This window comes from Haliotis rufescens, unplaced genomic scaffold (assembly GCF_023055435.1).
Source record: "Haliotis rufescens isolate VD_foot unplaced genomic scaffold, xgHalRufe1.0.p SCAF_25, whole genome shotgun sequence".
NCBI lineage: Eukaryota > Metazoa > Mollusca > Gastropoda > Lepetellida > Haliotidae > Haliotis > Haliotis rufescens.
The window spans coordinates 8,462,836-8,534,924 of record NW_025963946.1 but is presented as its reverse complement, the minus strand read 5'-3'; the positions used below and the strand labels follow the sequence as shown (position 1 = coordinate 8,534,924).

The 72,089-nt window shown below is 39.6% G+C and overlaps 2 protein-coding genes across 3 annotated transcripts; one reads left to right on the top strand and one right to left on the bottom strand.

Moving 5' to 3' along the window:
- Positions 1-28,578: 28,578 nt before the first annotated feature.
- LOC125383623 lies at positions 28,579-30,088 on the bottom strand. The gene is made up of 3 exons (XM_048402219.1): positions 29,944-30,088; positions 29,534-29,668; positions 28,579-28,727 (listed from the first exon to the last, which is right to left on the bottom strand). The coding sequence occupies exons 1-3, from the start codon at positions 30,086-30,088 to the stop codon at positions 28,579-28,581; spliced, it is 429 nt and encodes a 142-aa protein (XP_048258176.1).
- Positions 30,089-36,437: 6,349 nt separating this feature from the next.
- Positions 36,438-65,035, top strand: LOC124141333 (uncharacterized oxidoreductase MexAM1_META1p0182-like). 2 transcript variants are annotated; one of them, XR_006862037.2, is made up of 10 exons: positions 36,438-36,656; positions 54,894-55,024; positions 55,320-55,415; positions 56,752-56,890; positions 57,214-57,254; positions 58,410-58,479; positions 59,414-59,450; positions 60,951-61,011; positions 62,022-62,273; positions 63,176-65,035. XR_006862037.2 is itself a non-coding variant. In XM_046509311.2 (9 exons), exons 1-9 carry the CDS (start codon positions 36,623-36,625, stop codon positions 62,187-62,189), a joined length of 777 nt encoding a protein of 258 aa, XP_046365267.1. In that variant the 5' UTR covers positions 36,438-36,622; the 3' UTR covers positions 62,190-65,035. The 2 variants fall into 2 exon arrangements, 1 of the variants encoding a protein (XP_046365267.1); XM_046509311.2 differs by having other exon boundaries at positions 62,022-65,035.
- Positions 65,036-72,089: the final 7,054 nt, after the last annotated feature.

The following is a 72,089-nucleotide window of genomic DNA, read 5'->3' as shown; positions in this document are numbered from 1 at the left end:
ATGTAAACACATTTGAAGATAGATCTGTGCGTTTAAAGTAGATTTTGACCGCCCGGGCCAAGTCGGACCCAACACAAGCCAAACACTTCTGATAGAGACTATGTTGAGAATGTAGAGGGAAAAGGGCTTCACTTTGAGCCCCTTGTTTTCTTTAAGTACAGCGATCTGAGACACCATAAAGTTGTATTTAGGTAGATATAATGGTAATCTATAGATGTGATTTCATTTGATGATACATCTGTGCGGTTTAAGTTGATTTTGACAGCCCGGGCCAAGTCGGACCGAACACTTCTGACATAGATTTCTTAAGAAAATACGGTAAAAGTGCTTCACTTTGAGCCCCTTGTTTTCTTTAAATACGATGTACCGTGACATTATAAAGTGGTATTTAGGTAGAACTAATACTAATCTATAGATGTAAACACATTTGAAGATAGATCTGTGCGTTTAAAATAGATTTTGACCGCCCGGGCCAAGTCGGACCCAACACAAGCCAAACACTTCTGATAGAGACTATGTTGAGAATGTAGAGGGAAAAGGGCTTCACTTTGAACACCTTGTTTTCTTTAAATGCAGTGAACTGAGACACTATAAAGTGGTATATAGGTAGACATAATGCTTGTCTATAGATTTAAAGACATTTGATGAAACATTTGTGTTTTTAAAGTGCATTTTGACCGCCCGGGCCAAGTCGGACCCAACACAAGCCAAACACTTCTGATAGAGACTATGTTGAGAATGTAGAGGGAAAAGGGCTTCACTTTGAGCCCCTTGTTTTCTTTAAGTACAGCGATCTGAGACACCATAAAGTTGTATTTAGGTAGATATAATGGTAATCTATCGATGTGATTTCATTTGATGATACATCTGTGCGGTTTAAGTTGATTTTGACAGCCCGGGCCAAGTCGGCCCGAACACTTCTGACATAGATTTTCTTAAGAAAATACGGTAAAAGTGCTTCACTTTGAGCCCCTTGTTTTCTTTAAATACGATGTACCGTGCCATTATAAAGTGGTATTTAGGTAGAACTAATACTAATCTATAGATGTAAACACATTTGAAGATAGATCTGTGCGTTTAAAGTAGATTTTGACCGCCCGGGCCAAGTCGGACCCAACACGAGCCAAACACTTCTGATAGAGACTATGTTGAGAATGTAGAGGGAAAAGGGCTTCACTTTGAGCCCCTTGTTTTCTTTAAGTACAGCGATCTGAGACACCATAAAGTTGTATTTAGGTAGATATAATGGTAATCTATGGATGTGATTTCATTTGATGATACATCTGTGCGGTTTAAGTTGATTTTGACAGCCCGGGCCAAGTCGGCCCGAACACTTCTGACATAGATTTTCTTAAGAAAATACGGTAAAAGTGCTTCACTTTGAGCCCCTTGTTTTCTTTAAATACGATGTACCGTGCCATTATAAAGTGGTATTTAGGTAGAACTAATACTAATCTATAGATGTAAACACATTTGAAGATAGATCTGTGCGTTTAAAGTAGATTTTGACCGCCCGGGCCAAGTCGGACCCAACACAAGCCAAACACTTCTGATAGAGACTATGTTGAGAATGTAGAGGGAAAAGGGCTTCACTTTGAGCCCCTTGTTTTCTTTAAGTACAGCGATCTGAGACACCATAAAGTTGTATTTAGGTAGATATAATGGTAATCTATGGATGTGATTTCATTTGATGATACATCTGTGCGGTTTAAGTTGATTTTGACAGCCCGGGCCAAGTCGGACCGAACACTTCTGACATAGATTTCTTAAGAAAATACGGTAAAAGTGCTTCACTTTGAGCCCCTTGTTTTCTTTAAATACGATGTACCGTGACATTATAAAGTGGTATTTAGGTAGAACTAATACTAATCTATAGATGTAAACACATTTGAAGATAGATCTGTGTGTTTAAAATAGATTTTGACCGCCCGGGCCAAGTCGGACCCAACACAAGCCAAACACTTCTGATAGAGACTATGTTGAGAATGTAGAGGGAAAAGGGCTTCACTTTGAGCCCCTTGCTTTCTTTAAGTACAGCGATCTGAGACACCATAAAGTTGTATTTAGGTAGATATAATGGTAATCTATCGATGTGATTTCATTTGATGATACATCTGTGCGGTTTAAGTTGATTTTGACAGCCCGGGCCAAGTCGGACCGAACACTTCTGACATAGATTTCTTAAGAAAATACGGTAAAAGTGCTTCACTTTGAGCCCCTTGTTTTCTTTAAATACGATGTACCGTGCCATTATAAAGTGGTATTTAGGTAGAATTAATACTAATCTATAGATGTAAACACATTTGAAGATAGATCTGTGCGTTTAAAGTAGATTTTGACCGCCCGGGCCAAGTCGGACCCAACACAAGCCAAACACTTCTGATAGAGACTATGTTGAGAATGTAGAGGGAAAAGGGCTTCACTTTGAGCCCCTTGTTTTCTTTAAGTACAGCGATCTGAGACACCATAAAGTTGTATTTAGGTAGATATAATGGTAATCTATAGATGTGATTTCATTTGATGATACATCTGTGCGGTTTAAGTTGATTTTGACAGCCCGGGCCAAGTCGGACCGAACACTTCTGACATAGATTTCTTAAGAAAATACGGTAAAAGTGCTTCACTTTGAGCCCCTTGTTTTCTTTAAATACGATGTACCGTGCCATTATAAAGTGGTATTTAGGTAGAATTAATACTAATCTATAGATGTAAACACATTTGAAGATAGATCTGTGCGTTTAAAGTAGATTTTGACCGCCCGGGCCAAGTCGGACCCAACACAAGCCAAACACTTCTGATAGAGACTATGTTGAGAATGTAGAGGGAAAAGGGCTTCACTTTGAGCCCCTTGTTTTCTTTAAGTACAGCGATCTGAGACACCATAAAGTTGTATTTAGGTAGATATAATGGTAATCTATAGATGTGATTTCATTTGATGATACATCTGTGCGGTTTAAGTTGATTTTGACAGCCCGGGCCAAGTCGGACCGAACACTTCTGACATAGATTTCTTAAGAAAATACGGTAAAAGTGCTTCACTTTGAGCCCCTTGTTTTCTTTAAATACGATGTACCGTGACATTATAAAGTGGTATTTAGGTAGAACTAATACTAATCTATAGATGTAAACACATTTGAAGATAGATCTGTGCGTTTAAAATAGATTTTGACCGCCCGGGCCAAGTCGGACCCAACACAAGCCAAACACTTCTGATAGAGACTATGTTGAGAATGTAGAGGGAAAAGGGCTTCACTTTGAGCCCCTTGCTTTCTTTAAGTACAGCGATCTGAGACACCATAAAGTTGTATTTAGGTAGATATAATGGTAATCTATCGATGTGATTTCATTTGATGATACATCTGTGCGGTTTAAGTTGATTTTGACAGCCCGGGCCAAGTCGGACCGAACACTTCTGACATAGATTTCTTAAGAAAATACGGTAAAAGTGCTTCACTTTGAGCCCCTTGTTTTCTTTAAATACGATGTACCGTGCCATTATAAAGTGGTATTTAGGTAGAATTAATACTAATCTATAGATGTAAACACATTTGAAGATAGATCTGTGCGTTTAAAGTAGATTTTGACCGCCCGGGCCAAGTCGGACCCAACACAAGCCAAACACTTCTGATAGAGACTATGTTGAGAATGTAGAGGGAAAAGGGCTTCACTTTGAGCCCCTTGTTTTCTTTAAGTACAGCGATCTGAGACACCATAAAGTTGTATTTAGGTAGATATAATGGTAATCTATAGATGTGATTTCATTTGATGATACATCTGTGCGGTTTAAGTTGATTTTGACAGCCCGGGCCAAGTCGGACCGAACACTTCTGACATAGATTTCTTAAGAAAATACGGTAAAAGTGCTTCACTTTGAGCCCCTTGTTTTCTTTAAATACGATGTACCGTGCCATTATAAAGTGGTATTTAGGTAGAATTAATACTAATCTATAGATGTAAACACATTTGAAGATAGATCTGTGCGTTTAAAGTAGATTTTGACCGCCCGGGCCAAGTCGGACCCAACACAAGCCAAACACTTCTGATAGAGACTATGTTGAGAATGTAGAGGGAAAAGGGCTTCACTTTGAGCCCCTTGTTTTCTTTAAGTACAGCGATCTGAGACACCATAAAGTTGTATTTAGGTAGATATAATGGTAATCTATAGATGTGATTTCATTTGATGATACATCTGTGCGGTTTAAGTTGATTTTGACAGCCCGGGCCAAGTCGGACCGAACACTTCTGACATAGATTTCTTAAGAAAATACGGTAAAAGTGCTTCACTTTGAGCCCCTTGTTTTCTTTAAATACGATGTACCGTGACATTATAAAGTGGTATTTAGGTAGAACTAATACTAATCTATAGATGTAAACACATTTGAAGATAGATCTGTGCGTTTAAAATAGATTTTGACCGCCCGGGCCAAGTCGGACCCAACACAAGCCAAACACTTCTGATAGAGACTATGTTGAGAATGTAGAGGGAAAAGGGCTTCACTTTGAGCCCCTTGTTTTCTTTAAGTACAGCGATCTGAGACACCATAAAGTTGTATTTAGGTAGATATAATAGTAATCTATCGATGTGATTTCATTTGATGATACATCTGTGCGGTTTAAGTTGATTTTGACAGCCCGGGCCAAGTCGGACCGAACACTTCTGACATAGATTTCTTAAGAAAATACGGTAAAAGTGCTTCACTTTGAGCCCCTTGTTTTCTTTAAATACGATGTACCGTGCCATTATAAAGTGGTATTTAGGTAGAACTAATACTAATCTATAGATGTAAACACATTTGAAGATAGATCTGTGCGTTTAAAGTAGATTTTGACCGCCCGGGCCAAGTCGGACCCAACACAAGCCAAACACTTCTGATAGAGACTATGTTGAGAATGTAGAGGGAAAAGGGCTTCACTTTGAACACCTTGTTTTCTTTAAATGCAGTGAACTGAGACACTATAAAGTGGTATATAGGTAGACATAATGCTTGTCTATAGATTTAAAGACATTTGATGAAACATTTGTGTTTTTAAAGTGCATTTTGACCGCCCGGGCCAAGTCGGACCCAACACAAGCCAAACACTTCTGATAGAGACTATGTTGAGAATGTAGAGGGAAAAGGGCTTCACTTTGAGCCCCTTGTTTTCTTTAAGTACAGCGATCTGAGACACTATAAAGTTGTATTTAGGTAGATATAATAGTAATCTATAGATGTGATTTCATTTGATGATACATCTGTGCGGTTTAAGTTGATTTTGACAGCCCGGGCCAAGTCGGACCGAACTCTTCTGACATAGATTTTCTTAAGAAAATACGGTAAAAGGGCTTCACTTTGAGCCCCATTGTTTTCTTTAAATACGATGTACCGTGCCATTATAAAGTGGTATTTAGGTAGAATTAATACTAATCTATAGATGTAAACACATTTGAAGATAGATCTGTGCGTTTAAAGTAGATTTTGACCGCCCGGGCCAAGTCGGACCCAACACAAGCCAAACACTTCTGATAGAGACTATGTTGAGAATGTAGAGGGAAAAGGGCTTCACTTTGAGCCCCTTGTTTTCTTTAAGTACAGCGATCTGAGACACTATAAAGTTGTATTTAGGTAGATATGATAGTAATGTATGGATGTGATTTCATTTGATGATACATCTGTGCGGTTTAAGTTGATTTTGACAGCCCGGGCCAAGTCGGACCGAACTCTTCTGACATAGATTTTCTTAAGAAAATACGGTAAAAGTGCTTCACTTTGAGCCCCTTGTTTTCTTTAAATACGATGTACCGTGCCATTATAAAGTGGTATTTAGGTAGAATTAATACTAATCTATAGATGTAAACACATTTGAAGATAGATCTGTGTGTTTAAAGTAGATTTTGACCGCCCGGGCCAAGTCGGACCCAACACAAGCCAAACACTTCTGATAGAGACTATGTTGAGAATGTAGAGGGAAAAGGGCTTCACTTTGAGCCCCTTGTTTTCTTTAAGTACAGCGATCTGAGACACCATAAAGTTGTATTTAGGTAGATATAATAGTAATCTATCGATGTGATTTCATTTGATGATACATCTGTGCGGTTTAAGTTGATTTTGACAGCCCGGGCCAAGTCGGCCCGAACACTTCTGACATAGATTTTCTTAAGAAAATACGGTAAAAGTGCTTCACTTTGAGCCCCTTGTTTTCTTTAAATACGATGTACCGTGCCATTATAAAGTGGTATTTGGGTAGAACTAATACTAATCTATAGATGTAAACACATTTGAAGATAGATCTGTGCGTTTAAAGTAGATTTTGACCGCCCGGGCCAAGTCGGACCCAACACAAGCCAAACACTTCTGATAGAGACTATGTTGAGAATGTAGAGGGAAAAGGGCTTCACTTTGAGCCCCTTGTTTTCTTTAAGTACAGCGATCTGAGACACCATAAAGTTGTATTTAGGTAGATATAATGGTAATCTATAGATGTGATTTCATTTGATGATACATCTGTGCGGTTTAAGTTGATTTTGACAGCCCGGGCCAAGTCGGACCGAACACTTCTGACATAGATTTCTTAAGAAAATACGGTAAAAGGGCTTCACTTTGAGCCCCTTGTTTTCTTTAAATACGATGTACCGTGCCATTATAAAGTGGTATTTAGGTAGAACTAATACTAATCTATAGATGTAAACACATTTGAAGATAGATCTGTGCGTTTAAAATAGATTTTGACCGCCCGGGCCAAGTCGGACCCAACACAAGCCAAACACTTCTGATAGAGACTATGTTGAGAATGTAGAGGGAAAAGGGCTTCACTTTGAGCCCCTTGCTTTCTTTAAGTACAGCGATCTGAGACACCATAAAGTTGTATTTAGGTAGATATAATGGTAATCTATCGATGTGATTTCATTTGATGATACATCTGTGCGGTTTAAGTTGATTTTGACAGCCCGGGCCAAGTCGGACCGAACACTTCTGACATAGATTTCTTAAGAAAATACGGTAAAAGTGCTTCACTTTGAGCCCCTTGTTTTCTTTAAATACGATGTACCGTGCCATTATAAAGTGGTATTTAGGTAGAACTAATACTAATCTATAGATGTAAACACATTTGAAGATAGATCTGTGCGTTTAAAGTAGATTTTGACCGCCCGGGCCAAGTCGGACCCAACACAAGCCAAACACTTCTGATAGAGACTATGTTGAGAATGTAGAGGGAAAAGGGCTTCACTTTGAACACCTTGTTTTCTTTAAATGCAGTGAACTGAGACACTATAAAGTGGTATATAGGTAGACATAATGCTTGTCTATAGATTTAAAGACATTTGATGAAACATTTGTGTTTTTAAAGTGCATTTTGACCGCCCGGGCCAAGTCGGACCCAACACAAGCCAAACACTTCTGATAGAGACTATGTTGAGAATGTAGAGGGAAAAGGGCTTCACTTTGAGCCCCTTGTTTTCTTTAAGTACAGCGATCTGAGACACTATAAAGTTGTATTTAGGTAGATATAATAGTAATCTATAGATGTGATTTCATTTGATGATACATCTGTGCGGTTTAAGTTGATTTTGACAGCCCGGGCCAAGTCGGACCGAACTCTTCTGACATAGATTTTCTTAAGAAAATACGGTAAAAGGGCTTCACTTTGAGCCCCATTGTTTTCTTTAAATACGATGTACCGTGCCATTATAAAGTGGTATTTAGGTAGAATTAATACTAATCTATAGATGTAAACACATTTGAAGATAGATCTGTGCGTTTAAAGTAGATTTTGACCGCCCGGGCCAAGTCGGACCCAACACAAGCCAAACACTTCTGATAGAGACTATGTTGAGAATGTAGAGAGAAAAGGGCTTCACTTTGAGCCCCTTGTTTTCTTTAAGTACAGCGATCTGAGACACTATAAAGTTGTATTTAGGTAGATATGATAGTAATGTATGGATGTGATTTCATTTGATGATACATCTGTGCGGTTTAAGTTGATTTTGACAGCCCGGGCCAAGTCGGACCGAACTCTTCTGACATAGATTTTCTTAAGAAAATACGGTAAAAGTGCTTCACTTTGAGCCCCTTGTTTTCTTTAAATACGATGTACCGTGCCATTATAAAGTGGTATTTAGGTAGAATTAATACTAATCTATAGATGTAAACACATTTGAAGATAGATCTGTGTGTTTAAAGTAGATTTTGACCGCCCGGGCCAAGTCGGACCCAACACAAGCCAAACACTTCTGATAGAGACTATGTTGAGAATGTAGAGGGAAAAGGGCTTCACTTTGAGCCCCTTGTTTTCTTTAAGTACAGCGATCTGAGACACCATAAAGTTGTATTTAGGTAGATATAATGGTAATCTATAGATGTGATTTCATTTGATGATACATCTGTGCGGTTTAAGTTGATTTTGACAGCCCGGGCCAAGTCGGCCCGAACACTTCTGACATAGATTTCTTAAGAAAATACGGTAAAAGTGCTTCACTTTGAGCCCCTTGTTTTCTTTAAATACGATGTACCGTGCCATTATAAAGTGGTATTTAGGTAGAACTAATACTAATCTATAGATGTAAACACATTTGAAGATAGATCTGTGTGTTTAAAATAGATTTTGACCGCCCGGGCCAAGTCGGACCCAACACAAGCCAAACACTTCTGATAGAGACTATGTTGAGAATGTAGAGGGAAAAGGGCTTCACTTTGAGCCCCTTGTTTTCTTTAAGTACAGCGATCTGAGACACCATAAAGTTGTATTTAGGTAGATATAATGGTAATCTATCGATGTGATTTCATTTGATGATACATCTGTGCGGTTTAAGTTGATTTTGACAGCCCGGGCCAAGTCGGACCGAACACTTCTGACATAGATTTCTTAAGAAAATACGGTAAAAGTGCTTCACTTTGAGCCCCTTGTTTTCTTTAAATACGATGTACCGTGCCATTATAAAGTGGTATTTAGGTAGAATTAATACTAATCTATAGATGTAAACACATTTGAAGATAGATCTGTGCGTTTAAAGTAGATTTTGACCGCCCGGGCCAAGTCGGACCAAACACAAGCCAAACACTTCTGATAGAGACTATGTTGAGAATGTAGAGGGAAAAGGGCTTCACTTTGAGCCCCTTGTTTTCTTTAAGTACAGCGATCTGAGACACCATAAAGTTGTATTTAGGTAGATATAATGGTAATCTATAGATGTGATTTCATTTGATGATACATCTGTGCGGTTTAAGTTGATTTTGACAGCCCGGGCCAAGTCGGACCGAACACTTCTGACATAGATTTCTTAAGAAAATACGGTAAAAGTGCTTCACTTTGAGCCCCTTGTTTTCTTTAAATACGATGTACCGTGACATTATAAAGTGGTATTTAGGTAGAACTAATACTAATCTATAGATGTAAACACATTTGAAGATAGATCTGTGCGTTTAAAATAGATTTTGACCGCCCGGGCCAAGTCGGACCCAACACAAGCCAAACACTTCTGATAGAGACTATGTTGAGAATGTAGAGGGAAAAGGGCTTCACTTTGAACACCTTGTTTTCTTTAAATGCAGTGAACTGAGACACTATAAAGTGGTATATAGGTAGACATAATGCTTGTCTATAGATTTAAAGACATTTGATGAAACATTTGTGTTTTTAAAGTGCATTTTGACCGCCCGGGCCAAGTCGGACCCAACACAAGCCAAACACTTCTGATAGAGACTATGTTGAGAATGTAGAGGGAAAAGGGCTTCACTTTGAGCCCCTTGTTTTCTTTAAGTACAGCGATCTGAGACACTATAAAGTTGTATTTAGGTAGATATAATAGTAATCTATAGATGTGATTTCATTTGATGATACATCTGTGCGGTTTAAGTTGATTTTGACAGCCCGGGCCAAGTCGGACCGAACTCTTCTGACATAGATTTTCTTAAGAAAATACGCTAAAAGTGCTTCACTTTGAGCCCCATTGTTTTCTTTAAATACGATGTACCGTGCCATTATAAAGTGGTATTTAGGTAGAATTAATACTAATCTATAGATGTAAACACATTTGAAGATAGATCTGTGCGTTTAAAGTAGATTTTGACCGCCCGGGCCAAGTCGGACCCAACACAAGCCAAACACTTCTGATAGAGACTATGTTGAGAATGTAGAGGGAAAAGGGCTTCACTTTGAGCCCCTTGTTTTCTTTAAGTACAGCGATCTGAGACACAATAAAGTTGTATTTAGGTAGATATGATAGTAATGTATGGATGTGATTTCATTTGATGATACATCTGTGCGGTTTAAGTTGATTTTGACAGCCCGGGCCAAGTCGGACCGAAATCTTCTGACATAGATTTTCTTAAGAAAATACGGTAAAAGTGCTTCACTTTGAGCCCCTTGTTTTCTTTAAATACGATGTACCGTGACATTATAAAGTGGTATTTAGGTAGAATTAATACTAATCTATAGATGTAAACACATTTGAAGATAGATCTGTGTGTTTAAAATAGATTTTGACCGCCCGGGCCAAGTCGGACCCAACACAAGCCAAACACTTCTGATAGAGACTATGTTGAGAATGTAGAGGGAAAAGGGCTTCACTTTGAGCCCCTTGTTTTCTTTAAGTACAGCGATCTGAGACACCATAAAGTTGTATTTAGGTAGATATAATAGTAATCTATCGATGTGATTTCATTTGATGATACATCTGTGCGGTTTAAGTTGATTTTGACAGCCCGGGCCAAGTCGGCCCGAACACTTCTGACATAGATTTTCTTAAGAAAATACGGTAAAAGTGCTTCACTTTGAGCCCCTTGTTTTCTTTAAATACGATGTACCGTGCCATTATAAAGTGGTATTTAGGTAGAACTAATACTAATCTATAGATGTAAACACATTTGAAGATAGATCTGTGTGTTTAAAATAGATTTTGACCGCCCGGGCCAAGTCGGACCCAACACAAGCCAAACACTTCTGATAGAGACTATGTTGAGAATGTAGAGGGAAAAGGGCTTCACTTTGAGCCCCTTGTTTTCTTTAAGTACAGCGATCTGAGACACCATAAAGTTGTATTTAGGTAGATATAATGGTAATCTATCGATGTGATTTCATTTGATGATACATCTGTGCGGTTTAAGTTGATTTTGACAGCCCGGGCCAAGTCGGCCCGAACACTTCTGACATAGATTTTCTTAAGAAAATACGGTAAAAGTGCTTCACTTTGAGCCCCTTGTTTTCTTTAAATACGATGTACCGTGCCATTATAAAGTGGTATTTAGGTAGAACTAATACTAATCTATAGATGTAAACACATTTGAAGATAGATCTGTGCGTTTAAAGTAGATTTTGACCGCCCGGGCCAAGTCGGACCCAACACAAGCCAAACACTTCTGATAGAGACTATGTTGAGAATGTAGAGGGAAAAGGGCTTCACTTTGAGCCCCTTGTTTTCTTTAAGTACAGCGATCTGAGACACCATAAAGTTGTATTTAGGTAGATATAATGGTAATCTATGGATGTGATTTCATTTGATGATACATCTGTGCGGTTTAAGTTGATTTTGACAGCCCGGGCCAAGTCGGCCCGAACACTTCTGACATAGATTTTCTTAAGAAAATACGGTAAAAGTGCTTCACTTTGAGCCCCTTGTTTTCTTTAAATACGATGTACCGTGCCATTATAAAGTGGTATTTAGGTAGAACTAATACTAATCTATAGATGTAAACACATTTGAAGATAGATCTGTGCGTTTAAAGTAGATTTTGACCGCCCGGGCCAAGTCGGACCCAACACAAGCCAAACACTTCTGATAGAGACTATGTTGAGAATGTAGAGGGAAAAGGGCTTCACTTTGAGCCCCTTGTTTTCTTTAAGTACAGCGATCTGAGACACCATAAAGTTGTATTTAGGTAGATATAATGGTAATCTATGGATGTGATTTCATTTGATGATACATCTGTGCGGTTTAAGTTGATTTTGACAGCCCGGGCCAAGTCGGACCGAACACTTCTGACATAGATTTCTTAAGAAAATACGGTAAAAGTGCTTCACTTTGAGCCCCTTGTTTTCTTTAAATACGATGTACCGTGACATTATAAAGTGGTATTTAGGTAGAACTAATACTAATCTATAGATGTAAACACATTTGAAGATAGATCTGTGTGTTTAAAATAGATTTTGACCGCCCGGGCCAAGTCGGACCCAACACAAGCCAAACACTTCTGATAGAGACTATGTTGAGAATGTAGAGGGAAAAGGGCTTCACTTTGAGCCCCTTGCTTTCTTTAAGTACAGCGATCTGAGACACCATAAAGTTGTATTTAGGTAGATATAATGGTAATCTATCGATGTGATTTCATTTGATGATACATCTGTGCGGTTTAAGTTGATTTTGACAGCCCGGGCCAAGTCGGACCGAACACTTCTGACATAGATTTCTTAAGAAAATACGGTAAAAGTGCTTCACTTTGAGCCCCTTGTTTTCTTTAAATACGATGTACCGTGCCATTATAAAGTGGTATTTAGGTAGAATTAATACTAATCTATAGATGTAAACACATTTGAAGATAGATCTGTGCGTTTAAAGTAGATTTTGACCGCCCGGGCCAAGTCGGACCCAACACAAGCCAAACACTTCTGATAGAGACTATGTTGAGAATGTAGAGGGAAAAGGGCTTCACTTTGAGCCCCTTGTTTTCTTTAAGTACAGCGATCTGAGACACCATAAAGTTGTATTTAGGTAGATATAATGGTAATCTATCGATGTGATTTCATTTGATGATACATCTGTGCGGTTTAAGTTGATTTTGACAGCCCGGGCCAAGTCGGACCGAACACTTCTGACATAGATTTCTTAAGAAAATACGGTAAAAGTGCTTCACTTTGAGCCCCTTGTTTTCTTTAAATACGATGTACCGTGCCATTATAAAGTGGTATTTAGGTAGAATTAATACTAATCTATAGATGTAAACACATTTGAAGATAGATCTGTGCGTTTAAAGTAGATTTTGACCGCCCGGGCCAAGTCGGACCCAACACAAGCCAAACACTTCTGATAGAGACTATGTTGAGAATGTAGAGGGAAAAGGGCTTCACTTTGAGCCCCTTGTTTTCTTTAAGTACAGCGATCTGAGACACCATAAAGTTGTATTTAGGTAGATATAATGGTAATCTATAGATGTGATTTCATTTGATGATACATCTGTGCGGTTTAAGTTGATTTTGACAGCCCGGGCCAAGTCGGACCGAACACTTCTGACATAGATTTCTTAAGAAAATACGGTAAAAGTGCTTCACTTTGAGCCCCTTGTTTTCTTTAAATACGATGTACCGTGCCATTATAAAGTGGTATTTAGGTAGAATTAATACTAATCTATAGATGTAAACACATTTGAAGATAGATCTGTGCGTTTAAAGTAGATTTTGACCGCCCGGGCCAAGTCGGACCCAACACAAGCCAAACACTTCTGATAGAGACTATGTTGAGAATGTAGAGGGAAAAGGGCTTCACTTTGAGCCCCTTGTTTTCTTTAAGTACAGCGATCTGAGACACCATAAAGTTGTATTTAGGTAGATATAATGGTAATCTATAGATGTGATTTCATTTGATGATACATCTGTGCGGTTTAAGTTGATTTTGACAGCCCGGGCCAAGTCGGACCGAACACTTCTGACATAGATTTCTTAAGAAAATACGGTAAAAGTGCTTCACTTTGAGCCCCTTGTTTTCTTTAAATACGATGTACCGTGACATTATAAAGTGGTATTTAGGTAGAACTAATACTAATCTATAGATGTAAACACATTTGAAGATAGATCTGTGCGTTTAAAATAGATTTTGACCGCCCGGGCCAAGTCGGACCCAACACAAGCCAAACACTTCTGATAGAGACTATGTTGAGAATGTAGAGGGAAAAGGGCTTCACTTTGAGCCCCTTGTTTTCTTTAAGTACAGCGATCTGAGACACCATAAAGTTGTATTTAGGTAGATATAATAGTAATCTATCGATGTGATTTCATTTGATGATACATCTGTGCGGTTTAAGTTGATTTTGACAGCCCGGGCCAAGTCGGACCGAACACTTCTGACATAGATTTCTTAAGAAAATACGGTAAAAGTGCTTCACTTTGAGCCCCTTGTTTTCTTTAAATACGATGTACCGTGCCATTATAAAGTGGTATTTAGGTAGAACTAATACTAATCTATAGATGTAAACACATTTGAAGATAGATCTGTGCGTTTAAAGTAGATTTTGACCGCCCGGGCCAAGTCGGACCCAACACAAGCCAAACACTTCTGATAGAGACTATGTTGAGAATGTAGAGGGAAAAGGGCTTCACTTTGAACACCTTGTTTTCTTTAAATGCAGTGAACTGAGACACTATAAAGTGGTATATAGGTAGACATAATGCTTGTCTATAGATTTAAAGACATTTGATGAAACATTTGTGTTTTTAAAGTGCATTTTGACCGCCCGGGCCAAGTCGGACCCAACACAAGCCAAACACTTCTGATAGAGACTATGTTGAGAATGTAGAGGGAAAAGGGCTTCACTTTGAGCCCCTTGTTTTCTTTAAGTACAGCGATCTGAGACACTATAAAGTTGTATTTAGGTAGATATAATAGTAATCTATAGATGTGATTTCATTTGATGATACATCTGTGCGGTTTAAGTTGATTTTGACAGCCCGGGCCAAGTCGGACCGAACTCTTCTGACATAGATTTTCTTAAGAAAATACGGTAAAAGGGCTTCACTTTGAGCCCCATTGTTTTCTTTAAATACGATGTACCGTGCCATTATAAAGTGGTATTTAGGTAGAATTAATACTAATCTATAGATGTAAACACATTTGAAGATAGATCTGTGCGTTTAAAGTAGATTTTGACCGCCCGGGCCAAGTCGGACCCAACACAAGCCAAACACTTCTGATAGAGACTATGTTGAGAATGTAGAGGGAAAAGGGCTTCACTTTGAGCCCCTTGTTTTCTTTAAGTACAGCGATCTGAGACACTATAAAGTTGTATTTAGGTAGATATGATAGTAATGTATGGATGTGATTTCATTTGATGATACATCTGTGCGGTTTAAGTTGATTTTGACAGCCCGGGCCAAGTCGGACCGAACTCTTCTGACATAGATTTTCTTAAGAAAATACGGTAAAAGTGCTTCACTTTGAGCCCCTTGTTTTCTTTAAATACGATGTACCGTGCCATTATAAAGTGGTATTTAGGTAGAATTAATACTAATCTATAGATGTAAACACATTTGAAGATAGATCTGTGTGTTTAAAGTAGATTTTGACCGCCCGGGCCAAGTCGGACCCAACACAAGCCAAACACTTCTGATAGAGACTATGTTGAGAATGTAGAGGGAAAAGGGCTTCACTTTGAGCCCCTTGTTTTCTTTAAGTACAGCGATCTGAGACACCATAAAGTTGTATTTAGGTAGATATAATAGTAATCTATCGATGTGATTTCATTTGATGATACATCTGTGCGGTTTAAGTTGATTTTGACAGCCCGGGCCAAGTCGGCCCGAACACTTCTGACATAGATTTTCTTAAGAAAATACGGTAAAAGTGCTTCACTTTGAGCCCCTTGTTTTCTTTAAATACGATGTACCGTGCCATTATAAAGTGGTATTTGGGTAGAACTAATACTAATCTATAGATGTAAACACATTTGAAGATAGATCTGTGCGTTTAAAGTAGATTTTGACCGCCCGGGCCAAGTCGGACCCAACACAAGCCAAACACTTCTGATAGAGACTATGTTGAGAATGTAGAGGGAAAAGGGCTTCACTTTGAGCCCCTTGTTTTCTTTAAGTACAGCGATCTGAGACACCATAAAGTTGTATTTAGGTAGATATAATGGTAATCTATAGATGTGATTTCATTTGATGATACATCTGTGCGGTTTAAGTTGATTTTGACAGCCCGGGCCAAGTCGGACCGAACACTTCTGACATAGATTTCTTAAGAAAATACGGTAAAAGTGCTTCACTTTGAGCCCCTTGTTTTCTTTAAATACGATGTACCGTGCCATTATAAAGTGGTATTTAGGTAGAACTAATACTAATCTATAGATGTAAACACATTTGAAGATAGATCTGTGCGTTTAAAGTAGATTTTGACCGCCCGGGCCAAGTCGGACCCAACACAAGCCAAACACTTCTGATAGAGACTATGTTGAGAATGTAGAGGGAAAAGGGCTTCACTTTGAACACCTTGTTTTCTTTAAATGCAGTGAACTGAGACACTATAAAGTGGTATATAGGTAGACATAATGCTTGTCTATAGATTTAAAGACATTTGATGAAACATTTGTGTTTTTAAAGTGCATTTTGACCGCCCGGGCCAAGTCGGACCCAACACAAGCCAAACACTTCTGATAGAGACTATGTTGAGAATGTAGAGGGAAAAGGGCTTCACTTTGAGCCCCTTGTTTTCTTTAAGTACAGCGATCTGAGACACTATAAAGTTGTATTTAGGTAGATATAATAGTAATCTATAGATGTGATTTCATTTGATGATACATCTGTGCGGTTTAAGTTGATTTTGACAGCCCGGGCCAAGTCGGACCGAACTCTTCTGACATAGATTTTCTTAAGAAAATACGGTAAAAGGGCTTCACTTTGAGCCCCATTGTTTTCTTTAAATACGATGTACCGTGCCATTATAAAGTGGTATTTAGGTAGAATTAATACTAATCTATAGATGTAAACACATTTGAAGATAGATCTGTGCGTTTAAAGTAGATTTTGACCGCCCGGGCCAAGTCGGACCCAACACAAGCCAAACACTTCTGATAGAGACTATGTTGAGAATGTAGAGGGAAAAGGGCTTCACTTTGAGCCCCTTGTTTTCTTTAAGTACAGCGATCTGAGACACTATAAAGTTGTATTTAGGTAGATATGATAGTAATGTATGGATGTGATTTCATTTGATGATACATCTGTGCGGTTTAAGTTGATTTTGACAGCCCGGGCCAAGTCGGACCGAACTCTTCTGACATAGATTTTCTTAAGAAAATACGGTAAAAGTGCTTCACTTTGAGCCCCTTGTTTTCTTTAAATACGATGTACCGTGCCATTATAAAGTGGTATTTAGGTAGAATTAATACTAATCTATAGATGTAAACACATTTGAAGATAGATCTGTGTGTTTAAAGTAGATTTTGACCGCCCGGGCCAAGTCGGACCCAACACAAGCCAAACACTTCTGATAGAGACTATGTTGAGAATGTAGAGGGAAAAGGGCTTCACTTTGAGCCCCTTGTTTTCTTTAAGTACAGCGATCTGAGACACCATAAAGTTGTATTTAGGTAGATATAATAGTAATCTATCGATGTGATTTCATTTGATGATACATCTGTGCGGTTTAAGTTGATTTTGACAGCCCGGGCCAAGTCGGCCCGAACACTTCTGACATAGATTTTCTTAAGAAAATACGGTAAAAGTGCTTCACTTTGAGCCCCTTGTTTTCTTTAAATACGATGTACCGTGCCATTATAAAGTGGTATTTGGGTAGAACTAATACTAATCTATAGATGTAAACACATTTGAAGATAGATCTGTGCGTTTAAAGTAGATTTTGACCGCCCGGGCCAAGTCGGACCCAACACAAGCCAAACACTTCTGATAGAGACTATGTTGAGAATGTAGAGGGAAAAGGGCTTCACTTTGAGCCCCTTGTTTTCTTTAAGTACAGCGATCTGAGACACCATAAAGTTGTATTTAGGTAGATATAATGGTAATCTATAGATGTGATTTCATTTGATGATACATCTGTGCGGTTTAAGTTGATTTTGACAGCCCGGGCCAAGTCGGACCGAACACTTCTGACATAGATTTCTTAAGAAAATACGGTAAAAGGGCTTCACTTTGAGCCCCTTGTTTTCTTTAAATACGATGTACCGTGCCATTATAAAGTGGTATTTAGGTAGAACTAATACTAATCTATAGATGTAAACACATTTGAAGATAGATCTGTGTGTTTAAAATAGATTTTGACCGCCCGGGCCAAGTCGGACCCAACACAAGCCAAACACTTCTGATAGAGACTATGTTGAGAATGTAGAGGGAAAAGGGCTTCACTTTGAGCCCCTTGCTTTCTTTAAGTACAGCGATCTGAGACACCATAAAGTTGTATTTAGGTAGATATAATGGTAATCTATCGATGTGATTTCATTTGATGATACATCTGTGCGGTTTAAGTTGATTTTGACAGCCCGGGCCAAGTCGGACCGAACACTTCTGACATAGATTTCTTAAGAAAATACGGTAAAAGTGCTTCACTTTGAGCCCCTTGTTTTCTTTAAATACGATGTACCGTGCCATTATAAAGTGGTATTTAGGTAGAACTAATACTAATCTATAGATGTAAACACATTTGAAGATAGATCTGTGCGTTTAAAGTAGATTTTGACCGCCCGGGCCAAGTCGGACCCAACACAAGCCAAACACTTCTGATAGAGACTATGTTGAGAATGTAGAGGGAAAAGGGCTTCACTTTGAACACCTTGTTTTCTTTAAATGCAGTGAACTGAGACACTATAAAGTGGTATATAGGTAGACATAATGCTTGTCTATAGATTTAAAGACATTTGATGAAACATTTGTGTTTTTAAAGTGCATTTTGACCGCCCGGGCCAAGTCGGACCCAACACAAGCCAAACACTTCTGATAGAGACTATGTTGAGAATGTAGAGGGAAAAGGGCTTCACTTTGAGCCCCTTGTTTTCTTTAAGTACAGCGATCTGAGACACTATAAAGTTGTATTTAGGTAGATATAATAGTAATCTATAGATGTGATTTCATTTGATGATACATCTGTGCGGTTTAAGTTGATTTTGACAGCCCGGGCCAAGTCGGACCGAACTCTTCTGACATAGATTTTCTTAAGAAAATACGGTAAAAGGGCTTCACTTTGAGCCCCATTGTTTTCTTTAAATACGATGTACCGTGCCATTATAAAGTGGTATTTAGGTAGAATTAATACTAATCTATAGATGTAAACACATTTGAAGATAGATCTGTGCGTTTAAAGTAGATTTTGACCGCCCGGGCCAAGTCGGACCCAACACAAGCCAAACACTTCTGATAGAGACTATGTTGAGAATGTAGAGGGAAAAGGGCTTCACTTTGAGCCCCTTGTTTTCTTTAAGTACAGCGATCTGAGACACTATAAAGTTGTATTTAGGTAGATATGATAGTAATGTATGGATGTGATTTCATTTGATGATACATCTGTGCGGTTTAAGTTGATTTTGACAGCCCGGGCCAAGTCGGACCGAACTCTTCTGACATAGATTTTCTTAAGAAAATACGGTAAAAGTGCTTCACTTTGAGCCCCTTGTTTTCTTTAAATACGATGTACCGTGCCATTATAAAGTGGTATTTAGGTAGAATTAATACTAATCTATAGATGTAAACACATTTGAAGATAGATCTGTGTGTTTAAAGTAGATTTTGACCGCCCGGGCCAAGTCGGACCCAACACAAGCCAAACACTTCTGATAGAGACTATGTTGAGAATGTAGAGGGAAAAGGGCTTCACTTTGAGCCCCTTGTTTTCTTTAAGTACAGCGATCTGAGACACCATAAAGTTGTATTTAGGTAGATATAATAGTAATCTATCGATGTGATTTCATTTGATGATACATCTGTGCGGTTTAAGTTGATTTTGACAGCCCGGGCCAAGTCGGCCCGAACACTTCTGACATAGATTTTCTTAAGAAAATACGGTAAAAGTGCTTCACTTTGAGCCCCTTGTTTTCTTTAAATACGATGTACCGTGCCATTATAAAGTGGTATTTGGGTAGAACTAATACTAATCTATAGATGTAAACACATTTGAAGATAGATCTGTGCGTTTAAAGTAGATTTTGACCGCCCGGGCCAAGTCGGACCCAACACAAGCCAAACACTTCTGATAGAGACTATGTTGAGAATGTAGAGGGAAAAGGGCTTCACTTTGAGCCCCTTGTTTTCTTTAAGTACAGCGATCTGAGACACCATAAAGTTGTATTTAGGTAGATATAATGGTAATCTATAGATGTGATTTCATTTGATGATACATCTGTGCGGTTTAAGTTGATTTAGACAGCCCGGGCCAAGTCGGACCGAACACTTCTGACATAGATTTCTTAAGAAAATACGGTAAAAGGGCTTCACTTTGAGCCCCTTGTTTTCTTTAAATACGATGTACCGTGCCATTATAAAGTGGTATTTAGGTAGAACTAATACTAATCTATAGATGTAAACACATTTGAAGATAGATCTGTGTGTTTAAAATAGATTTTGACCGCCCGGGCCAAGTCGGACCCAACACAAGCCAAACACTTCTGATAGAGACTATGTTGAGAATGTAGAGGGAAAAGGGCTTCACTTTGAGCCCCTTGCTTTCTTTAAGTACAGCGATCTGAGACACCATAAAGTTGTATTTAGGTAGATATAATGGTAATCTATCGATGTGATTTCATTTGATGATACATCTGTGCGGTTTAAGTTGATTTTGACAGCCCGGGCCAAGTCGGACCGAACACTTCTGACATAGATTTCTTAAGAAAATACGGTAAAAGTGCTTCACTTTGAGCCCCTTGTTTTCTTTAAATACGATGTACCGTGCCATTATAAAGTGGTATTTAGGTAGAATTAATACTAATCTATAGATGTAAACACATTTGAAGATAGATCTGTGCGTTTAAAGTAGATTTTGACCGCCCGGGCCAAGTCGGACCCAACACAAGCCAAACACTTCTGATAGAGACTATGTTGAGAATGTAGAGGGAAAAGGGCTTCACTTTGAGCCCCTTGTTTTCTTTAAGTACAGCGATCTGAGACACAATAAAGTTGTATTTAGGTAGATATGATAGTAATGTATGGATGTGATTTCATTTGATGATACATCTGTGCGGTTTAAGTTGATTTTGACAGCCCGGGCCAAGTCGGACCGAAATCTTCTGACATAGATTTTCTTAAGAAAATACGGTAAAAGTGCTTCACTTTGAGCCCCTTGTTTTCTTTAAATACGATGTACCGTGACATTATAAAGTGGTATTTAGGTAGAATTAATACTAATCTATAGATGTAAACACATTTGAAGATAGATCTGTGTGTTTAAAGTAGATTTTGACCGCCCGGGCCAAGTCGGACCCAACACAAGCCAAACACTTCTGATAGAGACTATGTTGAGAATGTAGAGGGAAAAGGGCTTCACTTTGAGCCCCTTGTTTTCTTTAAGTACAGCGATCTGAGACACCATAAAGTTGTATTTAGGTAGATATAATAGTAATCTATCGATGTGATTTCATTTGATGATACATCTGTGCGGTTTAAGTTGATTTTGACAGCCCGGGCCAAGTCGGCCCGAACACTTCTGACATAGATTTTCTTAAGAAAATACGGTAAAAGTGCTTCACTTTGAGCCCCTTGTTTTCTTTAAATACGATGTACCGTGCCATTATAAAGTGGTATTTAGGTAGAACTAATACTAATCTATAGATGTAAACACATTTGAAGATAGATCTGTGCGTTTAAAGTAGATTTTGACCGCCCGGGCCAAGTCGGACCCAACACAAGCCAAACACTTCTGATAGAGACTATGTTGAGAATGTAGAGGGAAAAGGGCTTCACTTTGAGCCCCTTGTTTTCTTTAAGTACAGCGATCTGAGACACCATAAAGTTGTATTTAGGTAGATATAATGGTAATCTATGGATGTGATTTCATTTGATGATACATCTGTGCGGTTTAAGTTGATTTAGACAGCCCGGGCCAAGTCGGACCGAACACTTCTGACATAGATTTCTTAAGAAAATACGGTAAAAGTGCTTCACTTTGAGCCCCTTGTTTTCTTTAAATACGATGTACCGTGCCATTATAAAGTGGTATTTAGGTAGAACTAATACTAATCTATAGATGTAAACACATTTGAAGATAGATCTGTGTGTTTAAAATAGATTTTGACCGCCCGGGCCAAGTCGGACCCAACACAAGCCAAACACTTCTGATAGAGACTATGTTGAGAATGTAGAGGGAAAAGGGCTTCACTTTGAGCCCCTTGCTTTCTTTAAGTACAGCGATCTGAGACACCATAAAGTTGTATTTAGGTAGATATAATGGTAATCTATCGATGTGATTTCATTTGATGATACATCTGTGCGGTTTAAGTTGATTTTGACAGCCCGGGCCAAGTCGGACCGAACACTTCTGACATAGATTTCTTAAGAAAATACGGTAAAAGTGCTTCACTTTGAGCCCCTTGTTTTCTTTAAATACGATGTACCGTGCCATTATAAAGTGGTATTTAGGTAGAATTAATACTAATCTATAGATGTAAACACATTTGAAGATAGATCTGTGCGTTTAAAGTAGATTTTGACCGCCCGGGCCAAGTCGGACCCAACACAAGCCAAACACTTCTGATAGAGACTATGTTGAGAATGTAGAGGGAAAAGGGCTTCACTTTGAGCCCCTTGTTTTCTTTAAGTACAGCGATCTGAGACACCATAAAGTTGTATTTAGGTAGATATAATGGTAATCTATAGATGTGATTTCATTTGATGATACATCTGTGCGGTTTAAGTTGATTTTGACAGCCCGGGCCAAGTCGGACCGAACACTTCTGACATAGATTTCTTAAGAAAATACGGTAAAAGTGCTTCACTTTGAGCCCCTTGTTTTCTTTAAATACGATGTACCGTGACATTATAAAGTGGTATTTAGGTAGAACTAATACTAATCTATAGATGTAAACACATTTGAAGATAGATCTGTGCGTTTAAAATAGATTTTGACCGCCCGGGCCAAGTCGGACCCAACACAAGCCAAACACTTCTGATAGAGACTATGTTGAGAATGTAGAGGGAAAAGGGCTTCACTTTGAGCCCCTTGTTTTCTTTAAGTACAGCGATCTGAGACACCATAAAGTTGTATTTAGGTAGATATAATAGTAATCTATCGATGTGATTTCATTTGATGATACATCTGTGCGGTTTAAGTTGATTTTGACAGCCCGGGCCAAGTCGGACCGAACACTTCTGACATAGATTTCTTAAGAAAATACGGTAAAAGTGCTTCACTTTGAGCCCCTTGTTTTCTTTAAATACGATGTACCGTGCCATTATAAAGTGGTATTTAGGTAGAACTAATACTAATCTATAGATGTAAACACATTTGAAGATAGATCTGTGCGTTTAAAGTAGATTTTGACCGCCCGGGCCAAGTCGGACCCAACACAAGCCAAACACTTCTGATAGAGACTATGTTGAGAATGTAGAGGGAAAAGGGCTTCACTTTGAACACCTTGTTTTCTTTAAATGCAGTGAACTGAGACACTATAAAGTGGTATATAGGTAGACATAATGCTTGTCTATAGATTTAAAGACATTTGATGAAACATTTGTGTTTTTAAAGTGCATTTTGACCGCCCGGGCCAAGTCGGACCCAACACAAGCCAAACACTTCTGATAGAGACTATGTTGCGAATGTAGAGTGAAAAAGGCTTCACTTTGAACTCTGTGTTTTCTTTAACTACTGAAATATGAGACAATAAAGTGGTAAATAATTAGATATAATACTAGTCTTTAGATATAAAGAATGTTAGGAACTTTAGAAGTGCTTGGACAGTTATTAACACGTGTCGTGTCAGTCCTTTGACATTCGCGAATATCCACTTCCAGAAAACATCCTGTGTTGGTTTAACACGAATAAGTAAAGGTTAATTACCTTAACACGTTAATTAATGAAAGAAGAGTAGTCAAAACACTGTCGTTTCCTGCCCAGGACATCACACCCCTACACGCTAAGGTCGGTGAGAAGCATTCTAATCAAAGAATACACACAGTCAAGACATTGACTTTTCTACGAGACTCACGGTATGTAGTCATAATCATCAGTTTATTACATTGTTGAAGGTGCATTTTTATTCAAACTCAATTAAATGAGCAACACTATACGTTTGTGGACATTTGAGATTTGCCTAGATATGTGCGTTTCGTTTTATTATTCTGCAATCCATTTTTAGTATTACCCGCTGGCCCGGCCCGGCCCGGCCCGACTTTTCTTGGCCCGACTTTTAGGCAATCCCTTTAAATACCGCGATCAGAGACACTATAAAGTGGTATTTTGGTATATTATACTAGTCTAGTCGATAGCTGTGAATCCATTATGATGTTACATCTGTAAGGTTTAAAAGTTGATTTTGACAGCCCTTGCTAAGTTGGACCGAACACTTCTGACAGAGATTTTCTTAAGAAAATACGGTAAAAGTGCTTGACTTTAACGGACCAGTTTTCTTTCAATGTGATGTACTGTGGCATTATAAAGTAGTATATTGGTAGATATTATACTAGTCTATATACGTAAACGCATTTGATGATACATCTGTGTGTTTAAAGTTGATTTTGACAGCCCGGGCCTAGTCGGAACTAACACAAGCCAAACACTTCTGATAGAGGCTATATTGAGAATGTAAAGGGGAAAAGGGCTTCACTTTGAACACCTTGTTTTCTTTAAATACTGCGATCTGAGACACCACAACGGGGTATATAGATAGATAATATACTAGTCTATAGGGCGTGCAGGCCATGGGAATCACATTCACTTTGTTCTGTCCAAGTGCTTGTTGAAAACAATCCGGGCTACATGGGGTCGGGCGTTGTCATGTTGAAAAATCATGCCAGGTCCATGTTGATTCGAAAACGGTACAACGATAGCCTTGATGACCTCGCCTAATTGCCATTGGCCACTTGCAAACGACTCTCTCGGCGAATCCTCCCTACGCCTCCCCTGAAAAGGTCTTCCTCGACAACACAGTTTTGAGCGTAATGTTCACCGCGACGTCGGTACACTCGTATTTGGCCATCGCCGTGGTAGAGGTGAAAACGAGGCGTCGGTGAACAGAGCAGTCTCAACCGAATTGCCTCCCAACGTACTCACTGACTACACCACTGCAGACGCAATCGGCGGTGATTGTTGGTCAGAATTGGGCATCCCGCTGGCCTCCTCGCAACAATCCCGTAACGTCTCATACGGCGACTTCAAATAATGATTGAAATTTGATGTGTTTCAAGTTGCAGTTGTCAAGACAAGCAGAAAAAATGCATACCGAATCCCTACAACACGCGTGCTTTTATACCCTGGTTGAAGTCATCAATTGCATGATTGCGGCATAAAAGACATTTTTGCCATCAGATCATGCTTTTCTGCTGAGGTTGCGTTTGTGCTATATGTTTTCGTATTTTCGTATCCGATTTGAACACAAGTTTTTTCTTGTATACAACCAATTAGAAAGGGGTGTCACAGGAACTTTTGTTGCTGAGTATATATGAATACTACAGAAATACCTGATACAACGAGTCTCCATTTCACAATGCCTTGGTATAACTTCCCTGGGCGAACTTCATATCATCCATCTTGTGTGAGGGCCTATGAATGAAATAAAACTATATTCTGCAAAAAATAGGAAACGCAAAAGTGATTTTAGATGTATATTTTATATATCATATAACCAATCATCGTCTTTTGCTGGTTACCAAGTCATGTAGGCATAGCAGATGCTGCTCCTGAAGCAGCTCTTGACCAACCGTTATCTCCACTACTTATTCCATACAGTGATTTCAGACGAACTATCAACAGTTATACTCGGGATCTCATGCAAAGGAGTCGGGAAATCCACGTAGGAATCAATAAACTTCACGAATTTAAACCAACAATCGGTCAAACCTACGTCGGTTGTCAGTCAAGACATGATGCGGTCGTTTTACGACGATGTCGTATTGGCCATTCTTGTTCTACTCATAAATATGTGTTGCAAGGTGTGGATCCTCCATGTTGTATCCCTTGTGATGAGAGATACCACCACAATGGATAAATATTTCAAATCATCATCTCTTAAGGATCTTTTTAATTGTATTTGTTCTCATTGAATTATAGGCTTTTTAAAAGAAATTGAACTTATTGATGTATTTTCGTGTACACTCTTCAAAAAATGAAACGCAAATGTGTTTTGAGAATTCCAATTAGATTTTTCCCCACACCAATCGTCATAAAGACAATTCTTATGTTTGATTCCCGTTAATCATGTCATGATTGTTGTGCATTGCGCGCAAACACACCTCATAATGTTTTTTTTTGTAAACGTTTATCAGCAAAAATGCAAAGGATGCGCGGAAATTGCTGTCGGAAAGGTTTTCTGCACAACGCACGTGCAAACTGTTGAAAACAAGAGTAGAGGCTATAACTATACAAGACCGTACAAGATTTATCAGTTCATTACGAATTTTCTGACGTGAACGGAGATCGAAAAATGCCAAGATTATCTGCAGCTGACCGAAATATCGCCATTGGACGTTTGGAAGCAGGGGAGTCCCAGTCTGCTGTTGCAAGACACTTCAACGTTCACCAAAGCACCATATCTCGACTATGGGATCGATATACCCGCACTAATTCGACTCAAGATCATCCCAGAAGTGGAAGACCAAGAGTGACCACCCCTGCTCAGGACCGGTTGCATCACCTTCGGAATCGATTTGCTACAGCAACGGACACTGCAGGACAAGTGCCTGGTATGCGAAGAATTTTCGAACAAACCATCAGAAATCGTCTGAGGGAAGTGGGAATTCGAGCGAGACGACCAAAGGTTGGACCTGTCTTGCGACGTGTCCGGTGGTGCAACAGAGTACAGGTATGGGATCTCAGGAACTGGCGACGCGTTTGGTTCAGCGATGGGTCAAGTTTTCTTCTTCAACGACAGGAAGAAAGACAAGGTGTATACCGACGTCGACATGAACGTTTTGCGCCGAACTGCATTCGACAGGTGGATCGATTTGGTGGAGGGAGTGCCATGGTGTGGGGAGCCATGTCCTACACGGGTAGATCACAGTTAGTGGTTGTCTAGGGCAATCTTACAGCAAACCGATACATATACCAAATTCTGCGGCGTCAACTCCTCCCAACTTTGGACCGCCAGAGGGAGCTGTTCCACACAGCACGTGCAACAATTAATTTCCTTGTTAATGAGAACATCAATGTCCTTCCATGGCCGTCCAAATCGCCTGATCTCAACCCGATTGAACATTTGTGGGACGAACTAGATCGACGCGTCCGTCAACGTCACCAGCATCCCCACATACTGGTACAACTCGCCAACGCCTTACAGGAGGAATGGCGAAGAATTCCCCACGAAAAAATCCGACGACTTGTGCAATCTGTGCCAAGGAGGTGTCGAGCAATGACGACTGCAATGGGTGGTGTGACCAGGTACTTACCATGACGCCCCCTTGTTGCTACACATGTGCAATGACTGAACTGAATAATGCTGACAATGACGACAATGCTTTTGTCGATCACTGTGTCTAATTTCATTTGATTGTGTTCACGCACATTCTGTGTAGATACTTTTACATCCGCTTAATAAATGTCCATATTTTTTAACTATGCGTTTCTTTATTTGAAGAGAATACATATTTGATTCGTAAATCGGTCGTGTTTAATTATGAACTGAGATTGTTTACTGCTGTGTCCTTTTGACGGCGGTTAAAGTACTGTAAAATGGTTGTCCCCCTGTTAGAGTATCTTAAGTCCATATCATTCACAGTATGTTATTTCTATCATAGTTTTAATCGTAGAATATGTGTTCTTTTAAATTTCGGCTGAATTAGCAAATAGTCGCCAACACCTGAAGGGATGGTGTAAATCCTGCTTGGGTCCACTGTAGGTCCCATGGACCTTAGCATGTTTCTGGCGATCTCTAGCTTTTTATATTGTATTGTTACATATATTGATATCTTTTTATGGTTGTATGCTAGTTATGAATATAAACCTGTGATATTCTAGTTATTTTACTGTCCATCGATGACAGGTTTTTATTTAGTCTAAATGTATGTATTATTAATGTATAACTTCTCGTCACGATATGGCTGAAATGATGTCGAAGTGACTTTAAATATCAATTCACTCACACACTCACTCTGTTCACTTTGAGGTCTCAGTGGTCACATTTTGTTGACTTTGCAGTCACTGTGGTCACTATGTAGTTCTGTGGTCATAATGTGGTCACTGTGGTCATATGTAGTACTGTGGTCACTATGTGGTCACTGTGGTCACTATGTAGTACTGTGGTCATAATGTAGTCACTGTGGTCACTATGTAGTACTGTGGTCAGTATGTAGTACTGTGGTCATATGTAGTCACTGTGGTCACTATGTAGTACTGTGGTCGTAATGTAGTCACTGTGGTCAGTATGTAGTACTGTGGTCATAATGTAGTCACTGTAGTCATTGTGTAGTACAGTGGACATAATGTAGTCACTGTGGTCACTATGTAGTTCTGTGGTCATAATGTGGTCACTATGTAGTACTGTAGTCATAATGTAGTCACTGTGGTCACTATATTGTACTGTGGTCAGTATGTAGTACTGTAGTCATAATGTGGTCACTGTGGTCAGTATGTAGTACTGTTGTCATATGTTGTCACTGTGGTCACTATGTAGTACTGTGGTCATATGTAGTCACTGTGGTCAGTATGTAGTACTGTGGTCATAATGTAGTCATTGTGGTCAGTATGTAGTACTGTTGTCATATGTTGTCACTGTGGTCAGTATGTAGTACTGTGGTCAGTATGTAGTACTGTGGTCATATGTAGTCACTGTGGTCAGTATGTAGTACTGCGGTCATAATGTAGTCACTGTGGTCAGCATGTAGTACTGTGGTCATAATGTAGTCAATGCGGTCACTATGTAGTTCTTTGGTCATAATGTAGTCACTGTGGTCAGTATGTAGTACTGTGGTCATAATGTAATCACTGTGGTCATAATGTAATACTGTGGTCATAATGTAGCCACTGTGATCAGTATGTAGTTCTGTGGTCATAATAATGTGGTCACTGTAGTCATAATTTGGTCACTGTGGTCACTATGTAGTACTGTGGTCATTATGTGGTCAATGTGGTCACTATCTAGTACTGTGGTCATAATGTAGTCACTGTGGTCATATGTAGTACTGTAGTCATAATGTGGTCACTGTGGTCAGTATGTAGTCACTGTGGTCATATGTAGTCACTGTGGTCATATGTAGTCACTGTGGTCAGTATGTAGTCACTGTGGTCATAATGTAGTCACTGTAGTCAGTGGGGGCACGGGTGGCCCAGTCGTCTAAGGCGCCGCGATTCGCTGTGCAGAGTTGCGTCCCTATGATTGTGGGTTCGAATCCCGGTTCGCCCCGATTATGTTTCTAGGTTTGTCAGCACCAAACCCGTGCTCGTGGGTTTCACCGAAGTGGTAAACGTCTGAGACCTGCATCACTTCGGGCTTTCTTCCCACATTAAGCTGACACGCCGTGATATAACTGGAATAATGTTAAAAGCGACGTTAAACCCAACTCACTCACTCACTCACTGTGGTCAGTATGTAGTTCTGTGGTCATAATGTAGTCACTGTGGTCACTATGTAGTACTGTGGTCATTATGTAGTCACTGTGGTCATATGTAGTACTGTGGTCATAATGTAGCCACTGTGGTCACTATGTAGTACTGTGGTCATAATGAAGTCACTGTGGTCAGTATGTAGTACTGTGGTCATAATGTAGTCACTGTGGTCAGTATGTAGTACTGTGGTCATAATGTAGTCGTTGTGGTCACTATGTAGTACTGTGGTCATAATGTGGTCACTGTGGTCAGTATGTAGTACTGTGGTCATAATGTAGTCACTGTGGTCAGTATGTAGTACTGTGGTCATAATGTAGTCACTGTGGTCAGTATGTAGTACTGTGGTCATAATGTAGGCAATGCGGTCACTATGTAGTTCTGGGGTCATAATGTAGTCACTGTGGTCAGTATGTAGTACTGTGGTCATAATGTAGTCACTGTGGTCATAATGTAATACTGTGGTCATAATGTAGCCACTGTGATCAGCATGTAGTACTGTGGTCATAATGTAGTCACTGTGGTCAGTATGTAGTCACTGTGGTCACTATGTATTTCTGTGGTCATAATGTGGTCACTGTGGTCACTATGTAGTACTGTGGTCATAATGTGGTCAATGTGGTCACTATGTAGTACTGTAGTCATAATGTGGTCACTGTTGTCAGTATGTAGTTCTGTGGTCATAATGTGGTCACTGTGGTCACTATGTAGTACTGTGGTCATAATGTAGTCACTGTGGTCATATGTAGTACTGTAGTCATAATGTGGTCACTGTGGTCAGTATGTAGTCACTGTGGTCATATGTAGTCACTGTGGTCAGTATGTAGTCACTGTGGTCATATGTAGTCACTGTGGTCAGTATGTAGTCACTGTGGTCATAATGTAGTCACTGTGGTCATATGTAGTACTGTTGTCTTAATGTAGCCACTGTGGTCAGTATGTAGTACTGTGGTCATAATGTAGTCACTGTGGTCAGTATGTAGTACTGTAGTCATAAGGTAGTCACTGTGGTCAGTATGTAGTACTGTAGTCATAATGTAGTCACTGTGGTCAGTATGTAGTACTGTGGTCATAATGTGCGTTGTGGTCACTATGTAGTACTGTGGTCATAATGTAGTCATTGTGGTCATATGTAGTCATTGTGGTCATATGTAGTCACTGTGGTCAGTGGGGGCACGGGTGGCCCAGTCGTCTAAGGCGTCGCGATTCGCTGTGCAGAGTTGCGTCCCCATGATTGTTGGCTCGAATCCCGGTTCGCCCCGATTATGTTTCTAGGTTTGTCAGCACCAAACCCGTGCTCATGGGTTTCACCGAAGTGGTAAACGTCTGAGACCTGCATCACTTCGGGCTTTCCTCCCACATTAAGCTGACACGCCGTGATATAACTGGAATAATGTTAATAGCGACGTTAAACCCAACTCACTCACTCACTGTAGTCAGTATGTAGTTCTGTGGTCATAATGTAGTCACTGTGGTCACTATGTAGTACTGTGGTCATAATGTAGTCACTGTGGTCATATGTAGTACTGTGGTCATAATGTAGCCACTGTGGTCAGTATGTAGTACTGTGGTCATAATGTAGTCACTGTGGTCAGTATGTAGTACTGTGGTCATAATGTGGTCACTGTGGTCATATGTAGTCACTGTGGTCAGTATGTAGTACTGTGGTCATAATGTAGTCAATGTGGTCAGTATATGTAGTTCTGTGGTCATAATGTGGTCACTGTGGTCAGTATGTAGTACTGATCAGTGAGTGAGTGAGTGAGTTGGGTTTAACGCCGCTTTTAACAGTATTCCAGTCATATCACGGCGTGTCAGCTTAATGTGGGAGGGAAGCCCGAAGTGATGCAGGTCTCAGACGTTTACCACTTCGGTGAAACCCACGAGCACGGGTATGGTGCTGACAAACCTAGAAACATAATCGGGGCGAACCGGGATTCGAACCCACAATCATAGGTTTCTGGCGTGCCCAAGGGACGCAACTCTGCACAGCGAATCGCGGCGTCTTAGACGACTGGGCCACCCGTGCCCCCTATGTAGTACTGTGGTCATAATGTGGTCACTGTGGTCACTATGTAATACTGTGGTCATAATGTGGTCACTGTGGTCACTATGTAGTACTGTGGTCATAATGTGGTCACTGTGGTCACTATGTAGTACTGTGGTCATAATGTGGTCACTGTGGTCATATGTAGTCACTGTGGTCAGTATGTAGTACTGTGGTCATAATGTAGTCAATGTGGTCAGTATATGTAGTTCTGTGGTCATAATGTGGTCACTGTGGTCAGTATGTAGTACTGATCAGTGAGTGAGTGAGTGAGTTGGGTTTAACGCCGCTTTTAACAGTATTCCAGTCATATCACGGCGTGTCAGCTTAATGTGGGAGGGAAGCCCGAAGTGATGCAGGTCTCAGACGTTTACCACTTCGGTGAAACCCACGAGCACGGGTATGGTGCTGACAAACCTAGAAACATAATCGGGGCGAACCGGGATTCGAACCCACAATCATAGGTTTCTGGCGTGCCCAAGGGACGCAACTCTGCACAGCGAATCGCGGCGCCTTAGACGACTGGGCCACCCGTGCCCCCTATGTAGTACTGTGGTCATAATGTGGTCACTGTGGTCACTATGTTATACTGTGGTCATAATGTAGTCACCGAGGTCACTGTGGTCATATGTAGTACTGTGGTCATAATGTGGTCACTGTGGTCACTATGTAGTTTTGTGGTCATAATGTGGTCACTGTGGTCATAATGTGGTCGTTGTGGTTACTATGTAGTACTGTGGTCATAATGTGGTCACTGTGGTCACTATGTTACACTGTGGTCATAATGTAGTCACTGTGGTCACTATGTAGTACTGTCAGTAAAAACATGACGTTTTCGTATTGGCCACAGTCGGTTTACCTACGAATATCTGCTTTAAACAGATGAGGACGAGCCTCCTATGTTTATCCCTTGTGATGAAAGGTTCACCGTGAAGCATATGTATTGCTTGACTGTGTGGACTTTGCAATTGCAAGGGATTCACTTTATCAAAGCGTTAATCTGGCAGATCTTTTCCGGCGTTAGCGGGCATCTCATCTTAAGTTACTTGAAATAAATTGGTCTGTATAATACATTTCAAATATGTTTGTGAATAATTAATTGTTTGTTTTTAAATTTGGTGTAATGATTTGACCAACTGACCCATTATTGAAGGGCCTGTCCAGGAGGTTAAAGTACCATCAACTTATTGTCCCCATGTGTAACTATCATCATGGCCTAGCTTTGGCTACTTGTGGCCCATAGCCCATGTTTTAAACTGTTTAAATTATATTGTTTTGACCAAAATTATATGTGATACAATTTGTTTTTAACATGACTTCATGACTCACTCGTGTATATTTGAACGTGTTCTCGTTGGTATATGACTAGAATAATGCTGATGTGACGTTAAATTTTAACTTGCTCATAGATTGACACTGACCCAGGTTCTATATGGCACGAATGGAACAGTAGATTTTCATGGCGAAGGTCATCTGTTATCAATATCTTGGAAGCAATCAGATCCCAAACTGTGGCCTGGGGAATGTTCACCAATTCTGCCTGCAGTTATTGTGCCAACTCTCGGCGGTTCTGTGGTTGTTGCTGACGTGCTCGCAGTCGTTGATCCAGTGCATCACATAAATGTTCGATTGGTTTAAAATACGGAGACCTGGAGGGCCATGGCAGTACCTGATTCCTGAAAAGATTGTTGTCATTCCTGCTGTGTTGCCTTGTTGGAAAATGACGTTCGCTTGCTGATTAATGGGAAGGAAGTGTGGCTGAAGATCATCATCCGTACATCGTTGTGCTGTTAAATTCCACAAAACTTGCACCAAGTCTGTTATACCAGTGTAGGAGATGGCAGCCCACATCATCACACCACCATCCCCAAATCTGTCCACATCCTATATGCAGTTTCGTGCATAACGTTCCCCGCGACGCCTGTACACGATGTCTACCATCCGCAGGGCGAAGCATAAAACGGGACTCGTCACTAAACCAAACCTGTCCCCATCGCAGTTATGTCCATACTCTGTGATTGTGACACCATTGACGTCGCAGCTGACGAAGCGTATCCGTCAAAATGACACCTCGAACTGGTCGTCTAGCGCAAATACCTTCATCGCGTATACGGTTGCGTCAGTGGTTTCGCTGCTCACCTGCTGTAAGATTGTGATGGCATGCCAATGAAAACCCAACGTGTTTATAGCCCCAAAAGTGCTCGTGCATGTCATGTTGGTGTGTTTCGACGCCAGGCTCTGTCGTGATTTTGTTTGTGCGATTTTCACTAAATTTCTGCAGTACTGCATTCTTTCCACACAAATCTTTTCCAATCCATGCAGAAATGACCAATTCCATTTGGGTATTGATTGTGTATGGATGTCGGCATCACTGTCAGATATTTACGATATTACTACCTTGACATATAAAATAATGACTACGTTGAAAAGGGACACTTGACTAATAACATACCGCCACTTATCCGTTAATTCATAACACGACTTTGACTCCATTTGATTAAACATATTTGCGACAGTGTGTAGATAACAGGTTCTCCTTTAATAGTTCAGATGCCGTAAAATGAGACTATGCTTGTCGTAAGAGGCGACTAACGGGATCAGGTGGTCAGGCTCGCTGACTTGGTAGATGCATGTCATCGATCCCGATTGCGTGATCGATGATCATGATGTCAATCACTGGATTGTCTGATCCAGACTCGTTTATTTACAGACCGCCGCCGCCGTTAAACAACAAACAAACAAACATAGTCTAAATTATTCTTGTGATTGAATAGTTTCAGTGACACACGTAATTTTCACATCGATTGTCCATATATTCAATCTTTAGCAATCCATGCTTGTCTCAAGAGGCGACTAAAGGGACCAGGTGGCCATTGCGTAGATCATTGCTCATGATGTCAGTCATTGGATTGTCCCGGCCAGAATCTATTATTTACAGGCTGCCGCCATATAGCTGGAATATTTTTTTTTCTTTTCTTCACCCATTTGTAATGTTGAGTGTCGAGAATTCAGTGGAATTCATGATTTCTTCATGTGCAAATATTGCAAGTCATCTAACGACGGTTTATGCGCGGGATATCAGTTACATTGTTGACACTTGGTAAACATGCTGTGGGGCAGACTGTTGTCATTGGTTTATACGTGCTCGTTGACATGTACGTTTGTCATGCAATGCACGCATGCCCTGTCGAAGATTATTTCGTTTATCGTCATAAAGTCAAATCAATCGTTATAAGACCCGTGAAGATCCTGGGTTGAATAGATCTTCAGCAACCAATGCTTGCCGTAAAAGGCGACTATGCTTGTCGTAAGAGGCGACTAACGGGATCGGGTGGTCAGGCTTGCTGACTTGGTTGAAGCATGTCATCGATCCCAATTGCGTGGATCGATGCTCATGATGTCAATCACTGGATTGTCTAATCCAGACTCGATTATTTACAGACCACCGTCATGTAGCTGGAATATTGCTGAGTGCGGCGAAAAAGAACAAACCAGAGTAAGCGATATTCACAATATGACTGAAATATAATCTACAACATGTTAGATAAGCTGAAACATTTTAAATAACCTGAAACATTTAAAATGGTTTGCTTACACTTTACCTTTCAAATTACTCCTGACATTTTCTTTCGTCTGGATTCGAAAGTTGAAATGATTTTGAAGTGTCGACGTCGAACAACATCCGATATCAATGTTGAATTTTGGTTGGTAATTGTTTGAATATTTGCTCCATGGCTAAATACAACTCTTTATTATCAGGTAAAATTGACTCCCAAACTTCAATATGCCAGGGAGCTCAGGCGGAGGTCTAGGGTGATATCGTGTCGGGGGCAGGTCATTTTTTCCACGTAACAGACCCGTACAACACATGGTTTGATAAGAGTGAAATCCTGCACTTGGTACGAATGTTTGTTTTATTCGTCATCACTCAGGCGTTCATGGTGTCGTTATCTGGGGTCATAATGCCCTGATAAAGCGAACTGTCCTTGCAGTTGCGGTAAAATATAAAAATCTATGTCTATATGAATTCCTGTGGTATTCAAAACGTATTTGAAGCATATATTTTATATTAAGTAGCACAAATAAACGCACACACACAAACATACAATCACACACAAGCAAAAACACAAACACATAAATACACAAAAAGCCACATTAATAAGAAACCACAAATACTCAAGGACAACAATCACATGCACAAACACACCTACACAAACAAACATCACAAACACACAAAACTTCCATTCTCAATTAAAGCTTGTGTGTGATACTTAAGCCTCTAGTCTGTCACGCGGGGGACGTGCTGATCGACAAAAGACATGTATTGTTGGGTTTGGGGAAGTTACATCTCAATTATCGTTCCAGGATCCACGTCGTCGAGGTATATCGGCATGCTATCAACCAAGTCGCCGAGGCGACCCCGTCATATAGCTGGAACATTGCCGAGTGAGGCGTTAAACAACAAACAAACAAAACAAACAATCCGGAAAGATTATGTCACAATCATGCCATGTATGTCCACTAAAGCGGATCGGGTGATCAGACTCGGTGACGTCGCATCCTACCCTGATGGTTGATCGCTGATCATGCTTCTGAGACTAGTTTACCTGGTTGAAATTCCATTATCTACAAGACGCCGCGATTCAGCTGAAATATTGTCGAGTGCGGCGTTACAAAATATTCAACAGCTCACCTCCTATAATAAGAGGAAGAGAATGTTTTGCCGACTAGCAATCGGCGTACAATGCTGAATCATGTTTTGGGGTCAAAGGGGTCTAATTGATGCATGAGTATGGCAAATCAGCACGTAACTTGCAGAGATATCTGCAGGTGCTCACTTATGAAAGATAGCAATCGGCGTACAATGCTGAATCATGTTTTGGGGTCAAAGGGGTCTAATTGATGCATGAGTATGGCAAATCAGCACGTAACTTGCAGAGATATCTGCAGGTGCTCACTTATGAAAGATAACAAAGTGGCAAGATTTTTCCAAGTCACTATGATGACTCATGTTATGTAGGTCACGCAACAGAGTGTTATTTATTCGGTGCACCAGTGCAGGCAAGTGTGCACACTGCTGCATATAATTTCGCCATTGCAAGCTGCAGAGACATATCTAATATACTCGCCGCCGTGGGAGGTATAACATTCGGGAACTAAATTGTAATTCATACACACAGAATTGGTGCATCAGTGGGCTTCCTGTTACAATGGCACTGAGGGGAAAAGTTGCTATCATTACAGGTGAGATTGTTCGTTGTTAGCTCACCGGGTCCGAAGGCGAGCTTATGCCATACCGTGGCGTCCGTCCGACCGTCCCGTCGTCCGTACATCAACATTTTTTTCAAACGACTTCTTCTCTGGAACTAAGAGATAGATATAAACCATATTTGGTTGGAATCATTCTCCGGTGGTGAGTATTCAAAATTGTACATATGGTGGGGCTGATCCCCCAAGGGGCTAAGGGGGCGTGGGCAAATAGGGGTAATTTAATTGGCTATATTGCTTTAAGCGACTTCTTCTCTGGAACTAAGAGATAGATACACTACTGCCTAGAAGTTCATTCCCCTTACACGCATGGGCAACGCGTTACGCAACCCGTGTGCACCCCGTTGGTCACTGGTGTGGAACCTGTCCGCCACGCGTGTGATACCCATGTGCAACGCTTTGAACACGGGTGTGCAGCCCGTTCGTCACTCATGTGCAACGTGTGACACACCCATTACAGGGGGAACAAACTTTTGACCAAAGGAGGAACCGTGTTAAGATGAACTTGGAGGTGGTAACAAGGAGATATCTTTTTGAATTTCCTGACGAAAAATGTTAATACACATTTTATTATATGTACTTGCTGATGTCTCATTTTTAGATGTGACTTTGTTAAAAAAGTACTGTTGTGGCTTCTACATGATGTTTTGCAATGGTGTTAAGAGAAAACATGATCCTGTTAAATGTTATTGCTATTCACATGCATTTCTGTGGTATGACTTTCGGTGATCATGTTTATGAGGTTTGGCGGAGCATTGTTTTTATTGGACCCTAATTACTTTATGACGGTTGGGTCTTTTGTCTCAGCTCGACAGCCGTGACGCTAGGAAAGGGCAGCATTTAATTAATGAGAGTAGGTTATATCATGGAGGATACACTTTGGGGAGAGGGTTCTACTAATTACTGTACCACAGGAAGAGACCTGTAGACGTGAGCGCGGCGCATTGCATATGTCAATTGTGTTGAGCTTACAAGCACTTATTGCAATTTGTGGTGACATTTCTCATTAAAACATGAATTCTCATTTAAAACATTAAGTAAGTACGACAGTAAATAATAATATTCAAATCGCATTAAAATACAATGATAAAAGCCAGTTTTCCACATTCATAGCCAGGAGGAAAACTGATTAAACAAAGGGAAGAGGCTTGCCCTTACTTATATGTAGAGACATCATCTGAATATGGCTATATATAAATGTTATGATACTGTACCTATCTTCACGCATTATTAAAACATGGGCATATAGTTCACGGAGACGAAGGCTAGAGATACAATACGATATTCGATTTTTAGTTCATTATTTGATGATATATTCAGTTACTGATTTTTAAATACCGATTTTCTATATTAATAAACATTTCATGATAAAAAAATCGAATTTGTGATATAAATTCATTCTTTGATATCCATAAATGAATTATTGATATCATTTCTTTCATCTTATGAAAAACTGTTTAAAAAATAGCAACTTATAATAAACCAAGGTAATTATACTTACCCGACCTGCGTTTATGCATCTCTCTGTCATTATTATCGGTAACATGTGTCTAGTCTTAAGTGTATATACTTATGCCATACATGTACTGATTGGGATTAACATCATCGTAAGAAATATGTACTCCATATACATGCAGCACAACGGTTTTGATTCTATAGCACAGAAAATCGTTACCCCGAATTCCGTGTAACGGTTCACCCCTTGTTTTCAGACGTGCCATTCAGACCAAAAAGTCAGCTGTGACAGTTATCACAATCTCACCGGTTATAAAGATTTGATACATGCCGACTGACACTCTTGATGGGTCAGTGATTATGACAGCAGATCAATACACATGCTTCCTATTCAGTTTGTACGTATAATTACATGGCTGTGAGTATGAATGGTATGTATGGCTGTATGTATGATTACATGTATGTATGGAAATTATGTGTCCGTGCGTGTGTGTGTAAATGTATGTAAGCCTAGATTACAAAATAAATGCTTCGGTCGTTTGAAGCCAGAAGGCAGAGATATTCCCTACTCTCGCAGTTGGTCACGAGAGCTGAAAATTCTCTCGCAGATTTTTTTTTTAAATAAGGCGAGTTGAGCCGAGTAAGGTTAGGGATTATCGGCTGTTGTGTGAAAACAATGCTTCAGAAAGATAGACGTCCTGTCCCTGTGAACAAACCTACAGATTACGAATAAGAACGCCAAAACAGTCTGTCCGGTTTCTTAATAATGCTTAATTACTTTTGCTGGAGAATATGTTTCTTGTACGAGCGTTATAAAACATGTTAAAATCAAAATATATGAATGTTGAAGCTAGACTTCACTTCAGTTTTCCTTGATTTAGCAGGCCAATCATACTGAAAAACAGTCTAACTGTTTATACTACAAATCCTGCTATGCTACCGAGTGCGGCGTAAAACAACAAACCAAACCAAAAACATCGAACAAAGCTATACATTACTATTATAAAAGGCCTTAATCTTATCTTTACTTAAAACTTTCTCCCTCCGTAACACAATCCATATATGCTAGTATTATATTTAATATATCCGTATTTACATATATACATCATTTATAATTTATAGTCAACATATATACCTATAAATCTTTACTATACTCAATAACGTAATGTAATGTAATGTAATGTAATGTAATGTATTACATTAAACTTCCCCACAACAATTTAGTATGGTGGTTTATTTCTATTAAGTATATAATTTATTATTCAACCCGACATACCAATGAAATACAGGACTGTGAAGTTGACGTAAAACCTAAACATTGATGATGATTATAATATTCTCACGCGCAAAAGAAGCGCAAGTCGAGTATGCAGTATACATGTTATTTATTTTCAACAGTAAAGACAAGAAATACTAATAGGGCAAGATTGACAACAATTTGACTGAAGACAGTTTAATGGATTAAAAGGCCGATGACATAATTATTTTTTTCCAATGTTAAGGGCTTACACAGTTTCGGGTCAATACCCAAAATGTCAGTCAATACCTGGTGTGACCACCATTAGCGTTAATCACTGCCACACATCTCCTGTATCTTGAGTGGATCAGATGATTTGTGAAGGCCCTAGGGATCCTCCTGCACACATCCAGAGCAGCTGTGCATAGTTCATCGGCAGTTGTAGGGACTGGGCGCACATTGTGCAGACGCCTTTGAACCTCATCCCACAAGTGTTCGATGGGGTTCAGATCAGGGCTGAGGGCTGGCCACGGTAGAACACGGATGTTGTATTGTTGCAGAAAGGTCATGGTAGCTCTGGCAACATGGGGACGAGCGTTGTCCTGCTGGAAAATGTGTTGTTGATGTTGTGCAAACAATGGAACAACGTGGGGTCTGATCACTTGGTCGATATACCGCTGTGCAGTGACGCCGTGTCCCCGACCTTGACCAACATTCAGAAAACACATGGGTCAAAGTCTCGCATTAAGTCCAATCCCTGCCCATATCATGACGCTAGGTCCACCCCATGGATCCCTTTCCACAACGTTTCTGTCAGCGAAACGATCACCTCGACGCCGCCAAATTCGGACTCTTCCGTCTGCATGGGAGACACAAAAGCGACTTTCATCAGAGAAGACGATACGCGTCCACTCACGATGACGCCAATTGTGATGACCCTGTGCCCACAGAAGTCGTGCTTGTCGATGCCGTGGTTGAAGAACAGGACGATGTGCTGGTCGGCGACACCTGAGGTTGTTGGAACGGAGACGTCGGATCACAGTGTCCCGGCTAATGTGTCGACTATGTGTTCCCATGGTCTGTCGAGCACTTTCACTTGCAGTTAGGAACGGATGTCGCTGGTGTTGACGGGTAATCTGCCGATCTTGTCGAGGTGTGGTGACCCTAGGACGACAGCTCCGAGGAAGGTCATCTGTGGTCTGTGTAGCATTGTATCGATGCAGGAGACGGTAAATTGTGGTTATGTTGACGTTGAAATGACGGGCAACATCTTGGACAGACTCTCCAGCTTCCAAACGTCCGATGGCCTGGTTTCTCTGAATTTGAGTTTGGCGTGGCATTGTTGACCAAGGAGTGGTAGGTCCAAGAATCGGCTACAGTTTTATACCCACCACAATTCGTGACAGTTCGTGCATTTTCGATTTCGCGAGAAATGGGTGCATGATACCCACATATTCATTGAAATGGTGCGTTTTGGCGATTCGTTTTTTACGTTGCGTTTTTACTCGGGGCTTCCAAAATGCAAACAAAAAGATTGTTAACACCATCAGGCTTCACTACATGCTAAAACTCGTATCAAGTTATGGTTCCGTGTTTGTTACCTATTTGCTTAAAACCACTTGCGTGTCTTTTGCGTGTGAGTATATAAGAATGTTAATGCAACGTGTGAAGATAAATTTAAATACGTTTGACACATTAACATATTTCAACACCCTTTTTAACGGTAATATTAGATACATTTAAACGTTGGTAGCATGTAACCGTTGAAATTAAAAGGACTACAAAAAGATGTATTTCTTATAATAGAAGGTCCATAAGGGTATTTAGTGAAGTACCGTAACTCGTTACCCAAAAATAGTTCTCTTGATATTCAATGCTGGACATTTCCCAACACCCCACTTTTTGTTGGTTTTTGGTAAAAGTTGATAAGAGGAGGTTTAGTGGGGGACTGGAGGTATCTTTTCAGGGGTTGTTATTGTGACATTACCCACTATTTACTGGAGGATATTGGAAATGAATATAGTATAGACTGTCATGTTGTCTGACTGCAGATAGGATTTGTAATCTTAGCAATCACTGGGGTTTCACATTAGGGGTTGTGATTTTTACAATTGCCCAAATGGTTCTGCTGCGTATTGGTGCTTAGTGGTGTCAAAGTTAACCCTTTTTTTTAGGGGAAATTGGTAGTGAATACTTAATACCATGTATACAGGATATCTTCAGGATTTTGAGCCCTTTCTTTCTCTGTGTGTAATTCTGATGGAAAGAAGTCACTCAACCAGATCATGCATTCCATGGTAAAAGATCAGATTTGGTTAACACCCGTGTTTATCTGTGACAACTTCCCACTGGTGACATTTTAGTGAACTTGGCAAGTAGTGATGAATTTTGATTCATATTATTATAATCTGTCAATCTATACATAAATGTGTGTGTTAAATCAAAGGAACTGTTCCCTACACCCATATCTTATTGGATGCACATAAGTTTATTGTATGGATTATACAAAGATCTCACTAAGTATATGTTTTGAATGCATGACAGATTGGATTAAGGGAGAAAGGAAATATTTTCCTGAACATTTCCAACTAGTGGAGGAAATTGGAAATGGCTGAACTTTCAGAAGCATGAGGTTTCGTATTTGTGGCATGCCATGCTCTAGTATCTGTCGCACGCAGTGCAGCGAGATTTGCTGATGAGTCAGTTTTAGGATATGTAACATGTTAATGGAATTCAGACACGCGCCAAGAAGTCAAACCAAACCATGTTACCAAGTTTATTGAGATAGCATAGCCCTCCGCTATGCACAGTTACCTCTATTGGATAATGGGTCGTGTTTTATTTGGTAATAACAGTAAATAATTTTATTATGTGAAGTTTATACGATATACAACTTTTCCCAAGGACGAGAGGTTGGTAATTACACATGTACTGCAAACAATGGACGCAGCACAGTGGATTATATGCTTGCTACCTCAGCTCTGTTCGAGCAAGTCATAGACTTCAGGGTGCCGAGTCTGTACGAATCTGATCACTTTCCTATTATTTGTGAATTGAATATTGACACTAAGCTTATGGACATAGCCGGTGACATGTTACTGACACCCTATACAAAGTACGTTTGGAGAGATAGCTGCCAAAAAGTCCTTGATAAAATAATCACTGATGATGTTTCAAAATCCCTGATTAAGGATATTAATGCTGAAATTTATAAGGATATTGATAACGCCGTCAATAAGATACCCCATCTTTTCGCGCAGGCAGCAGCTTCATTGAGCAGACGACATGGGTCACGTGACTCTATACCCGCTCGACACCCCGTGTGGTGGAACATGCAGTGTGAGACAGCCAAGGAATCAGACATAAACTTTATAGCATTCGTGACAACCCTGATGAACTGTGGAAATCTATTAAATCATTTATTAAGACCAACTCGTCTTCTACAGGTAGCAAAGTCACTTGGCACTGAATGGCATAATTACTTTAAACAGTAACTGAATACAGGTCAAACCACCTCGATTACTAGAGATAAAGTTAATCAACATTTATTCGAGCATGATTCACATTGTAACAATTGCTGTGAAGGACTACCTGATCAACTTAAAAGAGAGATAACCCTTCAGGAAGTTACAGAGACAATCCGTGATCTTAAATGTCATAAGGCTGCAGGTTGCGATGGAATTCCATCGGAATTACTTAAACATTCTTCATTTCAAATATATTCGATACTTATGAATTTGTTTAATGAAATAATGTAAACTGGGAATAACCCGATTGATTGGTGCATGGCAATCATATGCCTTCTTAAAAAAAAGGCACTTTATCTGATCCAAACAACTACAGAGAAATCTCTTTATAACCAGTGATTGGAAAGGTTTTCACCAAAATATTAAACCAGAGACTCCAAAATTGGTCTCACGAAAATAATGTTATTTATGAAAGTAAGCTGAATTCAGGAAAGGTTATTTGACGGTGGACAACATGTTTTCTCTTTAAGGGATGATTAGAAAATACCTCTCTAAATCAACAGGTGGCAGATTATATGTTCCATTCATAGACTTCTCAAAAGCCTTTGATTGCGTAAATCACACTTTTCTATTGCATTGACTTATTAGCTATGGAAAACATGTAACTGTTTTAAGAAATATGTATTCAAAACTACAGACTTGTACGGACAGATCTAGGTCTCACAGATTTTTTTCAGTTCTGGGTTGGTCCTCGCCAAGGATGTATGGTCAGCCCGCTGTTATTTTCATTTTACATCAACGAATTGGTTACTGAGATGACTTCTTCAAACTGTAGAGGCGTTTTCATATCTGAAGATTGTCCTAATATATGTTCACTTCGCTATGCTGATGATGTCGCTAACTCTGCTGATTCCGCAGGCAAAGTCCAAGAAAAAATAAATTGCGTTAGCAACTTTTGTGAAACATGGGGTATGAACCTAAATATACAAAAATCGAAGTTTATTGTATTCCGAAATGGTGGATATTTACGGCAGTATGAAAAATGGTATTACAGGGGCTCTCAGATCGAAACCGTCTCCTTTTATTAATATCTTGGTCTATATTTTACATCTAAACTAATCTGGACGAGATCGGAACAGGTGTTGGCAAAGCAGGCGGAGAAAGTATGCTTACTCATATACAGATTGCACTCTATGTGTGGTGACTTACCAATTACGACTGTACTAAAGATTTTTGATAGCATGGTTCTGCCCATTCTTACATACGGCTCCGAACTTTGGGGATACGAAGTCGTGGATGAAATTAAGAGAGTTCAGACTAAGTATATAAAAAGAATTCTGTATCTGCCTCTGAGTGCTTGTAATGATGCTGTTCTTGGAGAAAGTGGTCGACCTCTATTATTTCTCACCTATGTAACAAAATGTGTAAAATACTGGGCTTAACTAGTCACTATGAATAATGGCCGACTTCCGAAGCAAACGTATCTAATGTCGTACGGATTGGACTGCGTAAACAGAACTTCCTGGGCCACTAAAATAAAACATATCTTATTCCAGGTGGCTCTGGCTATGTCTGGATTATGCAAGATGTTGGAAATGTTTATCTTTTTATGTCTCAGTTTAAGCAACGTGTATCAGATTACAACATCCAACGATGGCATTCATCAATATCATCAAATCCAAAGCTAATGGCATATTCAACCTACAAATCAGTTTTACAAACCGAAGTATATCTTACACAAGTCGACTCTACACTATTGAAACAAGCGCTGTCAAGATTGAGATGTGGCTGTCATCAGTTTATGATCGAAATGGGCAGATGCACAGCCATCGATCCAGAATGTCGCTTGTGTAGATATTGCCTTCGATTAAATATTAGTCTAGTGGAAAATGAATATCATTTTGCACTTGTATGCCCTGCATTTAATGAGTTAAGATATGGATACATTGATCCTAAATACTTTGTAAATCCGTCACTGGAATCCTTTGTTCGTCTGATGTCATCTAAATACATATTGAATGCAATGAAAATTGTATAAGTCACTTTATCAGTAATTGTATTTCTGTAATCTTATGTTCTTTGGGCCTGTGGCCACTAACTTGAAAAAAAGGTGTTACACAGAGGTCAGTCACATGACGTTTTTCACGTGACAGTATTCTTGAAATGACGTTAACACTGACTACTTCAACATTCCCGGGTATAACCCTGGGAATTCCCTAGCCCGAAATTCATACAGAAGCGGTGTTTCTCATCATTTAGACCCTTTAATTTAAGTTATATCTGTCGTAGAAGTTCAACCCCATACATGTACGTCTTGAATTGCAAACACAAGCCCGTCCGCGAGTCCATAATATTTTATTGTGAGCTCAGTGGTCAACTCCAATTTCGAAACACGTTGTACCTCGTCAACAATCCACATACCTTTAGTGCAGGGGTCGTCCGGAAGATCTTACTCTGACCGTATCAGACAACTGACGAATGCGCACCTCACCTGTGACCTCGTTACACTCCCCCCATGAGGTGTTTGCTGAAGGGAAAGGGGTAGGAAAATATGTGCTCCAGCCCAGCTTGGAGCTCGAGACACACTGTATACTGCATGTTGTATACAGTATTTTGCAGTTGATATACTGTATACTGCATGTGATACTTATTTGCGGAAACGTTACAACTTTCCAGATTCAAGATTCAATTTGCCGTCATATATCACTGGAATACTGCTGAGAGTGGCGTTAAAACGGGGGTTTTTTATAATGGAGCTCTGCAGTCATTTAAACTAGAACCATATACATATGTAGTAACAACTCACTCACTCTGTTTCGAATATTCAGCAGAAATATCTATTAACCAGTTGTGAGGAGAGATATCAGATTTTTATACGCAGTCAAATAGGCATGATAAAGGACTCCTCACTGATTAGATTCTTGTTTACTAAAGAGCAGAGTTGGCCATAGATTATACAACCAAAATCCTATAGCTCCGGCGGGGGGCAAACTGGTCTTGTTATTGTGTGGTATGAGCTGTGACGTAGCCCAAGAGAATAAAGTAAAAGATGAGACCAACTCAAGTCTACAATGATTGGGAAGGTCTAGATTTCCACAGCTCTGGCCTGAAATTAAGAATTATTCTGTGCTCCTTTTTAATTTTATTATTTTTATTTTGTAGACACGGATAGACCACTCAGGAAAGAAATTGATGGCATATTAATATCACATGTTACCATTGATCAAGTTAAATTCAACACACATTAATATATTAGTATTTGATATTACAAAGGGCATGATCATGTACATGTTTACTGTAGTAATGTACATACTAGTCAAGTTGACAATATTTTTTATCATAGTGTAGCGGCGCATAACCGATTATTATTTGATATCCTCACTTGTCATCAATGTATTGACATTGAACAATGGACGACAATTGGACATTCTTTTTCGAGCTATGAATAGCTTCAAAAGGGACAGTATCCATGTCAGTAAAATTTTCATAGTTAAAAATATGTATCTACAAAATATAATCTAAAGGAGCCAAGAACAATATTTTTTCATGGATAGAATTGAGGCAATCTAGGCTTTCCAAATCGTTCTAGACTTGAGCTGGATTCCTTTTAAATGTATTCTCTATGGTCTGGGAGACGTACAAGGGCGTCAGTATCGCATTGGGAACTGACGTGTGTGGAGAATCCAGCTGGGGCCAGCCTGGGTCAGTGTAATCGGATATGCTACGGAGTTTCGTGTTTGGACTGTTTGCTGAATAGAACAAGGGCTCACGAACAAGGGCACAATGTAGAGAGTAAAGCATTACCACCTCACACAAGTATGTTTATATCAGATATGTTATTATGTTTTGAAATCTCTTTTTGAACAATTGCGAGTTATTGTATATTCTGTATTCTTTCGTCATGGTGGAATATATATTTTCTATGTTGCTTTTTGAATTATCCACAAATAATGAGAACTACAATGTAAACATCTATCTGGAGATATACAATAATACTACTGAAGCGCATATCTGAAAAATGGAACTAATCAACTAATATTTCTTTCTTAAACACTACCCGTTACAGGCATTCTAATCATTATATTATACTTTGTATAGTGTAAAAGTTGAGAAATATTGCATTTCAAATAATGGCAAATTGTGTATCTTTCCTTATTTTGAATTCATTATAATTTCTGCAATAAAACCTTGACATCAGACAGTGATATAAACGAATATGATCTATACTGTGATAAATGAATTATTAATTTCCGGGGTAGAGTAGGTCTTCAGCAACCCATACTTGTCTTATAAGGCGACTATGCTTGTCGTTAAAAGGGGACTAACGGGATCGGGTGGTCAGGCTCGCTGACTTGGTTGATGCATGTCATCGATCCCAATTGCGTAGATGGATGCTCATGATATTTATCATTGGATTGTCTGGTCCAGACTCGATTATTTACAGACCGCCGTCCTATAGCTGGAATATTGCTGAGTGTGGCGTTAAACAACAAACCAACCAACCAAACCTTAATATGAATTAAATAAACTGAGATAAGAAAAGATAGTACCAACAAATTATTTTAATCTATTCATGTGAATAGGTAACCAGAGATCGAGGCAACTCACTAACATAACCATTTGTGAAAAACCAAATATTCAAAGTTTAGGGGTTTGAATATGTGCATTGAATGACAGACAAGAAAGCAACGCAATGATTAAATTATAAATCCAATTATTTTATAAATAAAACTAAACATATAGAAAATAAAAGTTTAATTTCTCATTGTTGGAAGATGTTTAATAATAGTTTTTGTTTGGTTGTTTCTTGTTAAACGCCGCACCAAGCAATATACCAGCTATATGACGGTGGTTTGTAAATAATCTAGTCTGGGCGAGACAATCCAGCTGTTGACAACAAGAGCATCGATCTACGCAATTTGGATACGATTACATGCATCAACCAAGTCAGCGAGCCTGACCACTCGATTATGTTAGTCGCCTTCGTACAAGCATGGGTTTTTGAAGGCCTATTCTAACCCGGATCTTCAAGCGTATGTTTTTAATAATAAGGTAAAATGAAATTCTGTATATGTCCATAATAAGTGTGTATAAGTAGACGGATTATATATCCATACACGCCAATTAAATTGGTTAGACTGCATATGGTTCAATGATGAGCTCTTCTACAAGTCCATATTTCAAGACATGTATTTGATGTTCATAACCAACATCATAGATACCAATAACACATTTTTAAATATGAGATACATATAATTACTTGAAGGTTAAAACATGTATCTAAATAGTAAATTAGAAGGATTACAAATGGAAACATTAGAAACTTAAACTTTTAGGGTAGGTGTTTTGTACGGCCTATATATTTTTAACTCTGCACCCTAGCTTCACCCAACTTTCTACACACATTAACCACAATGAGTTCTTGTGCCTTTTGCTAGTTTGAAGATTCTGATTTTTTTAATTTTGCCGTTTCCATGGGAACATGAGAAACTGTGACTTTCTTTATACGGCCCATATATTTTTAACCATGCACCCTAGCTTCACCAAACGTGCTACACCCATTTACCACAATGAGTACGTGTGCCTTTTGCTAGTTTCTGAATCTGAAGATTCTGAATTTATTAATTTTTGCCGTTTCCATGGACACATTAAGACACATAAAGAATGTATGTTGTGCTAAGCATTGATTATCCCACACTAGATTGAAATATATTTGCAAAAACATGTGTTCATTTCAAACATAATCCATCCTCATGGGGTTACAAAGGAAAGGGCAGTTCCTCTGACTTAAAGCAACAGGTATATTTCATTAATTAACAAACTATTTAGTATTTGTTGTTGACCAGCGGGGATAATGGGGGTATGTGAGCTTTACTCACTTCTTTCTTGTTTTCCTTTCCGCCCAGGCCTTACTGTAATGTTATAGCCCAAAATGAAACAAGCCTAGATGTTAAACATGTTCAGGTTGAAATTTCCATCCCACTGGGGCTACTTTTCAATTTATATATAGTTTCTCGTTTTAATCAAATAATATTTTGTCAGGGACTAAGCGTTAGTCTAAGTGATGCAGTGAACGTACCACAGACCTGATGCTAGAATAACATCTAATCTCTGAAATGAACATATTTTACAGAAGAAAAAAAAGTTGTTAAACAATGGTTATAAAATATAATAAAAAGGAGCCAAAATATTTTCTTCATTTTTCAAATATTGGTCTCTGTTGGATATATTTGTTTCGGGATCTGTATGACAGACGAACCTGATGCTTTTAAGTATAAAGATAAGTAAGTATAGCTATTGTGTTTATTCAGATATGTTTGTGTTTAACCCAACCTTGAAAAATAATGAAAGATGAGTGGTAACTATTTATGTCATTTTTTTTCAAGTTAGAACCCAGTATGGTGGCCATACTTTGGTTGCTGGCGATCCCTAGCTCGTTTTTATCATGTTTTGTTCTGCATAGTAATATTGTTTTATCGTTCAATACTAGTTTTAAATATGTCTATGATACTCTAGTTATTTTACTGTCCTTTGCTGACAGGTATTTTAGAAAGACTACACGTATTTCGTATGTCTGTTTAATTGTTGTAGTCACAATATGGCTGAAATACTGCCGATGTGACTGTAAATCTTAACTCACTCACACTCACTCAAATTAGAATGATAGCACAACAGGAAAGTATGTAACTTTAATTTATGTATCTTGTTAACCCAATAGTTTTTCAAGTAAGAGCAGCATGTATATCGAGAGTATAGGTTTGGTGCGTGACTTATCACACATTCCTTTCAGAAAGTGTGCATATTATGTTTATCGGCAATAAATGACTTCAGACGATTCATACGGGTATAATACGATTTACTTCAGAACTAGTACAGATCACTTCAGGTTAGGGGAAAATGTATGTAATTAACAGAATTTTGGATTTCGGCAAGCGTTGTGCTCAGGGGGTTGTTTGGGCGGGTTTAAAGGATTCGGGTCTTGGCTTGGGCTTTGTGTTCGACGTGTAGCATTTCTAGGTTGACGTATCAATGACCAAATTAATGTCTGATGCAATTCTCTATTTTGACTTGTACGGTGTGTTCCCGTGCCTTTTCGGGTAAACAATTTGCTTGCCTTTGCATGTGTTTGTGGCGGGTGCCACCAGTGGATTGGGATGAGCTCGCCTTTTTGCGAGCACCGAGTGTCATCATTATTTTATGGTGAATCATGACACATGCTCTTGGTGTTGTCGTGCAGTTGGCGCTACTTTTGGCAAGGGTTTCTTATGAAAATGGAAAGGCTGATGTTGCTTTTGCTAACTGATAAACATGAGATATAATGTCAGTGTATATGGTCATGTTATTAAGAAACAAACGGCGAGTGGGAGTTGTTTTTTGTTCAATAAACAACGACCACGACTCGTTTATTTCTTATATGAGATATCAACATTACGTACAGCCTCTTAAAACGTGTTAAATAAGGAAGAAGTACACACTTTAAAAATATTTACCCGTACTTAAATAATGATGACTCCCTGAATAGAATCTGAACACGGCAATGCCAGATAAATCCATTTTATGAACAGGAGGGTTAGAATTTTGTCTTTCCCGCATATTCTCAAAATTTTCTCATCGATTTGTTGTACCTTTTCAACCAATATCGAATGTCATATCGCTCTCACTTTCGGGTGCGATTGTTTTGGCATTGCATTTATCTACCTTCCCCATGTACATCTATGGGAAAAAACTCACTAGACATTTCCCTTCTTCTTGATGTATTGCGTAGCTACCTTATATCAACGAATGTCAATTTCTCATTGCTTTATCATGGCGTATCCGTGTCATAACCAATCATGTAGCAATAGCATGCACAAATATCGTTGACTTCGACATAGAATAGTGTCATGATATATGATTATCCTTTGGTGTGCAATATTTCAGGTTGATAAATCTAAAACATATGCTTACTTTTAAGAATAGGGACTATACATGTTTATATCACTTTATCAGGTCTCTGTAACATTTGCAGATAATACAAATTTAGTAATACAAGTGAACCTAAATATATGTATGTATGTTGTCATATTCTTAAGTTGCTGAGTGCGGCATTAAACAACAGACATACAAAACATAATATCTTAAAGAATTATGTTAACAATGCCGATGCTAAACATAATCTCCGCCATCTCCATATCTCTTTCTCTATGTTTAATATGAAAACATAATAACTTTTGTTAATAATCTGTAGGAATAATAATGACAATAATGTCATAATAAGATCATTATTATTTACGTTACTTATCCTCAACTGAAGTAGTCCTCCACACTATACTCGCATTAATGTGCTGACTTATTATTGCGTTAATTTCATGATTTACAGTATTCATGAAGAACATTTCACGTGGGACCAACAGAGGGAATTATGACTATAGACTTGCCAATTATATTTTAAATTCATGCTAGCTCAAGCGATCTATTGGTTTAATTTATTGTTATGGTATCCACAAAATAAGTAGGATCCGTTTTTTCCGTTTACAATGACATGCATCAACCAAGTTAGCGAGCCCGACCACCCGATCCCTTTAGTCGCATCTTACAACAATCATAGTCGCCTCTAACGGCAGGCATGAGTTGCTGAAGACATATCCTAACCCGGATCTTCAAAGGTCAAGTGAGATTCAACTGATATATTAAGATGAAATAAGACTGAATTATATTTGCTGGTTACATATCAAATTGTTACAAAATGTATTGTGCTAGGCACAGTATAACTGGACTGAGGGAGGGCCGTATTCCTCCTTATGGGTCACCTGCTTCGCAGAAGGGGACGGGAAAACAGCAGGGGGTGAGGGCAGTTAAGATGATGGTACAGACAGATAATAGAGTCTCAGATCATTTTACAAATGTGAAACCTCAGTCCACAAAGGAAGAGGTGAGATTTACAGAACAAAGGCAGTTATTTCTAGTTTCTTTCTGACTCTCGAGGATACATTTGACAAAACAATGAATGTGTGTGTGTGTGTGTGTGTGTGTGTGTGTGTGTGTGTGTGTGTGTGTGTGTGTGTGTGTGAAGAAAAATAAAAAGAAGAATTGTACAGCATAAGAGACACTACATTTTCAGTCATTAAAACGCGTAAAACATTTATTGAGTAAACGTAAACACTTAAAGTGAGTGAAACAAAAGACATCAGTACAGGCACACCCAGTCCCCCGACCCCAAGTCTGCATGTATAAATACTCATACCTGCCACATCCTCAACCACTTGACTGCCTCCGTGGTCTAGTGGTAGAGCGTCCACCCGGAGAGCGGAAGGTCCGGGGTTCGATCCCCGGCCGCGTCATACCAAAAGACGTTAAAAGATGGTACTTGTTGTTACCCTGTCTGGCGCTCAGCATTAAGGGGCTAAAATAAGGACTGGTCGGCTCGGAGTCAGTATACTGTGTCTGAGCGGGGTATTCATGTTAAACTTCGGCATGGTATCTCAGTTAGCTAGCACTATAACACACTTGGACACAATTAATTAAGATCCCCACCGTATAACCATATGAACAATTGCTGAGTATTGCTAATACCATTTGGTGTTTATAATTATGGCAACGTTTGCAACAGACGAATGCAGTCAGAGACCATCCTCTCAGTGGCAGGCCCGGCATAACCAATAATCGACAAGACAACTGGATTCGAACAACACACCTACGAAATCGATTCCAGCCAGCAACAGTGACTGCGAGAAGCATCCCTGGCCTTCGACGAATATCTTCACAAACCGTACGTCGCCGCCTCAGATGTGCAGGGACGTCTCATTTTGACAGGAAACCACCGTCAAGCACGTCTACAGTGGTGCAGACAGCGTCTACGCTGGACGGCCAAGCAGTGGGGACAAGTTCTATACCCTGACGAGTGTCGTTTTCACCTCAGCAAAAGCGATTGACGGATTCGAGTGTACCGACGTCAAGCATAGTGTCATGGTAGAAGATCGGTTCGCAGGCGGCAGCGTTATGGTATGGGGTGGCATTACAGCAAGACAGAGGACCCGTTTGATAGTGGTAGAGGGGAATCTCAATGGACAGCGCTACCGCGACGAGATCATCGGCCCTGTTGTTCTACCGTTTTTGCATCGTCATGGCCCAGGCATTTCCTTTCAACATGACAACGCCCGGCCTCATATTGCTCGACTTGTTCAGGAATCTCTTCAACAAAACAAGATGAATGTCATCCCCTGGCCGGCTCGCTCCCCTGATCTCTCACCAATTGAGCACATGTGGGATGACGTCAACCACGTGTTCGACAGACATGGGCAGAGATGGACAGATATCCCAAAGGACTTTGTGCGACGCCTGGTCCATGAGACGAAGATGTGTTGCTTGCATCGCAACCAGAGGTGGACACACACACTATTGATTTGTAAATTGACATTTTGGCATGTTCATGTTTTAAATGAAATCACGCATTTTCTGAAGTCAGTGTGGCAAATTAAACCATTTGAACACTTACTGGAGTCTTTTATCTGTTGCAAACCGAAATTGTTTCAGATTTGGTAAAAAACATTTGCATTAAGTCTTGTTCAATGTCACAGGAACTTTTCTTGTTCAGTATACAATTGTTGGGCATGAAGAGACAAACACAATTATGATCTTAGAATTGAGTCTGGGGTCTTTCCACACCCCTAGGGATTAAGTTCTTGGGTGCCAACTTGGCAACAGATGAGATCCCCACCCTTTTACCATATACATGCATACATGTAATTGCTTAGTACAAGACAAATAAATATATGCTACCAGGACTGGCCCTTCTGTTCATCTGTCCGTCACATCCAAAGGAGTTAGAACCTTGATCATAACATGCAAACCGATATTATCCCCATCCTATAATAAAGAGAAACATTGTATACATTTCTTTGTTATGAAGAGTATAATACATTTAAGACAATGGGATTCGCCCTGGGGTCCAGCATTGTTTCTCGAAACTTAAATCCTGGATCATAACATGGAAGTGGTTCAGATCTTTATGCTACATTTGTATCTAGAGAAGTACACGTTCATGCTGTCAGATTTGCCGCCCACCCCTTTTAAATGCTGACAAGAGTAAAAAATCCTAAACATTTGCAGTATTATATACATGTACAATGCAAATGTATATATTGTGATGATTGCGTAAATATCCAGGTGAGCGATACAGGCCCTTTGGGTCTCTTGTTTATATCGTGTAGTGATCCGTTTTCATGGGTTTGAATCCCCGACCACTGGTATGTCAGACACTCGTGGGGAAAAACACAGATCACCAGCAACAAATTCCTGTCGTAATAGGTGACTTAAGGAAGGTTAATCAGCAATAGTCCATGTATATAACGATGACTCGTTAATTAAAGTGACCGGACATGAAAATACAGTGATTAACATCATGAGCATGAGTTAGAATTGGGATACGATGACACGCAATCAACCAAGTCAGCGAGCCTGGCCATCCAATCCAATTAGTCGCATGTTTCATTCCAAATAATAAAGTATCATATATTACCTTCCCTAGCGAGTGAATAACTGAGTGAATATTGTTGCATTATTTATTGTTCAGAGGTGAAGTTGTTGAACTGGTATTTGATGTTAAGTACATAAAATTATATATCATGATACCAAATGATGTTTGATTCTGATTGTAAAAAAATAACATTGAAATGAAACCTCAGAATTAACAAGTTTATTCGCACACAAACGTGCGTATGAATACATAGCTCTTTCGATAGCCAACACGCAAATCCTATAATAATGGCAGGCGAATAGAACCCATTAGACACTTACTGGTACACTGCACAAGCACTTGATCACAACAGCTTACAAAAAATTGTGACTATCAGATCTTCATTCGTTGGCTCTTACAAGCATGGAGTAATGAGGACACATTCTGTTATGCTATTCGCCACACACAAATGCCATCCACACACACACATGCACGCACGCACATACACACAGACGCACACTTAACAAGGCAGGGTACATTGGTCAGTTTCCAGAACACATAAGTGACAGAAATGGAATTCTTTGTATGTTGGATTTCAATCAGCACATTCCTCCTTTCAGGTTCCAGTTCAGGAATTGGGGCAGGAATTGCAGTAGTGTTTGCAAAAGAAGGAGCCAAACTGTCTTTGACTGGCAGGAACCAGAAGAATTTGGAGGAAGTGGCTAAGAACTGCAAGACGAAATGTTCTGACGTAAGTAGAAACCAAGGGAGAAAGCTAGAGCTGATGAACAAATCCACACCCTTGTTTACCCTGAGCGATTCTGTATATAGAAACAGTTGTCTCAGGCGTCGCGAGTCAGGTCCTATAGGCATGCCAGCATTCGCTGCCCTTTCGAGAGTACAAACACAACGAGGTAACCTTTCGAATCGTGCCATAAAATTAGTGCCTCAGCCAATTGTTAACTACATTTCCTCACTGGCAAATCGGGTGAAACCACATCATTACAAAACAACTATTTAACAACGTGATTAACTTTCTATTTTAGGATGTTCTCATAAACGTGGGTGACGTCACGGATGCTGCTTTCAGAAAGACTCTCGTGGAGACAACCAAGAAGAAGTTCGGGAAAATCGACATACTGGTGGGTATACTTCAACTACCGCAGAAGGGTTGAAGGTGAGGTGAAATGGGGTTAAACGTCGCGTCCAAGATTACTGCACTTATATTGCGACGTGCATGCACGTGTGTGTCTGTGTGTGTGGCTGCTTGTACTTGTCCGGACTGATGCCGATTTAATAGTACTAGCCCACTGAGATACCATGCCGCAGATTAAGATGAATACCCCACTCAGACACAGTATACTGACTCCGAGCCGACCATTTTCTTGTTTTAGTCTCTTAATGCCGAGCACCGGAGAGTCTTTTGGTATGACGCGGGCGGGAATCGAACCTCAAACCTCCCGCTCTCCTGGCGGACGCTCTACCACTAGACCACGGATGCGGTCCAGAAGGGTTGAAAGGACATACACATGTATACCTTCTGTACCATCATGATACATAACAAAGAGAAACTGCTTCAAAAATTTATACAGTTCTCTTGTGTGTTGTTAACGCCGCACTCAGCAATATTTCAGTTATATGAAGGCGGCCTGTAAATAATCGAGCCGAGACAAGACACGTTCAACTGAACATATTGTTTGAAACTTGATGTTGTTTGTTTCTTGTTTATTGTCGCACTCAGCAATGGCCCATCCATTTGACAGTGACTCGTAAACAACAGTGACAGGACCAGAAAATCCTGTGATTGATATTTTGAACAACGATCTATGCTGTGGGCATATGATGAGACGGAAGCACCAAAATCACCAAACCTCATTGGTCGATCCATTAAGTCACCTCTGAACACAAGCATATGTTCTTGGGAACCAGTTCTTACCCAGAACATCCACGGGCTGCTTCTGTAGAAAGGGTTTCATGAATGATTTTGTATAATATGTAGATCGATATATTGCAAAGAATAAAATGCAACTATCTGATAAAGTTTAACTGCTGCAGAGTAGAATCCATTCACCCATCACATGGAGATTCTGGGTTAGAAGACCAGGCCCGCTATTGCCGTATGCTTGTCTGAGGTTGGAGTAAATTGGGTTTCATCAGGCTTGTGTAAATATTATGTCAATATCACAACGTTCTACACCACATTTGGGCTTCACACATTGTACCCATGTGGGGAATCTTACCAGTGTCGCCGGTTTGACGAGCAAACGCTTTAACCTCTAGGCTACACAACGGTCGTAAGAGGTGATGAAAGGGTCATTGGTTAATTGATGGAAACCATGGAATTACACCCATACAGCGTTGGTCGTTTCTCATATTAGCGATCATTGGATTGTGACTCGATTATTATAGGCTTGTCGCATGCAGAGTGTGGCGTTTTTAAAAGAACAGAAACAAGTTGTATGATATGTCTATGTTTAGGTTAACAATGCTGGGATCGCAATGCTGAGTCCGCTGAGAGCAGCGACCAAAGAGCAGTACGACAAAACAATGGCTGTGAACGTGGAGGCACCTGTGTTTTTGACACAGTTGGTTTTACCGTATTTGATTGAAACTAAAGGTACTCTCTTGTGAGTGTATGGTTTAATGTCTGTAATTATTTTTTAAAAACGATTTATTCTGAAAAACCGGAAGCAAGTTGCCTCAAAATTTACAAAGGGCCCAGCTTCTCCTTTCAGAGAAATCATTGTATGTCTTGAAGCAGTGATCAAAACACAGTCAGTCCTTATAAACGTCATATAACGCTTGTCTTAGTAACTGTATGGTTGCAATACTGCCAATAAGAGACAAACTTGTAACACATGTATGTCTTCGTTAAGATGTTACAATGTGTATAGTAGATATTACCACAGGTTCAGGGCTAAATATATCTGTTTGTTGCAGGGTGTGTGGTTAATATTTCGACTTGCGGAACGAGTACAATTGTGAGTTTTTTGTTGGCAAACACCTGGATAATTTCCATCCTGTGAAATCGACCCTTTTAAACCACCCGTGGTATTTGGAGTGCAGCATTTACATGCATCACACGTGAAGCACATTTGAGGTTGTATGGCCAAAATGGGTGCTGAGACACAAAGGGGGTATTAGTGGTGGCAATTTTAGTTTACTTCCTTTTCCAGTTGAGATATTTTAAAGAAAATTTCGAAATGTTGTGTATGAGAAAATTGTACAGCTGCATGTCTCCTTTGTAGTATCTCGTTTGGCAGATGACTTGGTTCGACAATAGTCTCCATGGTATACCTCATTTGTTATCAGACCCGGGAAGATCCGGGGTAGAATAGGTCTTCAGCAACACATGCTTGCCGTAAGAGCCGACTATGCTTGTCGAAAGAGGCGACTAACGGGATTGGGTAGTCAGGATCGCTGACTTAGTTGATGCATGTCATCGTATCCCAATTGCGTAGATTGATGCTCATGATTTCAACCACTGGATTGTCTGGTCCAGACTCGATTATTTACAGACCGCCGTCATACAGCTGGAGGTCATACGGCGTTAAACAACAAACAAAGGAACACAATCATTTACATTAATTGTACAGTCGTAAATGGTGATTTTAGAGATATTTGAACAGAAGCAAGTCCAAGACCGAAGCGGATATTCTCAAGAGATGTATAGTCTGGAAGTTAATTTAAGGTACCGAAGTTGGTATGGTATGTGTCATATGCCCTGTGACGCAGGGGTAGCATTATGCAGATGGCTGTTACAATGAATGTTCGTTCCAACCGTGACGAACAGGTCTGGTTGTTGATGACATATAGTGATAGCTAAATAGACCGATTTTTTACTCATGCACCGATTGTCTTTAAATGTAATATCCAGTTATGTATGACTGTTTAATAATCTCATACCAACTTTGACTGGAGAAGGTCCAATAGTCTTTCAGATATTGTAGTAAACGTCGGTACCTTAAATTAATTTCCGGACTATAGCTTACGACAGATGGTAAAATAATTATATTACCTAAAAGTACTCTCAACCGTCTTCGTCCCTTTAGGCATCAGAAGTGATAGAGCTGCTTGTGTTGCTTTCATATATCATGCATAGACCTTTGAACTTATCAATATTCCCTCCCGAACAGGTACCGAATGGAGGTATCTACATCATGACGAAGGCGGCCGTGGACACATTCACAAGATTCCTTGCCCAAGGTTAGTATATAAATCTTTTGGAAACCTATCGGACGCTTGGGTAGCCCACTCATGTAAGGTCCTGCAGTTTCCTGTGCAGACTTTCGACGTGCGAGAATCCGATAATTGTCGGTTTGAACCTGACATTCAAACGTAAAATAATGAAGGTCTATGCCCTTTTTATTATCGAAAAACCCGCTCTCTGTATAAATATACTCTGTGAAATGGCACATCTCCAAAACTTCGATTTAACTTCCATATACCGTTGTATTGAAATTTACCGTTTAGTTATTTAATTCCAAAATTAAAATTCCAATCCCTACCTGCAATAGTCTTTATTGCACAATGCTTTGCTTTATACTCATACATTTTGTCTCTATAGATAGGTTAGTTCGATAGTTACAAGGTCATAAGGTGGTACGCATGAACCAGTCGTCTGAGGCGCCACAGTTCGCTGTGCAGAGTTGCGTCCCTTTAGGCACACCAGGAACCTATGATAGTGGGTTCGAAACCTTGTTCACCCTGATTCTGTTTCAAGGTTTTTCAGCACCATACTCGGGGTTTCACCAAAGCTGTATAAAGGACAAACGATTTCATTTGTGGAAAAAATCCACCAGCTGACTTTTGGCTTACCTTTTACATTTAACTGAGATGCTGGTATAACTGAAATATCAAAGTTGGATTAAACCAAATTAATCACTCGATATGTATTAACATATGGGTAGCGGTAGCTTTTGTCAATAAAAACAGAAGAATTGGCATTTAAAAGAAGCGCCATACATGTTAATTTACCCGTGAGGAATCAGGTTTGGAATTGGTCCCCAACGACCTATACCTGTCGCTCAAGGCGACTGAATGGATCATCTAGTCACCACCGTCGTATCCAGATAAAATATTGCTAAGCAGTGTTAACAAAAAGCAAACAAAATACAAACACCGTTATTTCTTTCCACAGAAGTGGCTTCCCAGGGGGTACGCGTGAATGCAGTCAAGTGAGTACAATGAGAAAGGCAATACTTATGAAGAAAGTAATATTGCCTTTGTGTTAACCGTGTGTGGATGTTGTTTGATTGGGGTGGATATTTAATATCGATGGAAATACGCCAAGAATATGCAGCATGTTTTCTGTCACCAGTATTTTCATGTATTTTGATTCAATCAGATTGCACGGTTAGTAAAAACTTAAAACTCAACTCTGTTCAACATGTCCAGTATTCGATAGATGTTCATTTCTAACTACAGGTTATCAGTTTCATAATATGCATTTATAGGTGTCAATCATTAATCATGTTCTGTATAACGTAAGCAGGTATCGCACAAGTCTTCCACTTTTACATTTTTGTTTGTTTGTTGTTCAACGCCGCACTCAGCAATATTCCAGCTATAGGACGGCGGTCTGTAAATAATCGAGTCTGGACCAGACAATCCAGTGTTTGACATCATGAGCATCGATCTACACCACCCGATCCCTTTAATCGCCTCTTACGACAAGATCTATTCTACCCCGGATCTTCAAGAGTTTCCATTTTTACAATTTCAACGTAATTATTTCACACATATATATATATATATATATATATATATATATATATATATATATATACATATTGTGTTGGGCATCACGCAAGAAGTTGGAATTGGCAGGAAATAATAATATAACACATGAGCAAAACCAGTTAATCAACTCAGGGCATGGTCTTTTAGTTACACGAGGGTAATTAACATCAAACAAACCAACCAACCAATTGCGTAGATCGTGTTATCAATTACTGTATTGTCTGGTCGAGATTCGATTCTTTACAGACCGCCGTCATGTAGCTGGAATGTTGCTGAGAGCGCCGTTAAACAACAAACAGAAAACCAAAACAAATCTGGTGGGCTCAGTTGTCATGAAAGGATACGACGCCATTCTAGACGTCTGAATCTTTTTGTAATTACAAGACCCGTGAAGATCCGGGGTAGAATAGGTCTTCAGCAACCCATGCTTGCCTTAAAAGGCGACTATGCTTGTCGTAAGAGGCGACTAATGGGATCGGGTGGTCAGGCTCGCTGACTTTGTTGATGCATTTTATCGATCCCAATTGCGATTGCGGATCGATGCTTATGTTGTCAATCACTGGATTGTCTGATCCAGACTCGATTATTTACAGACCGCCGTCATATATTTGGAATATTGCCGAGTGCGGCGTTAAACAACAAAGAAACAAAGAAACAAACACATGTAATTAGAATGCTGATTATAAGTATGTCTTTTTCGTTTACGGTTGTTTTTTGAGCAAACTGGGTATGTCATACTTGGTTTCCTGCGATCATTCAATATACTGATAACTGTTCACTTGGTTTAGTGTGATTGCTGTATCACTGCATCTGTTATATTCAATGTGATTGCTGTATTCACTGTGATTGTTGTATTCACTGTCCTTGTTGTGTTTATTGTGACTGTTGTATTCACTATGATTGTGTTATTCACTCTGTTGCTTTCATTGTTTCAGACCAGGCTACGTACCTTCTCCAATACTGTCTGGGCAGTTAAATAAAGAAGAAAGTGCCATGGTGATTACCTTTACCCTACCACATCTGTCATGGACTGTCATGGACTCGCTGACTTCGTTGATGCATGTCATCAATCCCAATTGCGTGGATCGATGCTCATGATGTCAATCACTGGATTGTCTGGTCCAGACTCGATTATTTACAGACCGCCGCCATGTAGCTGGAATATTGCTGAGTGTGGCGTAAAACAACAAAACAACCAATGTCATGGAAACCAGTAATTGATAGCAAGGGCAACGTCCCATGCCGTTCATGTACGACACCCTATCAACAAAGAGAACGAGCCTGACCCCTCGATTCCACGCCTCTTACGACAAGTGTAACCCACTGATGATTTATTTTTAACCCAGAATTACCGCATGTGATGTGAAGCAGCTTGGTGTTAGAACTGTTATAGTGCAAACCATTTCAATACTTTTATTTAAGGCTTCATTTATCTTAAATTCCTAATTGGTTCTATATTTTTCCAAGTGCACCGAAGTTGTATGCCCTTTGTTTAATATATTCAAACAATATTCGGCGTATCCCCTCTTATCATAAGCCCCCTCCAGGCAGGACCCTTAAACTCCAGCTCTATCTTTAAATGTCAGTTAACACCTTCTTACGTCGCCGGATCTTACGTGTATACATACTCGCGGGACAATGACCTTGCAACACGTTATGTTATACCCCTGTCTATAAAAGAGATGCGGCAGAGATCGATTTGTGTAAGTGACAGAGCTGGTGTTCCCACCCGGGAACATTGGCCACTCGGTCCCGGTGTGCGTTCTGTCACGTTATTATCAACATGTACCTTTTCGACCTGTTCCACCCATCATCAATAAACATGGCTGCTGTTGTCTTAAACTTCACCCCTAAGGTTTGTCGTCCGTCATCACCCTGAGCTACCATCCGAGGGCCGAAACGTACGCCCTTGGACAGACCCATCTGTATAGAACCAGCGCCTGTTGTATTTTCTTATCACGACATATTCGCTACACTCTTTCACTCACTCACTCACTCCGTTTCAGATGGACAAAACCATGATTAAAGCGACGCCAATTGGTCGAGCGGCTACAGCAGAGGAAATTGGACACATTGTTGCCTTCTTGGCCTCGGAAAAAGCAGCCTTTATAACAGGGGAATGTATCTTGGCCGATGGTGGGATGACAATGACCACACCACCCATCTCAGCATAAGAATCCGGATTCAATGACGTCTTTTTGCCTCCACTGTCTGCAGATTGTGTACTACCAAATACGCAAGGCCACTGGTCAAATTGAGTGAGTGTGAGTGAGTGAGTTAAAATTTAACGTGACATCGGCAGTGTTTCAGCCATATCGTGACGAGAAGTTATACATTGATAATACTATATAAAAAGCTGTCAACGATGGAAAGTACAATAACTAGAATGTCACAGATTTGATTTAAAACTTGTTGAGAATATTAAAAAGCAATAGGTATTAGAGAACAACACAATATAAAAATGGGCTAGAGATCGTCAGTCGCTGAAGGGTGATCACCAGACTTGGGACCATGGGGACTTTCAGTACCTTTGCTTCCTGCATGATCATGAACCCCAGCAGGATTAATATCACCCGACGGTCACTAGGGGTAATTGACCAGTTCAGCCTAAGATTAAAATGACAAAAATACTACGTTTAAAAGTCTGGCATGCATAGAAATTACTTTGAATGACGTGGAACTTACATAACCTCTTAGGGGGACAATAATATGACGCTACTTCAACCACCCTCGAGGGTACAGCCACTAACAATCTCAGTTTGTATTCGCACTACCAATATATAAAAAAACATTATGGACATCAAAATTTATGTATTGATTCAATTTCCTTTAAAATGCACAATACAAAATGAGAATTTACTTGACTAAAAAGGTCCTTGACTGTTTTTACACAATAGAATTTATCCCTTGCGATGGAAAAATCAATGCAGTCAAGCAGGATATGCTTGACCGTGATTCTTTCATCACAAGGGACTCAAAACGGAGGCTCATCACCTTTCAATAAGTATTCATTTGTATATCGACTGTGGCCATTACGACATCGTCGCATAATGACCTCTTCAAATCTGGACTGACAGCCCAAATAGGTATAACCAATATTTGGTTTAATTTCATGTAATTTATTGATACCTACATGGGTGTCCCACTTCTTTTGCATCAGATCTCGGATATAACAGCTGAAGAGTGGTTTGATATCGGTCTATGGGATACGAAGTGGCGTCACAGACTTGTTGAGTGCTGCTTTTGCAGCAGCATCGGCCATTGTGTTCCCAGTGATTCCAACATGGCTGGGCAACCAACAGAAAACAATGTCGCATTGGCCAGAAGCAAGATCATTAAACAATTCAATAATTTTTAATTATAAGTGGATGCGTGGTTGACATGTTTTTAATAGCCTGGATGCAAGAAAGAAAATCAGAAAAAATTATGAAGTGTTTATGTTTAGAATGGCTGTTGATGTATTTAAGTGCTGTGAAAATAGCATTTGCTTCTGCTGTAAAAATAGAACAGTTATTTGGTAAGCGGGATGAGATAGTCCTGGATCCAAGGACAGTGGCGCTAGCAACAGCGTCACCATCTTTGGATCCATCTGTAAATATAGATTTGTAAGCATCATATGTGCTGCGTTATTCATGATATTGTTGTTGATAAATTAGTTGATTTGTGTCAGATTTCTTTAGTTTGGTTAATGTTAGGTTCACCTCCGGCTTCACAAACTGCCATGGTGGAGAAGAAAAAAGCTGAGTGGGGGCAATGTTTTCAAGCTTTATTTGCGCAGCAGAAATATGAGATTTTATTCTTATTCAAAGAGGTGTAAGAAGAGATGACTTTGTGTGGTAGAGATTTTCGTGTAGAGGATTAAAAATACAATCATAAGTTGGGTTGGATTTCAAAGAACGTAATTTAGATATATATTGCAAAGACAATTGAATGCGACGTTGTTTAAGGGACGGCTCATCAGCCGCCACATACAGACGTTGTATCGGCAAGGTTCGGAAGGTTCCAAGGCAAAGCCTCAGGCCTTGATGGTGAATAGGATCTAGAATTTTTAAATTGCTTTTACAAGCTCCACCATAAATGATGGAGCCATAATCTAGTTTGGAGCAGATAAGTGCTCTGTATAGTTGCAGGAGGGTTTTCTGATCTCCTCCCCACTTAGAGTTTGAGACAACTTTAAGTAAGTCCAGGGCCTTCAGACATACTGTCTGTCTGTCTGTCTGTCTGTCTGTCATATTCATCAAATATAAACATATAAACTTTCGATAAACTATTAATTTTAATGCTAAATAATGTGACAGACAAGATACTGCCTTCTGGGACACCCTGGTCCTGATTATTATGATCAGACAGGGACTTGAAATTGTCCGTCTGTTAAAAATTTGGATATAAACTGAGGCAAAGGGCCTCGCAATCCAAAGTTTATGTAAATCCTTTAAATTACCATGTTTCCATGTAGTGTCATATGCTTTTTCTAGATCGAAAAAGATTGAGACTGCATGTTGTTTGTTTATTATTGCATTTTTTACAAAGGATTCTAATCGTACTAAATGATCGATAGTACTTCTGTTCTTACGGAAACCACACTGTATATTTGTAATGACATTATTGGTTTCTTAGTACCAAACAAGTCGATTATTACAATGCGTTCCATGTTTTTGTAAACGCAGCTTGTCATTGAGATCGGTCGATAATTTGATGGATCTGTCTGATCACGTCCTGGTTTAGGTATTCGAACAACAATGGCATCACGCACAAACGGTGAAAATCGTCCTGACGTCCAAATGTCATCAAAAATATTTAACAGTGATTGTAAACATGGTTCTGGTAAGTGGTTCAGGAGTTAATAATGTATGTTATCAGCTCCAGTAGCAGTATCGTTAGCTTGTCCGAGGGCAGGTTGTAGTTCATGTAATATTTCATTGTAATCTTCCCCATTATCTGAATTAAAATGAATAGGTTTCTTTTCCTGCTGTTTTTGATATTTTTTTAATTTGGGTACATAATTGGATGAGGAAGAATATTTAGCCAAAGTTTCACCCAGTTTATTAGCGATATCTGTTTTATCAGTTAATAATTCATTCCCATTTTGAAAATGTTGGATACCAGATTTAGAACCCTTACCTTTTATCTTTTTAATCATGTTCCATACCTTCGACATTGGCGTACGTGAATTTTTTAAACGTAAGCTTGCCAAGACATTCGTTTATTTTGCTTAAAGGTACGCCACGCTTAAGAATTAACGATTTTGAACTTATTTAAATTATGTACCATATGATGGTGACGGAAATACTTTTCAGCTTTCTTCCGTGACTTCCAAGCTTGTTTGCAAGTATCATAAAACCATGGTTTACGGATATGTGCATTGGCAGTGGACTTAGGAACACATTGATCAGCTATTTTATGTAGTTCATTAGAAAACACTTGTATTGAATCAGACACATCAATAAAACGATCAGGATGTAATTTGCTTTTACAGAGTATTTCAAACAAAGACCAGTCAGCTTTAGTGAAGTTCCATCTTGATGATGGAGGGATATCAGATGGAGTTATTGTTTTGAAGAATTGTCGGAAAATGGTCACTTCCACAGAGGTCATCATGGACTGACCATCCAAATTCATTCAGAAGTTCAGAATTAGTGAGTGATAAATCAAGAGATGAATATGTGCCTGTACCAGGATGTAAATAAGTTTTAGAGTTATCGTTAAAAATGCATAAGTCGTTCTTGGAAACAAAGTCTTCTAATATCTTCCCTTTACTATTTGTAGCATCACTACCCCAAAGTGGACTATGTCCATTTAGATCTCCCATAATGATACAGGGCTTTGGTAGCTGGTCATACAATGCTTGAAGATCAGGTATGTGAAGAGTGGCCGATGGTGGTATACATAGAGAACATAATGTGAAAACAAAGTTTAAAGTTAACCGAACAGGAAAAACAGGTTGAAGTGGCGTATTAAGAGGAACAAGGCTGTGTATAATACCCTGCCTCACAACGACAAAAGAACCTTCAGTGGCTTTAGCGGCTGGAGGTGAATAGAAATGATATGTATCATACTGTCATATGTCAAGTAAATCAGCATTTTTTAAGTAGTGAGTGAGTGAGTTAAAGCTTTACGTCACATCGGCAATATTTCAGCCATATCGTGACGAGAACATTTATAATACTGACATAGAATAAAACACCTGTCATCGACGGACAGTAGAACAACTAGCATATCACAGTTTATAAATAAAACTAGTCTAGAACAATTAAAAGAATAACCTATTATTGAACAATACATTATAAAAAACGGGCTAGAGATCGCCAGCAACCAAAGTTAGGCCACCTAACTGGGGCCCGTGGGGACTTACAATACTTCTGCTACCTGCATGGCTCCCCAGCAGGATTTACACCATCCCTTCAGCAGCTGGCGATGGTACGCAATTAAGCCATAATTAAAACAAAACAAATATACTACGTTTAAAAACAGTGGTATGAATAAACGTACTTTCAGGACGTGGTCTTACATATCCTCTCAGGGGGACAATAATTTTACACTACTTCAACCCCCTTTGAGGATACAGCCACTAACCATCTATGTTACTCATTAAACACTACCAATATTATAAAAATCAACTATGTACACAATCAAAATTTATCAATAAGTTCTATTTCTTTTAAAAATCCAACAATTAAATGACAACTGATACTATTAAAAAGATCCTTTAGAGATGAAGATTTGAAATAGTTATCCCTTGTGATGGCAAAATCAACACAGTCAAGCAGGACATGCTGGACTGTGATTCTTTCATCACAAGGGATGCAAAACGGTGGATCCTCACCTTTCAATAGATACTCATGTGTATATCTTGAATGGCCAATACGACATCGTCGGACAATGACCTCTTCAAACCTGGACTGACAACCCAAGTAGGTATAACCGATATTTGGTTTTATTTCATGTAATTTATTTATACCCACTTGGGTGTCCCACTTCTTCTGCATTAGATTTCTGATGTAAGAACGGATAACAGGTTTATAGTCACTGTAGGGAAGAAGAAGTGGTGTCACAGATTTGTTGAGTGCTGCTTTAGCTGCAGCATCAGCCATTGTGTTGCCTTTTATGCCCACATGACTGGGCAACCAACAAAAGACGATGTCGTATTGGCCAGTTGAAAGATCATTATAAAGTTCTAAAATGTTTAAAATAATTGGATGTTTAGAGGAGACTTTTTTCAGTGCCTGAAGGCAAGACAAAGAATCCGAAAAGATGATAAATTGTTTATATGCAGACTGTCGTTGAATGTATTTTAAGGCTGTAAGAAGAGCATTGGCCTCAGCAGTGAAAATAGAGCTAGTGTCTGGTATTCTAGATGAGATATGTTTTGATCCAACAACAGTGGCACATGCCACCTTGCCATCATCCTTGGATCCATCAGTAAAGATTGAACGGTGGGTGTCATATTTATTTCTTAGTTCTACATATTCCTGTTGATATATAAGTTGATTGGTGTCAGATTTAATAAAACGGGTTAGAGAAACATCTACTTCTGGCCTCACCAGCTGCCAGGGAGGAGAAGACAAGAGACGATATGGTGAGATAATATCAAGATCTATATTTGCAGCAATAATATGTGATTTCATCCGAATTCCAAGTGGTGGAATCAGCTTTGTTTTTTTCTGAAACAGCTCTTCATATAGGGGTTGAAAAACGGAGTCATAAGCAGGATTAGAAGGATTAGAGTGTAATTTAGTGATATATTGAAGAGACAATTTAACACGGCGTTGTTTCAAAGGGAGTTCATCAGCCTCGACATAGAGGCTGTCAACAGGAGAAGTTCTAAAAGCACCAAGACACAGTCTGAGTCCTTGGTGGTGGATTGAATCTAGCTTTTTTAAATTGCTCTTGCAAGCTCCAGCATATACAATGGAGCCATAATCTAATTTAGAACGAATCAATGATCTATAAAGGTGAAGGAGGGTTGTCTGATCCCCTCCCCACTTAGAATGCGAGACGACTTTTAGCAGATCTAGGGCCTTCAGGCATTTAGTCTTTAAATATTTGATATGTGGCAAAAACGTCAAATGGTGGTCGAAAATTAATCCCAAAAATTTGGCTTCTTTAACAACCTTAATTGGAGTGCCATCTAAAGAGAGTTCTGGATCGTTATGGAGTTTATATTTCCGACAGAAATGAATACAATTTGTTTTGGTCTGTGAAAACTTAAATCCATTCTCAAGACACCATTTAGTAATTTTATTAAGACACAACTGTAACTGTCTTTCAATGGTATGCATATTTTGACCACGACATGAAATATTAAAATCATCCACAAACAATGACCCATCTATTGAGTCATTTAATACTTTAGATAAACTATTTATTTTGATGCTAAACAAAGTGACAGACAAAATACTGCCCTGTGGAACCCCCTGATCCTGATTATAATGATCAGACAGGGTTGATCCAACACGAACTTGAAATTGTCTGTCAGTTAAAAACTGTGATACAAATTGAGGCAAGCGGCCTCTTAAACCAAAGTCATGTAAATCTTTTAAAATACCATGCTTCCAAGTGGTATCATAAGCTTTTTCAAGATCGAAAAAGATAGATACAGCATGCTGTTTATTTACAAAAGCACTTTTAACAAATGATTCTAAACGAACCAAATGGTCAATTGTACTTCGGTTTTTACGGAAACCACATTGGATGTTACTAATCAGATTATTGGTTTCTAAAAACCAAACTAATCGATTATTTACCATGCGCTCCATGGTTTTACAAACACAGCTAGTTAATGAAATAGGTCGATAATTTGATGGATCGGTATGATCCCTGCCAGGTTTTGGTATGGGTACAACTATCGCATTTCTCCATGAAGGAGGAAAATGTCCAGTTGTCCATATATGATCAAAAATATTCAGTAGCGTTGTAAGACAAGAATCAGGCAAATGTTTTAAGAGCTGATAATGAATATCATCAGCACCAGTCGCAGTATCATGAGCTTGTGCTAAAGCAGTGTGTAGTTCATTTAGTGAAAAAACTTCATTATAATCTTCGCCGTTGTCAGAATTAAAATTAACGTTTTTCTTCTCTTGTTGTTGTTGATACTTCTGAAACTTTGGATTATAATTTGACGAAGAAGAATGTTTAGCTAAAGTTTCGCCCAATTTATTAGCAATATCTGATTTTTCCGTCAATAAATTATTGTCATCTTTAAGATGACGAATGCAAGATTTAGAACCCTTGCCTTTGATTCTTTGGATCATGTTCCATACCTTTGACATAGGCGTGCGTGAATTTATTTTAGAAACATATTTCTTCCAAGACTGACGTTTATTGTGTTTAAATGTTCGTCGAGCCTTGGCAGAGTTAATTTTCACAGTGTTTAAATTATGTACAGTAGGATGGCGTCGAAAGTATTTCTCTGCCTTCTTCCTACGCTTCCTAGCTTGTTTGCATTCGTCATTAAACCATGGTTTCCGAATATGTGAGTTCATAGAGGACTTAGGAATAGATTCATCAGCTATGTTCTTCAGTATGTCAGAGAATGATTGAATTGGATCAGTGACATCCATGAAAAGGTTTGGTTTCAATTTGTCAATACACATAGTCTGAAATAATGGCCAATTGGCTTTTGAAAAATTCCATCGTGTTGAAGGTGGAGCATCTGTGGGATTTACAGCTGTAATTACCGTCGGAAAATGATCACTGCCACAGAGGTCATCATGGACCGACCATTCAAATTCATTATATATGTTAGAATCTGTGATTGACAGATCTAATGCAGAATACGCACCAGTTGCAGGATGTAAATATGTGTTCGAGCCGTCGTTGAATATGCATAGATTATTATTAGAAATAAAATCTTCAAGGATTTTCCCTTTAGTGTTAGTATTTGAACTGCCCCATAGAGGGTTATGACCATTAAGATCACCCATGATGATACAGGGCTTAGGGAGCTGGTCAAATAAATCCTGAAGATCGGACTGCTGAAGATTCGAGGATGGAGAAATGTATAATCAACAAAGTGTGAAGGTTATGTGTAAGGTAAGACGGACAGCAACAGCCTGAAGATTACAGTTAAGAGAAACAGGGCTGTGGATAATGCCCTGCTTCACCAAAATTGAAGCACCCCCAGTGGCTTTATCACCTGGTGGGGAGAAAGAATGATATGAATTGTACTGACGCATTTCAAAGTTATCAGTTTGCTTGAGATAGGTTTCCTGCAAACTAAATGCTGAAGGCTTATAATCTTGTGCTAATAACTGTACTTCATTAAAATTATTCCTAAGTCCCCTACAATTCCACTGAATGACATTAAGAGATTGGTTCATGGAGGTTCTATGGGGGATCTCTCACGGCCACGGGAGGAAGATGGACTCCTATTTCTGTGTTCTGACGATGGAGTCACCTCCATCTCCAGAGGGTCAAATGAGTTATGAACTTCAACAGTTACAGGTACCTCTAAAGGAGAAGAGCTCAGTGATGATTGTTTTTTACGATTTAGGCGTTTGCGTTGTTTTTGTGAAGTTTCAACAGGTACAGCAATATCAACAGCAGCTTGATCAACCTCAGCTTGTGACTGAGTCACAGTCTGGGAGGAAGATGTTGCCAAAGTGAGAGATTGAGATCGTGTAGTATCTGTAGTCACAGGTTGGTCAGATGTAACCCACGTCAAATCCGTTTGGCACGAAATAGAAACCGTTTTTGGTTTGTTTGAGACAGCAGCTGAGTAGGAGATAGAAGTAGATAACTTTGCTGGAGTCTGGCTCAGAATTTGTTGTTTAGCCTCATGGAAAGGGATATTGGTTTCATATTTTAATTTTAAGATTTTTGTTTGAATCTGCCACTCAGGGCAAGATTTAGAGGACGACAGATGGTCACCACTGCAATTTGCACATTTAGGATCTTTAGTGCAATCAGAGTCCTGATGATCTTAGCTACAGCGGTGACAACGATGAGAGTAACGGCAGGATTTGGAACCATGCCCAAACTTTTGACATGTATAACATCGGAGTGGAGAGGGGATATACACCTCCACCCCGATATTGAAATGGCCAGCTTTTATGGATTTGGGTACAGTAGACAAAGCAAATGTAAACAGATAAGTGTTGCTGGGTACAATTCTACCATCCTGTTTCTTGACAGTGAAGCGTTTAACAGAAGTGACATTTTGGTCTTTAAGTTCGGCAACTATTTCTTCCTCAGCCATGTCCGCCAGACAACGGGCTCTGTCTCTAACAATGCCTCTACTAGAGTTTAGTGTTTTGTGCGCTGAAACAGCGACACTGATGTTTGCAAATTGATGCTGTTTTAGCAAATTTATAGATTGCTGACGTCTATCACACTCAACAAGGAGCAAACCGCCTCGGAGACGTGAAACGTTCTTAACTTCACCACAGATGGACTGAATAGTCTTTGAGATAACGAAAGGATTGATTTGAAGCGGATCTCCATTTGTAGATTCAATGACTATAAATTTGGCCCAAGTTTCTTGTTTTGAAACTGAAACATCTTCATGATATGAGAGATGATCAGCTTCTAATCTCCTTTTCTTGTCATTTCTAACGGAACCAGAATGTGTAAGTGACATGATGTAGTAGTAACATTCAGCACCCCTGCTCCTCACCCACCACGGAGTGTCAACAAGGACAGTGTTTCACTGCAGCGGAGATCCGGCATGCAAACACTGGGGATACTAGGGTGATATACTCCAGTAAATACGGCATGAATAGCTATATTTGTCTACCAATAATAATGCTAGGCTGGTTCTGCTCATAACAAGAAATTGGAGACATACAGAACTCAGAGGTCGACATTACCAGATTGGCCCATGAGCCACCGCCTTCTGGCATAGGACTCTAGGCAAACGGATTTACAGAATGTTTAACATTCAAAGCCAAAATACAATATAATGTAGTAGAATATACAAACAATTTTCCAGCACAGGGCTAGACATGACCAGCCGATTGATAGAACCGGGCCAATTCTACCACCCGTCTAGGCGAAGTAAGGGTCGAAGTAGTGTGTTGGGCAAAGGAACACAGTTCCAGGAACCAGTGCCCTCAACTACCAGACTCCCGTCCTCC

What these genes read in the sequence shown, in the direction of transcription:
- LOC125383623 (XM_048402219.1), bottom strand. Translation starts at nt 30,088, where the DNA reads ATGACCACAGTACTACATAGTGACCACAGTGACCACATTATGACCACA. An exon ending in AGTACTACATAGTGACCACA is followed by an intron (nt 29,669 to 29,943) that starts GTGACCACATTA and finishes TTATGACCACAG; the next exon opens with TACTACATACTGACCACAGT. An exon ending in AGTACTACATACTGACCACA is followed by an intron (nt 28,728 to 29,533) that starts GTGACTACATTA and finishes TTATGACCACAG; the next exon opens with TACTACATACTGACCACAGT.
- LOC124141333 (XM_046509311.2), top strand. Translation starts at nt 36,623, where the DNA reads ATGGCACTGAGGGGAAAAGTTGCTATCATTACAG. An exon ending in GTACGCGTGAATGCAGTCAA is followed by an intron (nt 59,451 to 60,950) that starts GTGAGTACAATG and finishes TCATTGTTTCAG; the next exon opens with ACCAGGCTACGTACCTTCTC. An exon ending in ATAAAGAAGAAAGTGCCATG is followed by an intron (nt 61,012 to 62,021) that starts GTGATTACCTTT and finishes ACTCCGTTTCAG; the next exon opens with ATGGACAAAACCATGATTAA.